Genomic DNA, 66732 nt, shown 5'->3' with positions numbered 1-66732 from the left:
AGAAGAACAGCGTACTTTGATTAACAAGTTGATTAGAGAGGGGAAAACCTATAAAGAGGTGCAAAAAATGATAGGCTGTTCAGCTAAAATGATCTCCAATGCCTTAAAATGGAGAGCAAAACCAGAGAGACGTGGAAGAAAACAGAAGACAACCATCAAAATGGATAGAAGAATAACCAGAATGGCAAAGGCTCAGCCAATGATCACCTCCAGGATGATCAAAGACAGTCTGGAGTTACCTGTAAGTACTGTGACAGTTAGAAGACGTCTGTGTGAAGCGAATCTATTTTCAAGAATCCCCCGCAAAGTCCCTCTGTTAAAAAAAAGGCATGTGCAGAAGAGGTTACAATTTGCCAAAGAACACATCAACTGGCCTAAAGAGAAATGGAGGAACATTTTGTGGACTGATGAGAGTAAAATTGTTCTTTTTGGGTCCAAGGGCCACAGGCAGTTTGTGAGACGACCCCCAAACTCTGAATTCAAGCCACAGTACACAGTGAAGACAGTGAAGCATGGAGGTGCAAGCATCATGATATGGGCATGTTTCTCCTACTATGGTGTTGGGCCTATTTATCGCATACCAGGGATCATGGATCAGTTTGCATATGTTAAAATACTTGAAGAGATCATGTTGCCCTATGCTGAAGAGGACATGCCCTTGAAATGGTTGTTTCAACAAGACAATGACCCAAAACACACTAGTAAACGGGCAAAGTCTTGGTTCCAAACCAACAAAATTAATGTTATGGAGTGGCCAGCCCAATCTCCAGACCTTAATCCAATTGAGAACTTGTGGGGTGATATCAAAAATGCTGTTTCTGAAGCAAAACCAAGAAATGTGAATGGATTGTGGAATGGTGTTAAACAATCATGGAGTGGAATAACAGCTGAGAGGTGCCACAAGTTGGTTGACTCCATGCCACACAGATGTCAAGCAGTTTTAAAAAAACTGTGGTCATACAACTAAATATTAGTTTTGTGATTCACAGGATTGCTAAATCCCAGAAAAAAAAAAATGTTTGTACAAAATAGTTTTGAGTTTGTACAGTCAAAGGTAGACACTGCTATTTTTTTGAACACACCCCTTTCAACTAATTGCCCAATTGCACAGCCTTAAGAGCGTGCATATCATGAATGCTGGGTCTTGTTTGTTTTCTGACAATCTACTGAACCTACTGGTAACTTGTTTGCCACGTAGCAATAAAAAAATATACTAAAAACCTTGATTATTCTGGTTAGTCACATTGTACTGCTATTATTTTGAACAATACTGTATGTAAAGCGCTTTGGGTGTCTAGAAAAGCTCTATATAAATGTAATGAATTATTATTATTATTATTTACATCCTTTCCACTTTTAGTCACTTTTAACTGAACTTTGCGTACTCTCCCATCAGAGCTTGGAAAGACTTTGGACACAAGAGCCATAGGCCACTGGTTACGTGGACTCTTGATTATCTTTTAGGAGTACAAGGTCTCCTTCTTGAATTTCAGGTTAAGTATTATTCCACTTTCGACGACTTTGTAGTGTTGGGAGATATTCACGTCTCCAGCGATACCAAAAATTGTCAGCGAGACTCTGCACCTGCTTCCACTGCTGTCTGAACATATCACTACCTGAGAAGCCTCCAGGAGCCGGAGGAGTACCAACCTTCTGAGTCAGAAGCATGGCAGGGGTCAGTATAAGCGGTGAGTCAGGGTCTGATGAGATTGGAACTAAGGGCCTTGGATTAATTATCGCAGAAATTTCAGCCATGAATGTGCATACATAGGACCTCATTTGAGAGGGGACGAGAACCATACTGCATCAACATTGAGTCCAGAATCCTCCTCACTACACCAATTAAACCCAAGCCAAGCTCCCCCCATGTGTGAAGCATGGGGTGGATTGAATTCCCATGAGCTAGAGCAGTTGAAGTATTCTTGCATCTCTGGGTCCTTCACCATTTTGGAGAATCCCAGTTCTTTGCTTGCAGCTACAAAGTTAGTTCCACAATCTGACCGGAACTGTTTCACTGGCCCTCTAATGGCAAAGAAGCGTTCAAAGCGTTCTGGATCAAGTAGTTTCTCACTTATACTTGTGGCAGCAGTGCTCACTTGAGGTCAAAGGACGAACCTCAGAATCTGTCTCTGGATTCACCAGCTCAGAGGTCTTTTGCAAGTTTAGATCACTTTCTGAAGGTCCATAAAGAAAGTCTGGTCCTGTCAGCCACATGGTGTTCGCAAGAAGAGAAGCTGGAACGGACCTAGAGGCACAGTCAGCTGGATTGTGCTCGGTAGGCACAAAATGCCATTGCTCAGCCTTTGATGACTGCCTGATTCTTTGAACACGATTGTGCACATACATAGAACCTCCTTCTTTCATTGTGTATGTAACCCAATACAACCTTGCTGTCGCAGAAAAACTTCACAGAGTTTGGTGATAAATCAATCTCATCCAACATGAAATCTGAGATCTCAACAGCTAACACAGCTGCACAAAGTTCTAACCTAGGGATATGTGATGGATAGTAGGTTCATCTGGAGGTGTCAATTTAGCTTTACCTAAGACTAAACCAACGCTGATCTGTCCATCTTCAGGGATAGTCTTGAGGTATGCTACTGCCCCAATAGCCTTGAAAGAGGCATCTGAAAATATGCACAGCACTGTACGTTTTGCTTTTGAGAGTGACTTCAGGCTATATGTCCTCTGAACATGAATTCTTTCAAGGTCTTGCAATGAATTTCTCCACATTTCCCACTCTTTGCATTTCTCTTCTGGGAGGGGCTTGTCCCAGTTATCTATCCCCTTTGACAGCTCTCTCAACAGGAATCTTCCATGAATTGTGACAGGTGCTGCAACGCCTAAAGGGTCATATAAGCTGTAAACAGTGTCACGAATGCCACGACGAGTCAGAGGTTTGCTGTTATCTGGTGAGTGAAACGTAAAGGTATCTGTTGATATTTCCCAGTTCAGACCGAGACTCCGTTGAGCAGGCATGGTTTCATCTCCAAAATCAAGATCTTTGACACCTTCAGCACAGTCTTCAGGTGGAAAGGCTGCCAACACTAATGGGCTGTTTGACATAATCTTGTGAAGCCTTAGATTTGATTCTGCCAGGAATCTGATTGTGTCCTCCGAAGTAAATCAACAGCTTCAAAGGCAGTCGGAAAAGATCTCAGACCATCGTCGACATAAAAATCTCTCTTCACAAAGTTGTAGGTGTCATAAGCTTTCCTTCTTCGGCAGCCCGATGGAGTCCGTAGAACGCCACTGCCGGGGATGGGCTATTTCCGAAAACTTGGACTTCCATCCTACATTCAATTGCATCCTTGTCGAGATCATTGTCACGGAACCTTAGGAACCTCAAATAATCTCTGTAATTTTTCTTCACTGTGAAACAGTGGAACATCTGCTGTATATCGGCAGTTACAGTAATAGGCTCCTTCCTGAATCGAATCAGCACGCCTAACAAGCTGTTGTTTAAACCTGGTCCTGTCAAAAGGACGCTATTCAGTGAGAGACCCTGATATTGGGCGCTGGAGTCAAACACCACTCTAATTTGGTTGGGCTTTTTAGGATGATAAACCCCAAAGAATGGCAAATACCAGCGTTCCTGGTCATCACTTAGGGGAGAAGCATACTCGACATGATTGTTTTCAAACAACCTTTGCATGAAGTCTGTGAACTGCTGTTTCATCTCTGTTTTTTTTTTCCTGTAAAGTGCAACGCAGAGAGCTGAGCTGAGAGAGAGCATGCTCTCTGTTATTGGGAAGTAGAGACCTTGGGTATTTGAAAGGAAGAGGACCCACCCAGCTATTGTCACTGTCTCTAAAAAACTCGTTGTCCATGATCTCCATGAAGAGATGATCCTCAACAGACAGAGCAGGCTTGTTGTCATCCCTTGTGCGCCTAAACAGAACAGCCAAGGTGATTTTCTTTGCTTGCCCTTGTAGATATGAGGGATACCTTGCATTTCAGCTGTGAGACTTAAGTTATCCTTCAAGTTAATGTGGCTTCGACATGGGGGAAAGAATGAGGTTCTGCCATTGTCCAGCACATGTGTCTTGTAACTCAACACACTTGGTTTGTGATAATTACCCAAGCAAACATCTCCAAATATAAGACAGCCTAAATCTGTTTTTGTCGCAAAGGGAGCATTATGGTGCCCATTTTCCTGCCGTCTCACCTTATGGACTCTCAGAGCATCACGACCAAAAAGCATCAGGATCTGGGCACTGTCATCCATTTCTGGAATCTCAGAGGCTATTCTTTTAATAGATGAGGATGATTTCGAGCGACCTCTGGATTAGGTATTTCTGGCCTGTTATCTGGAATATCGTTGCACTCGATTAAAGTAGGTAGTGCCCCGCTAATGTCACCACTAACAGGTTCTATCTGAAATCCAACAGCTCTCCTTCCAGAACCTTCAATAGTCCCAGCACAGGTTTTCAGGAGATAAGAAGTCTGACTATTTATGCAGAAAAGACTCAGATATTACTAGTGACCTGTTGCTCTGGTCATCTAGCATTGCATACATCTTGACAGCATCTTCTGGAATGAGTTCTCAGGATACAGCTTGCCACTGTAATTTGAGTTCTGAATGTCTGTTTCTTTTAGCTTATTTAGCTTACTTTGTGTTACAACATAGTCTTTGGTGTGCTCCACCTTGATATGTGAAGACACAGAGAAGCTAGCACTGGAAATATTGTCCTCCGGGGCTGCTACAGCTGCTTCTGGCACTTCTGCCTGGGCCAGAGCAGCAGCTTGTTCCTTCTCATATTGAAGCACCTCCAAATCTGCCTCCATTTTGGCCGTGTCCATTTTGTGGGTCATTTCTAATTTAATCTTGTCCAGTTTAATTGCATTCTCTTTCTTTGCAAACAATACACGAGTCCGTGCCGCTTTTGCTTGAGCCTGTGCAGTAGCTGCTGCCATGCTAGCTGACACCCTTCATGACTGCGATGACCGAGAAGATCGTGATGAACGTGAGCGTTTTGAGCCTGCCTCAGAAGCTTGTTTTCCTGTGCTCATGGTTTCCTCTGCATTTTCCTCAGCAGAGGCTATAAGCTTCTCTTCATGGTTCATGATTAAAATATGACTGCAATCTTCTGCCATGTAACTTGATTTGCTTGTAGGATTATCATCTTTTTACTGTACTGTTCTTCTTGCATGTACAGATGCAATTTAACAGCCAGCCAAACTCCATCCTAAAGTACAGACGAGTCAGGATTCATCTTAGTCTTTGCCGTTTAATAAGATGCCAATACATTATGAATAAGGAGTAAAACTGTAAATAAACAGCAAATAAACAATATTAGAACAATTATCCAATGACTAAAGAAGATTCACGTAGTTCTGAAACTCTTATCTGTAAATGTCCCAAATAAATTCAGTGTATCAATTTACATAATTGGGATCATCAGATGACCAAGAAAACAGTAACAAATACAGATACTTACCCATATAGAGTAATTATTTTACCAAAGTAGACTGCAATCAACACACAGAGTGCTATATCAGACAAAGGCTAAGCTAATAGCTAAAGGCTATCACAAAAAAATGCATTAATTCAAAGCCTTAAACAATCGTATCGCAAATATGTATAATCAAGCATTATATAATGAAGAATTAACTTACAGATGATGCTTTTACAAACACGAAACAAAGGATGGCATCCAAAGATTGAGGAGATGTTGACTGGTGAAATGTGGTCACTTATTTTTCTAGAGAATTGCCCCTAGGTGGCGCCAAAACTATAACAACTATACAAAATAAAAGTAAACTTGGAGCAGAACAGTATGCCTAGGAACTATACTCTAATTCCTGCGTAATATTCAAGAAACTTTGCTGCCATGGGTGCAGCAGCGCAATGATATTACGCAACACCTGGAAATAGGCTGACTTTTGCCAACATATAACTAACTTGACAACCTACTTGCACAGGGAGTGTGCCTTGTAACCAAAGAGACATTTGTGAGAGACGATTCAGAAGATATTTACTTTGGTGCAGATCCTGAACCATATATATTTGGACTGGAATACACTGAAGATGTTGTCTGGCTATCACCAGACCATCCTCAATTTAAAAATTGAACATTGGTCTGGGGAGTCTTCTCTGTATTTCCTACTGCACAGGAGGCGTGATCATCTGCCATTATACGAATAACTCTGTACGCAGTTGGATAGTACTTTAAAGGGTTAGTTCACCCAAAAATGAAAATTATTTAATCGCTTTCAAAAGTTGTTTTAAACCTGCATGAAATTCTTTCTTTAAACCTAAATAAGAAAGCTATTTTCAGTTTGTCTGTCAGTTGGCAGGAAGTTTTGGTCGCTTTATTAAAAGTTTTTGCTGTGTGTAAATGAAAATAAAAATAGTTTTACCCTCCTTATGCACTGCAAAAAATGCTTTTCTTACTTAGTATTTTTGTCTTGTTTTTAGTCAAAATTTCCAAAAATTCTTACATCAAGTAACATTTACTAGATAAGTAAAAATTATTGTCTTGTTTTGGGAAAAAATAACTCAAAATTAAGAGAGTTTTTTCTTAAAATAATCTAAATAATCTGCCTGTGGGGTAAGCAAAACAATGTTGTTTTAAGATCCTTTTTCTTTTCCCACTGGCAGATTATTTCGTACGTAAGCTTATTGCATTCACTGAATCAACAAGATATTTTTTTCTTGAATTTTTTCTTCTTCTGTTTTTCTGAATTAATGACTAATTATTTCAGAATTATGAGATCATTATTTCTTGTAAAAAAATATTTGTTCTGTTTTTCTGAATTAATGACTTAATTATCTCAGAATTGTTCAGTTTTTCTGAATTAATGAGATCCCTCAAAATCCTGCCAAGAGCTCTATTTTAGCTGGATTGCATGGAAGAAAACATGTCCTGCCTTTCAAATTTAATCTGGTTTTATTTTACTTTGGGTTTTAGACTCGGAAATACTGCTGTTTTTAAGTAATATACATGGTATTAATGCGTCAACTTTGTGCAGACACCTCAAGACAGCAAAAAAGAACATTCTGATCTGCTTGACATTGCTAATGCACTCCATGGGGATCCAGTATTTTCAACAATTGCCTGATTTGTCTCTTGTGTCACCACGTAGCCAGCCTGAATGTATTTCAGATGCATCATCTTAACACGATCACATAGTAATGCGTATCAATAGTACAAGTGTGAAATCGTGTGGAATGTATACGTTGTGGAATGTACATGGAATGTACTGAGATAATGCATATGCTACGCAGTTTTTCGCGTGCATATGATACGCAATTTCTGGCGTGCATATGATACGCAATTTCTGGCGTGCATATGACACGCTCTTGGGTAGGTTGGGGGTGGTGGGGTGGTTTGGTTCGTACGTATAATATGCCATAAAGCGCGTATCAAAGCACCCGAAAAACCGTGTACAATATGCACGCCAAAACTCATTTTGCCGTATACATTCCACAAGATTGCACACTATTTATACGCGTTTTTGTGAGATCGGGCTCGCAAAATATACAATATCGGTTCAACTAATCCTGGAGAAACACAGCAAATTTTTGAGGTGTCTACACAAAATTGACGCACTAAAAACAATACCATTTATATTACTTAAAGACAGCAGCATTTCCCAAGGTTTCAAACCCAAAGTAAAATAAAACCGGATTAAACTTGAAAGGCGGGACATGTTTACGTCCATGCAATCCAAATATTTTTTTTCAAGAAAAAAATAGTGCATAATTATGAGATAATTAAGTCATTAATTCAGAAAAACAGAGCAAAAACTTTATTCATGAAAAATTATCTCGTAATTCTGAGATAATTAACTCGTTAATTCGGAAAAACAGAGTAGTTATTCATAATTGTTCTTATTTTAAGCAAAAACTCAAAATGTTGAGTTATTTTTCCCAAAACTAGACAATAATTTTTACTTGTCTAGTAAATGTTTCTTGATTTAGGAATTTTTAGAAATTTTGTCAAGAAACAAGAAAAAAATACTAAGTAAGAAAAGCATTTTTTTTTGCAGTGTGATAAGGTTCGTATATGGTCAAGAAGGTAGAAGACAGCAAACTGGGTCTCGCACACTTTATTCAGTAGTTTCAAACAGAAAACAACAAGCACTTGGTGGCGCAAACACTCTAAATTCTCGATATGGATCTCTCCTTTTCACTTCTTTTCGTCAAACGTCTCTCTTGGTCTCTCAAGCACACCCTCGCAAAGTCCCAGTCCAACTCTCTCTCTCTTCTCTCTCCCGTCAGCGGCTTATAAGTGCTCTTTCCACGCCAATAGAGGGAATGCATCAACGTCATTTTTCAGCCGTAGCACGCCCCCTCAGCCGGGGCTGAGTGGCAGAAGAGCTGCTGCGTGACTGGAGTTAATGGAAGAAAACACGAGTAGAGCAAACAATCCTTACAACTTACCAAAGATTCAGGAATCCATGGATAATGGTAATATGGTAATAATGGTAATAATGATATACAGCCAGGAATCGTGTTTTCCTGACATTTTTAAGAGCCTGATTTCGACATGAATGTTTATAACTGTCATTCATCAAATTTTTAGAGTGAATCCTGCATGTATATGTGGATGGGTCAGTGTTTTAAAGCGTGTAGTGGTGGTAATATACTTTATATTCACTAAAAGCTGTCACTCATTCAATAAATGTAATCTCACAAAGTTCCACAGTTACGTTGGTATACAATGAATCTCTTATTTTCCCAATGTCTGCACTTACAGAGGATTGACGCACGTGTTTAACGGAACTCAACACCTGGACAAACACTCGAGCGGTGAGTGATTTCAAATTCAACACCTGTGATTGGCCAATTCCGTTGTAGAAGTCTACACACATGTCTGTGATTGGCTACATTACTCACCGAGGCGAAAACACATTGGAAATGTAATCATTTTAGCATTGCATTGACAAGTGCAATTACAGATAAACACTGGATCATTTGCTAGCTCCTTTTCGCTGATAATATGCAATTATTACGAATTCTTACATAGGATTACAGATCACAGACATGCAGTTATGGGCAGCTTTTCACTCTAAAAGCAGAAGCAGCAGCAGGTGGCAGTGGTTTGAGTGAGCAAATGACACTCTATTATCAAGTCCATCTCTAGCCCGGAACAGCGATGTCCATGGGGTCCGTGGACACGCCAAGCCTCCCCCACCCTGCTTCTGGCGCCGGGCCTGGTTTTGTGTGTTTTCGCTGCATTCGCTCGGTAAACCAGTGCTGCCTCTCAGTCTTTCTGCCACTCATTGGGGCGTAATCACAGTCGCTCCAGCTGACGGTGACGTCACGTGCATTCCCTCTATTACTGCAATCAGAAACAGGTGTTCGTCATCTGGGCTTGACCTACTTACCCACCGCTCGGCTCTGCTCTGAGCGGCGTGGTGTGGTGAAAGCCGTCTTTTCTTAGGAAACTGGAGACAAGGAGATCTGCCAGTAACCCTTTGACAAGTCCAGTGTCGAATAAAAACGAGCAGTACCCAGCCGATCAAGCAATTCGTCAACCCCCGTCATGGGGTAAGCATCAAACTTTGACACCGCATTGACTTTTCAATAGACCACACAGAATCGGACCGAGCTGTCAGTTTTAGGCACTAAAACTATCAGGCTTGCCCAATTATTGCTGGACTCTTCTATTACACTGATCTCTAGCATCGCTTCCAATTCTGCCTGAACCACTTTCTTTTTGTGTTCCGGCAACCGTGTACAACTGTGCTCGGCTCAGTCTTAAAGGAACACACCACTTTTTTTGAGAATAGGCTCATTTTCCAAGTCCCTTTTTGAATCCATTCAGCCGATCTCTGTATCTGGCGGTAGCACTTTTAGCATAGCTTAGCATACATCATTAAATCATATAGGTCCATTAGCATCAGTGATCAAAAAATGAGCAAAGCCTTTCAATATTTTTCCTATTTAAAACTTGACCCTTCTATAGTTACATTGTGTACTAAGACCAACGAAAAATTAAAAGGCATACATCATTGAATCATATAGGTCCATTAGCATCAGTGATCAAAAAAATTAGCAAAGCCTTTCAATATTTTTCCTATATAGGTCCATTAGCATCAGTGATCAAAAAATGAGCAAAGTCTTTCAATATTTTTCCTATTTAAAACTTGACTCTTCTATAGTTACATCGTGTACTAAGACCAACGAAAAATTCAAAGGCATACATCATTGAATCATATAGGTCCATTAGCATCAGTGATCAAAAAAATGAGCAAAGCCTTTCAATATTTTTCCTATTTAAAACTTGACTCTTCTATAGTTACATCGTGTACTAAGACCAACAAAAAATTAAAAGTTTCTATTTTTTAGACCGTTATAGCTAGGAACTACTTTCTCATGCCGGCGTAGGAACTTTGCGGCTGTCATGGGTGTAGTGGCGCAATGATATTACACAGCGCCTTCTTCTGTCAACATTTTGATTTTGACTAACGTAATATGTGAATGAAATATGCTAAGACTGCTTAATTATGAAGACAGAGAGAGTGCGCGGATCTCTGTATCTGGCGGTAGCACTTTTAGCATAGCTTAGCATACATCATTGAATCATATAGGTCCATTAGCATCAGTGATCAAAAAATGAGCAAAGCCTTTCAATATTTTTCCTATTTAAAACTTGACTCTTCTATAGTTACATCGTGTACTAAGACCAATGAAAAATTAAAAGGCATACATCATTGAATCATATAGGTCCATTAGCATCAGTGATCAAAAAAATGAGCAAAGCCTTTCAATATTTTTCCTATATAGGTCCTTTAGCATCAGTGATCAAAAAATGAGCAAAGCCTTTCAATATTTTTCCTATTTAAAACTTGACTCTTCTATAGTTACATCGTGTACTAAGACCAACGAAAAATTAAAAGGCATACATCATTGAATCATATAGGTCCATTAGCATCAGTGATCAAAAAAATGAGCAAAGCCTTTCAATATTTTTCCTATTTAAAACTTGACTCTTCTATAGTTACATCGTGTACTAAGACCAACGAAAAATTAAAAGTTTCTATTATTTAGACCGTTATAGCTAGGAACTACTTTCTCATGCGGGCGTAGGAACTTTGCGGCTGTCATGGGTGTAGTGGCGCAATGATATTACACAGCGCCTTCTTCTGTCAACATTTTGATTTTGACTAGCGTAATATGTGAATGAAATATGCTAAGACTGCTTATTATGAAGACAGAGAGAGTGCGCGCTCGCCGTTGTTTCTCTCTGTCAGCCAGTTAACGCCCAGTCATCTCATTCAAAAAGGGTAAAACTCAACAGTTTGACTCTAAGGGACTTGGAAAATGAGCCTATTCTCAAAAAAAGTGAAGTGTTCCTTTAAAGGGTCATGAAACCCCAAAACACTTTTTTTTTAGATATAAACAGATATGTATATGTTGCACATCATTGAAAAAACTAAAGGTACTCATTCTAATTCATAAGTGAAACATATTTATTGCATTTTTTATAGCGATTTTCTGTCTTCCGGTTTGAAAAGTTTATTCGGAGCAACGTCACGGAATCTGACGTCAGCACAGGCTTTTCGATCCATGTATGGGCTGGTGGGGACATACTGACGTTGACCGCTCCGAGCGATTCTCTATATATATTCATGACATAAAGCTCATTCAGTCCAATCCCTGCGTTGTAGTATGCATACAAGATAATTTAGTTAATATACATGAGACAGTCACTTCTGTCAGGCTCATCATCTTCCATCATTATTGTATGTTAGGGAAGTTTTGAAAGCAGCGTACAAAAAGTCAAGGAGGAAAGTGAGGCGTTGTGCCGGTACGAAGTAATGTGGGCGCCAAGCAAGGTGTAACGGGCGCCGTCTGTGGAAGCCTTTGCTACCAAAGGCTCGGTAAAGTAAAATTAACCTGAGGAATCGCACGCTGAACCTGCAAGCGACCATCTCATTTATGTCAGGAGTGCAAAATAACCGATCTATAGGCTAATGAACAACATTTTTGATGAAATAACAAGAATCAAAAGCCACCTTTTCGTTTTATTTGTGGTCATAGACATGCACTAAACCACATGTTTTCAGGCTCTTAGTGAAACAGCATGCTGCATATTTGGACAAATATAGATTTAGCTGCCGAGTGATAGACAGCGCCGATCGTCACGGCAACCGAGCACGTCGCTCTGTGTTTCAGATGCACGGTCAAGACTATGAAACCTCAAACCCCTTCGCTTTTACCGATCTAGAATTATGCTGCCTTCACGTGCCATCGGAAATTGTATCATTCCGACTAAGTCGTGATTACGAAATCATTGCATTCAAGTTTCAAAATGTGAGAGCGTTCATGTGCAATTTTTACCTAGGAAACTCGTATTTACGATAATTCTGAGAGCACCTGAAGGCAGCATTACACCTCTATCGCATTGCAAGCATGTTCGTGAGTGGTTCATGTTCTCTTAAGCCCTATTCGGACTGGATTAGTTTAACATGGGGACGTGGGGGTAAAGTAATTATTACCAGAGGTTCTCTGTGATTTTAGTCCCGTCCGAATGTGTCATCTCGGTAATCATTACGGACAATGTCAGTAAAGATTACCGAGACTTTTACCTTCTGTAAAAAGGTCTGGAAAAATGACCTCGGGTAATACTAATCCCGTTCGAATAAACCTGCTGTAAAAATGTATGGTAAAATTCCGTAATTTCCTGTTTAAAAGTTAAAAAAAAGCGCATTTTGCGACCTTGGAGGCGCTTGAAGCATTCGGTTGCGTTGTAGGTAGTGGGACAGATCTGTGGAAAATGTCCAGTATTTTCCGCATATCATTTAAAGCAAAAAGAAGATCAAAAGCACTTATTAGAGGCACAACACATTTTAGCTCTAGGAAAGTGTCTATTACCAACATAATCCAATCAGAATCGTTAGACTGGACCTTACTGTTTATTAAAACACACATATATATTGGAGACGGAGTTCAGACTGGCGCTCAGGTTGTGTGTTTGCTCACGTTATAACGGTAACGTCATACGCACATGACGTCAAGGAGGTGCGTAAAGCGAGTGACTCCTCCCACTTCTGCTAGTTTTACTGAGATGTCTTATCCCGTGCGAATTGGCCATTAATATTACAGACGTCCTGAGGTAAAATGACTTTACCCCCATGTCCCCATGTTAATCTAATCCCGTCCGAATAGGGCTTTAGTCTTATCACGTCGGCGCGTAGTTCATCTTGCCAAACAGCAAGTTGGACAAATATAGTTTAATTATCACGTTTGCAAAATATTTTGTCATACAGAATAACATTTATTTTCATTTCTCACTGAATGCTGATTTAAAGAGCTGAAAAACTTGCGATCTCTGCTGCATGCCACTTAATGTCTCAGAGCTCTCCCATTCTCTGTACTCATCCCTCATTTAATCTCACTGTTGTAAACAATGCCAACGGGAACCAAGAACATGTCTCAGAATCGCTCTAACTGCTGGTGTTGGTATCGCTAATCTTAATGCACATAATGACACTCCACTATTTATGCAAACCATTCCCTCTTTCCACACAATAGCCATCCCGCCTTTTCACAGTCGACTACTCCCCTTTTAACAAGCCTTTTCAAATCGAAGGTGTGAAAAAACACAGCTGCAACAGGGGGGTTTCATGACCCTTTAACGTGGTGCTGAATGAGGTCCGTCCGGCCAGGTAGGGGCGAGAACTCATCGGCAAAATCTTCCTGTTGCTGTTTAAGGTCTATGAGCTGGGAGGGTGAGAGGTGGTCTCTCCCTGGGGCCAGGGCGTGAGATTGTGCATTTTGGAGTGCCTCTGGCCCGAGATCCTCCTCTCCACTCACCACCGTCGCATCACAGCCTCGGCCTCAACCAATTTTTTAAATATGTTCAGGTGATAAATTTGACGTGCCCCTTCCCTATCTGACCGGATTACCTCATAGTTAAGATCTCAGACTCGCCATGTGACCTCAAAGGGTCACTTTGCGAGTAATTTTGAACTAGAGGTCGGTAGTAATAGAAGGACTTTATCTACCAGGTGAAAATTGACGAAGTCTAGCTCCTCTGTTGTTAAGCTGTCTCTGTTTGTCCGGAGGCTGCAACAAATTCTCCATAAACAGCCGCCCCAAGGTGTGGAGTTTTGTGCTCAGGTCCAAGACAAACTGAATTTCGTTCTTGCTGGTGGATGGTCCGTCCTCCTAAGCCTATCTAATGACATCCAGCGAGGCTAGCGGCCATAGAGAAGCTCGAAGGGGGAAAACCCCGTGGAGGCTTGGAGAACCTCGCGGACAGCAAACAAGAGAGGTTCCAGCCACTTAACCCAATTTTTGGCGTCTTTGTTTGGCGTGAACAAACTTACGAATCATTGTTTTCAACGTGCGGTTAAATCTTTCCACCAACCCGTCTGTTAGTGGGTGATAGATGGTGTTGCGAATAGATTTAATGCCCAATAATTCGTACAGTTCCCGAATCGTCCGTGACATGAACGCCATGCCTTGATCGGTGAGAATCTCTTTTGGGATTCCCACCCGGGAGATTAATGAAAACAGCGCACTCACAACACTTTTTGCCGAAATGTTGTAAAGTGGCACTGCTTATTGCGTTGCATAATCCACTAGGACTAAAGCAAAGCAATGTCTGCGAGCTGACCATTCTAATGGCCTGATGAGGTCCATACCAATTCGTTCGAAGGGGACCTGCATAAGCGGAAGAGGGCACAATGGTGCTTTTGGTTGGGCTGGTGGATTCACCAACTGGCATTCATGACACGACGCACACCACCTGCGTACATTCTTGTGAATCCCCGGGCAGAAGAACCGGGCTATGAGGTAGTTTAGTGTTATAATTCATTATCAAAAAATAAAAATATAAAAAATATAGCTCATTATAATGAGCCGCTTGGAAAAGCAATTTGCAATGGCTTTTAGGTACTAACAACTGGGTTGTATTCTGTTTTGTCTGGGCGTCTTGGGTCACCCGATTCAATTTTTACAGTCTTTTATTCAAGCAAAATATGGACATGTGAGTGCTTGGTCAGGATGAAGGAGGTGGCCATTGATGGAGCAGACCTGATTAAATGCATTTTTGAGCGTGTCATCCTGGGACTGTTCCAAGGGAAAGTCATCGCGCTCCAAAAAAAAAGGATTTTGTTTTTCGGCTCGGCTCCACCTCTCCCGCCTGAGCGACCACCACCTTCCTGCTTTCTCATTTCCCCCAAGAGGCATCCATGCATAAATGTCCCAATAATGTATTAAAGTTTGGCCAATTGGTCCCCAAACTCAGGAGATGCTGGTTAACTGCCAGCTCAACCCTATAAGTTTGATCCTGGAATTGAATACACACGGGCACTAACGGATACTCCACCACTTCCCCGTGCACACACCATACCTTAACCACGTGGCTATTACCCCACGCCTCAGGCTGAACCAGGCTTTGATGGATGGAGGTCTGATTACAACCTGAATCCACCAAAGCCTGATAAGTCCTCAGGGGTATTTGGTACAGGCCAGCTTGATCGGGGACAGCGTGCGCCGCGTCGGGGACCCTGACCAGCATCCCCACCTCCATCACCGGACACTGATCCATAAAGTGTCCAGGGTCCCTGCAACGCCAACACGCCGGCCAAGGGTTCCCCATGGCCCAAGTGGCTGGAAGCAGGCCCGTATTGACGTAGAGAGTGTGTGGTGCGGGAAGCCAGCTGCACGGGGTATTGCGCTCCTCCCCCTCACCTTGGTGCCGACTGAGCCATCAAAGAACACACTTCATAATGTTCGGATCTGTCAATCACACGTATATCTGCAGTGCACACTTGTCCAAACTGCCGTTTATGATGCCATTAAGCAGAAGCGCTTACTGTATTAATGTCAATGTTCTGTTTGTTGATAGTTGTGGTGAAAGCTTTTTGAGAAAGAAATAACGTTGCAAAGTTGACTTGTGTTTATTCCGAGCTCTCGGATATAAACAAAATAAACTTGCGCTCTCAAAAATTCAGTACAATAACACTTTCTCAGCAATCTTTTTCCAGCTCTCACTCCTTCTCTCTCTCAACTAGCAGAGCTGCAGCTGCTGCTTCCAATTAAACCATCCCTCCTCCGCCACATAATCTCATTTCAAATGCAAAGATGTCAGCCAATCATAATAATAATACATTTTATTTATAATGCGCTTTTCTTAAACCCAAAGCGCTACAGTAAAATAACAATAACAACAATAGCAACAAAACAAATAATTAGAGAAAAACAGTTTTAAACAGTGAGTGTTTTCACTGACGTCTCACAGCAGACCCGCCCCTAGAAACAGAGCATTCAAGTCAGAGGGTTTAAATCAGTATAGTATGGAATGTCAAAGCTGCTTATATTTAAAAATAAATAAATGCATAAATAAATATACAAAGAAATATAAAAAAGCTCAAATAAATAAATAAATAGATAAATGTATGAATAAATATACATAGAAAAGCAAAAAAAAGTATATTTATTTATACATTTCGATATTTATTTATTTATTTTATTTATTTCCATATATATTTATTTATTCTTTTATTTATTTCTACCTTTATTTATTTATATTTGTATTTATTTCAACATTTATTTATTTCTACATTTATTTATTTATTTATGCATTTATTTATTTCTACATTTATTTATATATTTATTTATGCATTTATTTCTTCCTACATTTATTCGTGTGCAGGGTAATGAGGAGGGCCAGGTTTACCTCAGACATAGCAATCGAGCTTAGAGTAGGCGATGGCGAAGTGTTGAGGCCATAGTGACACCTTGTGGTGTGGCTGAAATACAATAAGAATAGCCTACTGATGTTGATACTGTCTGTGATGAAGGACTTGGATATGTATATGGCCAAAATCTTATATCACGGGTTAAGTCATATCACCCTAACGGTAGCCTACTGTGTTGTAAAATGTCCTGGGCTAAGAAACATGAACAGCATCTTCAACAGATCTGATTTACAGGGACTCTGAAATGGAAGTGTTTGATATTTTCTCACGGAAAGGAAGCAGCGCACATATAGGCTACAGTGAAGTCCATGCATTTGTAACGAGATCATGTTTTTCTATTAAGCGGTGGTATTATTTAGCCTACTTCCATAAACATGTCCAGGGGCAACCTTATTAAAAGTATGTTTTTTAAACGTGAAACATGAACTCATGTTATATTGCACACTGTAAACACAATCAAGGCTTCAAAAACACACGGAAAACGGGACCTTTAACACCAGGGGATATCTTTAATAAACAGAACTGCATGCATCTTGCGGAAGAACATTGTAGCCGGAGCTACTTTTTTCTGTTTATGTCTATGGTGAGTCACGCAGGGACTATGCTCCTCCTCAGTGGTTCCAACCAGAATGGCCTAAAATAGTCCCAACAGAAACACTTATATAAGTGTACCATAATGATTCAGTATAAGACAAAAACACAGTTTGGAAAATTAATTAATGTTATACATTCTCATTATGTAATTTTTTGTAAATCTTGAACTTTTAATAAGGGAATATTTATGTGGCAAACCATCTCAACCTGGCCTCTCTAACTTTATCTCTAAAACATCTCACATGTGCTGTCCCTTTGATGTACTCATTCCTGATCCTATCCATCCTCGTCACTCCCAAAGAGAACCTCAACATCTTCAGTTCTGCTACCTCTAGCTCTTCCTACTGTCTTTTCCTCAGTGCAACTGTCTTCAAACTATACAGCATTTGTTGCATTGATGCAATTCTCACTACTGTCCTGTACACCTTTCCTTTCATTTTTGCTGGAACTCTTTTATCAAACAACAGACCTGACATGTTTCTCCACCCATTCCACCCTGCCTGCACACGTTTCTTCACCTCTTTTTTACACTCCCCATTGCTCTGGACTGTTGACCCTAAGTACTTAAAATCCTGCACCTTCTTTACCTCTTCTGACCTCCTCATACTACCACAGCTCCTCTCTTGGCACCCTGTCATATGCTTTCTCTAAATCTACAAAGACAGCATGTAGCTCTTTCTGACCCTCTCTATTCTTCTCCATTAACATTTTCAAAGCAAATAATGAATGTGTAGTGCTCTTTCTTGGCATGAAACCACACTGCTGCTCACAAATGTTCACTTCTCCCCTTAGCCTTGCTTTCACTACTCTTTCCCACAACTTCATTGTATGGCTCATCAGCTTAAAGGTGCCCTAGAATGAGTTGAAACAATATGTTAAATTGTTCTCTGATATCTACATAGAGGGTATGTGGCTTATTTAAGGGCAAAAATTGTCCAGATACCACTTTACAGGTCCATTTACAACCCTATAAATTGTCCCTGGGATGTAATGCTCTGTTTTTGCCTTATTTGGAAGAGTCATTAACATTAATGTTGAGCTCTGCTGTGATTGGCTTATTTCAGCAGCTCACAGCACACAGCAAGTTCAGTTGTTCAGCGAAGAGGCTCATGAGTCCTGACCATCCTGACAGAACACAAACCAACTGAATGACACTTTAAGCAGAACTTCTCAAATGGAGATTACTAAAATGCAGCTTACTTGTTTATTGGTGTTTTCAGATCATCTGCGCGAGAGAGAGAGAGAGAGAGAGAGAGAGAGAGAGAGAGAGAGAGAGAGAGAGAGAGAGAGAGAGAGAGAGAGAGAGAGAGAGAGAGAGAGAGAGAGAGCTCCGGATAGTATACGTGTTCTTTTCACAGAAAAGCTCTGTTTGGAGGATTTAAATTCATGAAATCTGACGGAACGCTCTACTTTCCCTCAGACAAAACAAAAAACAGTGATTTTAGACTCTTTTTTTCGTCAACGATATTGAATGTTTATATAACGTTAGTCACAATGTAGGCTACGCAGTGACTGTGATGTACTCTGAAATACAAGCATGCAAAAACATCATAATACTACTTAAGTTCTCAAAAAATATATATTTTTACAAAATTAATAGCCTTTTCAAATGACTATTGTTTTAACTTATATGGTGGAAAAGGTTACGTTTGATAGAAGGATCGAGTGAACGATCTGTAAGTAACCTATCTACGGTTGTATTTTGTAATACAAAATAATATTCACCTTTGTCATTTATTTTTTTATTTGTTTTATTTTTTATTTTTATTTATTTATTTATTTATTTATTTACAGGGACAGTGCATATTAATAAACATTTCTGTCAATATGCCATAGTTGGCCAAAAGGCTTTTTTTCACCTGTAGTCCCTAGACAGATGTCATCCTAAAAGAGAGTAGTGTGTCATTAGCAGTGTTGGGAGTAACGCATTACAAAAGTAATACATTACAGTAACTTATTACTTTTTGCTGTAACGCAGTAGTGTAAGGCATTACTTATCAATTTTAAGTAATATTTTACTCGGTACATTTCCAGTAACGCTTGCGTTACCCCCACCCCTCCAAAAAATACAACAAAACGAAAAAGGAAAAGGAAAAAAAGGCACGATACATTAACGCATGAAAAATGCAAGTTATTACCTGTTCGTGGTCATTCAATAGCCGCGTGTGGTGTCCAGGTTAGTAATTAAATACTAAATGACAGCTTCTGATATATTTTTGTATAGCGATTTACTTCATTTTCCTTCAATTCAGTACTTCAATTCATCTCCCTCTTGCTGGTGTACATTTGGATATTGTGTGACATAGTCCAGTGAAGGCGTACGTGTTTATTGCGGATTTTACAGAAGTGCCGCAGGCATGATTTCAGCCTCTGTGCTCGCGCTGACCAGTGGAAAAGTGGCTAAAGAAGGTTTAATTTAAAGGCTCTGTCGTTTCAAAGAATAGCACAACGACAAGCACGTCGAAGAACGGACGAGAGACAAGGCGCGCGCTGCAGAGCCAAACTATAGGCCTAATGCCAATAAACAACACTTGGGTGAAGATGACAGAATAAGACTACTGCACACCGTGACACCGTCGTTTAGATTTTTTATAGTTATAAAGTAATTTAGTTCAGTTAGAGAACAGGCCGTTCAAATAAAAATGGAAGGTGTAAGCATGAGCCGAACGTGTGATCTTGAGCTGACAGATGATCGCGGAAGATTTGGTTTCAAAGTGAAATGTAAAAGCGCCTATTAAAGGGGGTTTGTCATTATGTTGTGTATTTCATTAAGAATAGTAGGCTAATTTTAAACCGAAACTAAAATCTGCTTGGCCGCACAGAGCGCGCATTTACTAACGAGCTGTCATTCACGGTGTGCGCGCACTGGCGCGTTTTCAGTTCATATGGAAGCTTAACTTTTATAGGAATTCTTTGAAAGCACTCGCTTTGCATCCGCTCCCGTTATTAATGCCCAAGCGGCAGTGCGCATGTTCCTTTTGGTTAAAAATACCGGTATACCCAGATACCGGTGATGTCATCACACTTCGATTAACCGGTGGGAAAATGTCCCCACCATCTCATCCCTACTGTACATTCGCGAGATGGATGCGCATTGCTTAGTTTATCATAGATAAGTACAAGAATGTAGGCTATTCAAATGCAAATGCAGTCAAATACAACCTTTGTCTAAAACCGAAATAACTATCTCGAAAATGTCGCAACAATAAGAAAAGAACAAATGCGCATATTGTCATAACTTAGAGTTCACACAGTTCTGTTGTGTCTATGAACAGAAGCTATTCCCACATATTGCCAGATAATCACTTTACCTCTAAAATAATACTTATAACAGAGTTGGATCGTCATGATTTCTTGCATTGTCTTGAGCATTCACTTTTTTGCCAATTCTCTATTGTTAGCCCGGATGGCCCACAGTCATTATGCTTCATCATATCACCTTCTACTGGATGTAAAATGCTCTCTGCCTACATTTTAGAATGTTACGAGCTACTTCTGAAGTTATTTGGTGAAAGTAACTCAAAAGTAATACAGGAGTAATGTAACGCATTACTGAGACAGTACTATTGTAATGTAATGAATTACTTTTAAATAGCAGTAATAAGTAATCTATAATATATTACAGTTTGGAAGTAACTTGCACAACACTGGTCATTAGACACACTATTTAGTTTTGTATAGTACTTTAAATTTCCTATTGTTACTGTACTAGTATCTTGCGTTATCTAGACAATGCTGTCTCTCTAAGAAACTTTCAATTTAATCAGAAATTTTTTAAACAGTCAATAAGTGGCTAAATCACTACTTACTGCTTGCAGGAATATTGCCACTTTCTTCAGTTTAAGACGCTGAGCGAAGCTTGCTTGAAATGGGCCGAACAAACGAATGATCTTGAATTAAATTGTTGTGGTGTCCGATTATAAACATCAACCATGACTGTTGACATTTTTTAGGGTAGAAAAGTCCTCACGTCTCCTAGACAGCCTGGAACATGACGTGTGTCCATGAGAGCTGCTGTTTTTGCTATCCTCGTGTGTCGCTTGTTTATCTGCAGTCCCGATGATTCGGCTGACAATGAACATGTTTGGACAGATTCAAATGCTGGGTGGGCATACATATAAAAAAGTCCCCAACAATTGCATCTCGGTTGACATTATGCTGAGAATCACTTCTTTTTCCGTGGTGTTTTTTCATGCGCACAATTTACATATAAAGGAGGAGGCAATGGTGTTTGAGACTCACAGTATGTGATGTCCATGTACTGAACTACTATTAATTCACTATGGCAAGGTTAATTACATTTCTAGGGCACCTTTAATACCTCTGTAGCTTCTACAGCTCTGCACATCTCCCTTGTTCAAGACTGATCTCATGAAATGTATGACACGCCAATTCGTATGCCATTTTGGCGTGCTATGAAGACGCATAATCGCTTTTTTTAAGCATGTTTATCAACGCCGTTTCATTCTATCCCCCTACACTGCACCTACCCCTAAACCTACCCGTTACACACACACTGCCCCTAAACCTACCCATCACAAGAAACATTCTGCATTTTTAAATTAAAAAAAAAAAAACATAATTTTCTATGTTTATAAATCCATTTAACTCTACCTTGTGGACACACACATATTCACACACATTTTGAACGCGTATCTCAGTCTCTTCCCTAAACCTACCCATTTGTGTATTATAAAAAACAGGACAGGCAGATACAACTGCAGGCACAATTTATTCAGAAAATACAAATATTTCAAGTGTTCTGAGGCTAAACGATTGATTTGTGTGAAGAAAATCCCCAAAAGCGATCAGAAAGTTGAGTCCATTCGCCAAAGATTAATAATACATTTCAAATATTGCCGCCGGAAGAAAAGTTACGTCAGCTTTGACAGCATTGGTTGTTGTGTGTCTCGTGACCAATTGCATCATTACGTCACCTTTGATTGTTAAATGCAATTGGCTCTCGTGTCTCGTGACGGATCGCGTCATTCTAAACTTGTCGTGACGTGTGTATCATTTGAATCAGAAATATGACAAGTGTGTGCGTTCTGTTCACAAAGGGGTGCAATCATCATTTCAACGACTAAAACATTAAAATCAACTCACATGGAGTTTTTCACATGAAGATATCGTATGACTTCAGGATGCAACATGAGTTAATACTTTTATACTGTTTTTTGGTCCGTTTTTGCAATAAATACACGTGACTGTATATTTATCTGGCTGTTACGTTTTTTATATTGTTGAGAGTGAGTAGGTTTAGGGTAGGAGTTAGTTGCTCCAAAATATAAAATTAAGCTATAAATATTAATTCTGTGAGATCAGGTTGGCGGAATCACATGGCGTAGATATACACGTGGATATGATGGTTTGTTTAGGCGTAGACATACATGCGAAATCACACGGCATAAACATACACACGGATAGCTCAAAATGCGTACAGAAAACATGCCACTTGGCTTTAGAAAGTGGCGTGTATGTTTACGGAAAGTCATGATGTCATGTTGCTTGTTCTTTAAAATCGGCACCAAACCTCCATTACTCAGCCATCCTCTCACTCTCGAAAACATTGTTGAACAACCAAGTTAAAGGGGTGATGAATTGAGAAATCAACTTTCCCTAGAGCCTTTGATATATAAAATTCCATGGTGATATAAGAATATCCACGTTTCATAGCAGAAAACTTTATTGTTAGTAAAAGAAAAGCATTTATAGACACCAGGCCCTGCAAACGAGAGCTCTTAAATCAATGACGTAATAGAAGGGGGAAACACCACCTCTACAGATAAATGTGTATGCCTGTTTCTATAGCCCAGCCCACCTACTAGTGGAGTTAAATGAGCAATAAACATGCCAAAGATAGCAAGATAATCATTTGTAAACAAGACACAGGTTGACACTGATCGTCCTGGATTCTTTCCTTGCCATTGGATTACATCCCCCTACAGCAAAGTAGTGGTGTTGGAGCAGGCGCATCTCTCTCACCACTTAAATCACTTCTTTGCGCAGGTATCTTCTAAGAAGTGTGGGATAAACCCCTTATCCCTGGAAAGTAGTGCCGTAAACCGTACACTCTGGCAGCAACTCTGTCAGAATGGAGTTCAAAGCTATGAAGACAGAAGAATTGAACTTCGCCTGTCTAAAAGACATCATAGAACGCAGGTCATGCTTGTTCCTGCACCCCCAAGACAATCCGGAGACATTTTTATATGCCCTGTCTGTAAAAGACAGTGTACTCCGCTCCGCTCCGGGTTCACCATCTCCTTCTCCTTGCCTCGCTCACTGATATCATAAACACAGCTCCAGCTCCGCTCCGAGGAAATTTGCGGCTAATAACTGCTAAAGTAGCCTATTTTAGTAAGCTCTGAAATATCACTATAAAGTTCGGTTCCCTTTCGAAAGGGAACTCGCGCTGCGTCAGCTGACGCTACGGGGAACGCCTTCAGCGTGACAGGTGTCTGAAATCGCTATCAAATCACAATCCTACTGCCCGTCGGCAGCTGGTGATGTCATCACCGTGCGACCAGGAAGTATAAAAAGGCACCGTGCCAACATGACAACATCCTTTCGTCTTCAGGGACTGTTTTGTCTGGTTCGCTGGAAAGTCAGAATGAAGTGCACACGCAAAGTGAAGGGAGCGTACAGGAAGTGCGCTGATCCGTGTCCCAGGTTTCTTACGCCTGAGGACACACACACCCTTTGTGTGCTCTGCCTGGGGGAAGAGCACGCGCGGGAGGTTCTCGAGGGGGCCTCCTGCGCGAACTGCGAGCGTTTTCCGTTGAGGACGCTCCGCTCTCGCCTGGCCTTCTTCTCGAGGGAAGAAGAGCCAGCATCTGGGAGCGGTCCCGCTCAAGCTGAGGCTGAGCGGCACCGTCTGTCCTGGGGCTCCCAGATGGACCTGGCTCATCGTCTGGAGAGTACAGTTCTCGCGGATGATCAGCCAGGTCGCGAGAGCAGGCTGACGGAGGAGGAGTCGGATGGAGACTCCTCCTCGTCGTCAGCCCATGCTCTTCCGGTCGATCAGAGGATGGCTGTGGATGAGGGGGAAAATGAAGCTGAGGCTGAATCCTCCCAGCCATCCTGCCCCGTGTATGGGGAGCTGTACGATGTGATGGGGCGCGCGGCGCTGAGACTTCAGCTGCCGTGGCAGAGAGCCAGGGGAGAGGCCGCCCGCCCTGACAGATTGGGCGATCGGTTTCTCCCCGACCATAGCCGCCCAGCTCCCGGGAGCCTTCCATTCCTCCCCGACCTTCACGAGCAGGTCGTGGGGGCATGGAAGAAACCCTACTCGGCGCGAATCCATCGGCATCAGCGGTTTAACTTCGCTGATGTCGAGGGATTGGCCGAGGCAGGGTATGTGTCGATGCCGCCCATCGATGAGACGTTCGCGAACTATCTCGCGTCCGGGCGGCCATCGACACTAAGAGCTCCAGCCCTGCCGTCTAAACCATTAAAGACGACCTCGCGTCTTAACGGCAGGGCATACACGTCGGCGGGTCAGGCGGCGGCGGCCTTGCACACAATGGCAGTGTTGCAGGCCTATCAGGCCGATCTGCTGAGGGACCTCGATCAGGGGGAGGGCCTACCCCCTGATGCGATGGCTGAGTTGCGCCGCACCACGGATCTCTCTCTCCGGGCGGCCAAACACACAGCAGTCGCCATCGGACGGTCGATGGCAGCTATGGTCGCCACGGAGAGGCATCTGTGGCTGAACCTGGCGGACATCGGGGGGAAAGAAAAGGCTTTTCTCCTTGATGCCCCGGTCTCGCCCTCTGAGCTTTTCGGCACCTCCGTCGAGGCGGTGGTGGGAAAGTTCAGAGAGGCGAGGGCGCGCTCAGCGGCATATAGAACGTGTATTCCGCTGAGGTCCGGGGCGGCGCCCAGGCAGGAGGGTGTCCCTGGCCCTTCGAGGTCCGAGGATCATCGATTGGGCCAACGCAGCAGCGTAGCCTCTCGGGCGCCCCCTCCGTGGAGGAGTAGGACGCAGAAGAGGCGGGACACCCGCAACAGGAGGAGGGACATCGGGGAGAAGAGCCGCTTCCAGCGCCGGAAGCGGGGTGGTGAGTCTCCGCCCCCGAGGGCGCGGAAGTGATGTAAATGTGTCCCCTCCTTTGTTTTTCTGTTATGTTCTTTTCTCTCCCCGGGCGCGCTTCACACCAGGCCGCGCGGGCCGATGATGAGCGGATGTGAGACTCTGACGGCCTGCCAGGCCGGTGTGTGCTCTGCCCGCACACAGTGCATCGTCTCTGGGAATAGCGGGATTTCGCGGCCGCCTCCAAAAGCGGCCTTGTTTGAGAATGAAGCGCCCCACCCTCAGGTTAGTGCGCCGAAGCATGCATGTTACATGAAGCGATGAGGCACTGAAGACAGCGGGTGAGTCCCCTTTTAGGGCAAACATTCTTCTTTTTAATGCCGTATGTTTGGACTCTATGCTTCCCTGAGGGATATTTTGTCTACAAAAGATGAAGAAAAGTGTAACAGTGGGCCTGTAGTTCCCCGGTAAAGGTGGCTAGAACGATGTTTTGTATAAACACAGTGTGTTTATGTAGGCTGTATGTTTGCTAGTGTAGCAACAGTAGTTTATAAGGCTGTTTCTCTTCTGGATATGTGTAATATGAGCAGTTGAGGCCACCGCACATGCCGCGGGCATGTAGCGGCGATATAAACTGACGTATGTTCTCCTGGCGAACGTTTTTAGCTGTAGCCACCTCTGGGTGGCGTTGGCACCTCTGCTAGTGAAATATCTAGATGAATTTGTGAGGTTAGGCTAGCGCATGAACTACAGTAAGGTCTGTCCCAGCCCTGTTTAGGGCCGTTGTGTGTGGGATTATCAGACCGATGCTAGTGCATCAAGTTGGCCTAGGCTGTTAATGGGATGACGGTGGCGTCTCGCGGTGGCATATCGCCCTGGCAGTTGCCCCGGGCTCCTGTCGGTAGTCCCGCAGGAGCTTTATATCCCTACCCGGCCTCCCCGCAGTAGGGTCGTCCGGCCAATGCCCACCCCCCTTCTGCATTTGGGGGTTATTATTAATGCATAAAGGTGTGTAGCAGAATGAATCGCGACTCAGCCAGTGGTCGTGGGGACGGGGTAGGCGTCTCTTCGCGGTGCGCAGTTAGACTGGTTTTGCTAGCCCCGCCCCCCAGAGCTAGTGCGGCCGCCACTTCTGGGCGGCCCCCCGGCTTGGTTCAGGAAATGGCCGGTTATGTGTGTGTGTGTTCAATATCTTTCACTTTTTGCTCTGTGTCTTCTGCTTCACCTTTTAGGCTCGGGTCGAGCTGTACTTCGCAACCATCTGAAAGCATCGGTTGGTAGGATGCTCCCCTGGAGTCGAAACACTGTCACGGCTGATGCCCTTGCGCGGACGGCGGACCGCTGGACGACCAGACGGCCGCCCTGGAGGCAGGTGGCGTAAGTTGTACTCCCCTCGCTTTAGAGGGTTCAAGGCGCTTTATGCTGAGTGCACTGCTGTGGGCATTGTGTTTTAGGTCCACGCTGGTAGGCGCTGCCTGAGAGACTGCGCCGTCGCAGAAGGCTGCTATGGGCCGCTGGGGCGGACCGACTATAGAAGGCTGGCTGGCGGGAGACGCCAGCCGAGGCAGTCCGGGCAGTTAACTCTGGGTCAGGTGGTAGGCCTCAGTAGGCCTCCCTGCGGGTGAGTTCCGACGTCGTGGCCCATGTGAGCGGGGAGGGTTCTCCCCAACGATGTCGGTTGCAGTAGAAACCTCGTCATAAGTAGGCCCCTAACGGCCTCCCTGGGGATGAGTCCCCAGGTAGTGACTGGATACCCAGTCCGCATCAGCCAGCAGACAGCCACTGTCAGCCCGACTTTAAGGGCTCGCTGAGTTTCAGCACGCCTCACATGGCGTCCCCTGAGGGGGTGACCTAGGGTTCCGACCATTGGTTGACAGGATCTAGGCCGCTTGAGGCCGCCTGTAGGGTGAGCCCCGGTTCCCAGGTCTTGCAACAGTGTGCGCGGGTGCTAGCCAGGCGGCTAGCATAGTCTGCTATCAGGGACGGGCCGCTTCAGGCCGTCCTATGATCGTTTCCCGGCCCTGCGGGGTTTCCGGTGGGATTTGCCATCGGATAAGCACCGTATGTCACCAATCTAATAGGGAACTGCCATTCGGCAATAGGCCTCTCCGGGCCGCCCTAAAAAGACCGGACTGTACGTAGGCATCAAACAGGCCTCCCTGGAGGCGAGCCCCGGGAACACAACAGCTCCCAACAGTTTGCACGTTGGCTGACAGGAAGTAGGCCGCTCTAGGCCGCCTGAGGGTGAGCCCCCGAGCTGGGACGCTCGGTAGGCCAGTGTATTATGCTGTCAGGCCTCTTTTGGCCTTTTTGGGAGGGATTCCCGGACCAGGTCTCGGTGACAAGCTAGCTATTAGCATGGGTGGCTTCTGGCGCTATAGCCTCATGAGCCCCCTGAGGAACCAGTAAAGCCACCTGCCTGCAGGCCGCCTGAGGGTGAGCCCCGAGCTGGGACGCTCGTTAGGCCAGTGTATTATGCTGTCAGGCCTCTTTGGGCCTTTTTGGGAGAGGATTCCCGGACCAAGGTCTCGGTGACACGCTAGCCATTAGCGTGGGTGGCTTCTGGCGTTATAGCCTCATGAGCCCCCTGAGGAACCAGTAAAGCCACCTTCCTGCGGCTTTTAACAGCAGACAGCTAACACTAACGGTGCTGGGTGGAGGCGCCTCATGGCCTCCCTGGAGGGGAAACGGTTCCTTGGAACAGGAACGTATAACTGGCTTTGGGCTGACAGCTAGCGGCTGCCCGCCGGTGGGTCCCGGCCTGCGCCGGTATAACTCAAGGGCGGGCTTATGCCCTAGCACAACGAGACTCCGTTTCTGCTGCGCAGTCCCTTCAGGACAGGGACTGGCTAGCCTACAGCATGGGTTACCTACCAAGCTGGCTTAAGAGCTCCCCTCATTGAGGGTCGTCTGCGAGCTTACGGCCGCTTGAGTCTGATCAGACGGGCAGGCCCCCCTCGGGGCCTCCCGGGTAGATCAGTCCATAGGCCTTTTTTAGGCCTCCTGAGCACCCCTGTAATAAATGTGCTCAGTAGATCCTAGGATCGAGCAGAAGAAACTCCCCTCGATGGCAAGGGTAAGAAGCACTAAGCTGAGTACTGCTCTCCAGGATTCCCGTCTCCGAGTTCCGGTCTGAGGAGGACACTGCCACTTTGCAGTCCCTCAGTCTGGATGCTCATAAGTAGAGCGATGTCCGGAGGCTCTGTTTTGACAGACAGGGTTGGCCAAGCTGGGGTGTCCCACAGAAGTGATGCCAGGTGAGGCCTCCCTGGTGGCATTCGGTGAAGGGTTTTCCCGAATTAGTGACGGCTGGTGGCGCCCTCGGGTCCCCTAGCCACATTCCCTTAAGGGACTCCTTCCTTCGAAAGTAGTAGGTCCCAGGCCCTCGAGCAAGCCGAGAGTAGGAAACCTCAGTTAAAACTTGTTTAGGTTCTCTCTTAGGCATATAGCTTGGGCTATGACCGTAGGGAATGATGTCACTGGCAGCCTGTGTGGCTAGAGGGGGAGTGGTTCAGACTTTCCGCGAACACTCGTCCAGGCAGTTCTCACTGCCAGTAAGGGGCGTGCACTCCCCTCAGCATGGCGGCGTGGGTATATCGTTCCCCGTAGCGTCAGCTGACGCAGCGCGAGTTCCCTTTCGAAAGGGAACGTCCCCGGTTACGTATGTAACCTTAGTTCCCTGAGAACAGGGAACGAGACGCTGCGTCACATGGCCATGCTTCAAGGTGTGCCTGCCCACAGTCCCTTCAGACGAAGCGGATGTTGTCATGTTGGCACGGTGCCTTTTTATACTTCCTGGTCGCACGGTGATGACATCACCAGCTGCCGACGGGCAGTAGGATTGTGATTTGATAGCGATTTCAGACACCTGTCACGCTGAAGGCGTTCCCCGTAGCGTCAGCTGACGCAGCGTCTCGTTCCCTGTTCTCAGGGAACTAAGGTTACATACGTAACCGGGGACGTTTATAACCTGCATTAATTGAATTTTTTTTATAAAAAATAAACAATAGGAGATTAAGAGCCTAGTTTCAACGTGGTTTATTGGAACATTTGTGTGCATTTTCCCCCACTATGCCAAACTGGCTTTATCAAAAGTTAAATAGCCTATCATTGATGCTTTTTGCAGTGCAAATTTGTTTGTGTGTATGGAAAGATGAACGTTTTCGTCAGTTATTTTATCTACGGATCAATACAGATGTCTGCTCATTCAAAATCATATAATAACTGTATGCTACCTATGGTTATAATAACTGTAGCCTATGCAGGTATAAGCACTACAAGATGTTTTTGAATGCATTAGAGAGAACGATTAGTTCATGTGTAAATAAGTGCTACCTGTTTAAACTGCGCTTTCACCCGATTATATTCAGTATGAGGTAAAAAAAAAATCCCTTAAACTTTAACATCCCGCTCATGCGTGATCATCTGTATCTGTAAGGATGATAAAAATGTTGTTTTATTTACTTCTATAACATTTTGGGGAAAGGCACAATATGCAGTGTTTGTTTATATAAGTCTCACTTTCTTTTACCGTAAGTTTAAGTTTGTGATCGATTGAGTTTGTGATCGATTGCTAATGCCTCGTTCAGCCTGTGAGCGGGACGTGTGGCTTACGTTCGTCCATTACAACATTGGATTGACTGAAGCTACATCGTGTCCGTGTTGTTCTTTCTATTTCCTCTTTTACAGGTAAGAACGAGGGTTGTAATATGTTTAAACGGTTTATATATGTGTTTAACTCTGGAAGGAACATGCGCGGAGTAAATGTTAATGATTGAAGTAATTTATGTAAGCGCATTTAACAGACTAAACGTGAAGTGCTGTACCAGTCTAGCCCGTGCTAGTTGCGTAGCACATGCTATAGCACCTGGATCGAAATTAAAGCGTGTAATGAAACACCGCAGGTGCCGTTTAATGTGAAAGAGGCAAGATAGTTTATCCGTTTAAGTGCAACGCTACTACTGAGGGTAAAATGTTTAGTGTCTTCTGAATTAATGACTATAATGTGGGAGTATTAAGCATTACAGATTCTTCTATTGTGGTGTTTGTTTCTAAGCACTGTACAGGGTAAAGTTAAATCTATTTTGTCTAATTAATCTGTTTTATTAAATGTACTTTTTCTCAAGGTTATTTGCCAATACTGTTTAAGATGCTGTAAACATATTGAGGTATATTTTTGGCAATGCACTTTAAAGGTTAACTCAAATATTTTGGTAATATGGAGTTATAATTGACCAGCTGATATTTTTCCTAATTGTGTAGTTTCTTAGAGAGACAAAATGTCGCGAAAAGGAAAAATAACATGTTTAAGTGTGATACTGTGTAAAAATGTTATGCTGTTCATGATGAATGCATTACAACATTGGATTGACTGAAGCTACATCGTGTCCGTGTTGTTCTTTCTATTTCCTCTTTTACAGAGGCGTAACATTTGGAGGCACCGCTGGGATTGTGTGCAGCGTGGTTCAGCGTCTACAACAGATGTCCCCAGCCGTCACACATCCCTTTTAAACAACCCAGAATATCAGAAGCAGGTGGTGAATCAGCGACAGTGGTATTCCAATTGTCTTGGGCAGTTGCATGTGATCTGAGGTATTTCTGCATATCAGGAGAGCTGTTATTATTACCCAAAAATTGGAAGGTACCATTTCACTGCTAGCACACACACTCAGCCAGGAAGATGGAGTCGACAGTGTTAGAGGAGCTACAGCTTGAAATAATAAGGGCGTTGTGTCTGTTGCCCCGAGAAAGTTTGGTGGAGCTTTGTGACTATCTAATCATTGCCGGAGTAGAGTTCGAACATGTTACCAACAAGAGCCGAACTGCTCTTATCACACTAATTTCAAACCACATACAGAGAGAGGAGCTAGACGAGCTTGAGGATAAAGGTATTGCTGACTTATTCCATCTTCAAGACAAAATTTCTGAGCTCCAGATAGCTTGTAAAGCTGGCACATCAAAGCAAGTAGGTGAGCAACAGGACGGGGAGGAGAAAAGAATATTGGAGGGAATTGAGGCCTTGCAACTTCAGTTAGCAAGCGCACAGAAACAGAATGAGAACAGTAAGCCAGAGATAAAAGGAATTAAAAGCATTATCCCCCCCCCAGACAGTCACCACAGCGCATAGTCCACAGTCCTACACCTCACCCATGGCAAAAGGATTTTAAGATAGCTGGCCAAATCGGTGAGCCCGGTCAGAAAGACAAGCTGACTTTTTCAAGTTTAGCTCGTCAAATTGAACATGGCTTAAGCAAGGGGTTTTCCGAACTTGAGATAGTAGATGCAGTGATAAGAGCGATATCTCCAGGCATGCAACTCCGCAGCTACTTAGAGGGCAAAACTAACCTGACTTTACCCACACTGAGACGAATACTCCGATGTCATTATCAAGAAAAAAGTGCAACCGACCTTTACAAGCAGTTGACCTCAGAGGTGCAGGGCATCAAAGAAACCCCACAGAACTTCCTTATTCGCACTTTCGACCTGAGACAGAAAATTTTGTTCGCGTCGCAGGAATCAGAGTCAGGCCTTCAATATGACCCTGGGTTAGTGCAGAAGATGTTTCTTCACACTGTGCTAACTGGCCTGCAGAATGACAACATCAGACGGGATCTTCAGCCTTATTTGGAGCAAGCTGACATCGCTGATGAACTGTTGCTTGAGCGAGTGAATACAGCATGTGCTTATGAGACAGAGAGGCAGAACAAGAAAAAAGTGTCAGGACAACAAAGACCGGTTACCATCCATTCAGTTCAGTCCAGTGATGCTCCTGCTGAAAAGAATGAAAACCCACCAACTCAACAAAAGTCTAAAGTTTCTCCAGCTGTTCTTTCCCAGCTTGAGGAAATTAGATTTGAGATGGCTCTGTTGAAAAACCTTAAAGCCGAAGTGTCTCACATTAGGGAGTCCATGCAACAGCCCCAGCAGATACCTAGACAACCACCGCCAGCCGGGGGGGGGGGGGGGGGGGGGACTGCAATTATCAGGTCAACAGATGCAGGACCCAGCACAGGGATACTGGTTTACTGCAGGCCCCAGACACAGAGGAGGAACTGCTCAGTATCAGCAAAGGTTTGCCCCACAGCCCAGTTTCCCCCCAGCAAATCGTGGCCAAAGGAGAAAATGTTTTGGTTGTCAACAGAGTGGAGCCAAAGATTATTGCATGCACTGTTACAGGTGTGGCAGTAGCGAGCACTTTCTGGCTGGTTGTCGAGCAAGGGGACAGAGACAGTTTGGAGAGGAGTCTTTAAATGGGGGAAGGTCACTCGCACGGGACAGGGAGTGACCAGTAACGCAGCACTGTCCCAGCAATGTGCGAATTCGGGACAGGGGGGTAAAAAACTAAGCTTGAAGCAATGTGCACCCTGTAAGAAAGTGCTTTACTGTTCTACGCCATTTCAAATTGATAATTGCATTGCACACAAAAGAGAATGTCAAGCCCTCTCATGTATGACTACAAACACCACCCCAAAGAGGGACAGAAGGCCTACCAGGGCGCCATTGGTAGGAGGAAAGTACATGGTTGATTGTTTCATCCAAGGCCAAAGTGTTCAGGCTTTGTGGGACTCAGGCTCCCAAGTGACCATAATTGATGAGCGATGGAAAGAAACACACCTGCCAGATGCAAGACTAAAAGACATAACCGAAATTCTGGATATAACACAGACTTTTGACATACAGGCAGCAAATGGGGAGAGCATGCCATACACAGGTTGGGTCGAGGTAACTTTTAGATTAGCTTCAGGGGCTGCATCCAACACAGAGGTTATTGTCCCCACACTTGTAATGAAGGGTGGTAAGCTTGTTCAACCTATCATTGGGTCGAATGTGATTAGGATTATTATAGACAGTGAACTGAAACAGTCAAACATTACGGACAGGGAAGGGTTAAGTAGAACAGTGAGGGCAGCCTTTCCAGGCCAAGCAGCGGCTTTTGTAGAACAGGTAGCTGCTGTTGTAGAGCAAGTTGGCACCAAACGGGTGGATGAGTATATGGTCAAGACCAAAAGGGAGAGGATAAACATACCAAAACGCACATCAGTCAGAGTTGAGTGTTATGTAAACATGGATTCCCCACATGAAGACAACATACTTCTCTTCGAGCTGGATGTGAACCCCCATTGGACAGAGGGGCTTGAACTATGTGACATGCTTGTGAAAGTGAATAAGGGCAGTAAAAACCCCTCTATTACTGTCAGTGTGCAGAACATTACAGATCATGACATGATGTTAGCAGGGAAAACTGTAATGGGAACTGTTCAGCAGGTCCAAGCAGTCTATCCCGCCTCTATACTAGAGAAGTCCCGCCCTCCCCCTTCAGCTACAACTAATTACATCAGAGCTGATAACACTCAGACTACAGGCAATATGTGGGATCCACCTGTAGACCTGGGCCATCTCAGTGAGCCAGAACGTGAGGTAGTGAATAAGATGTTACGAGAGGAGTGTGCCTCCTTTTCAAGAAAAGAGGATGATATTGGTTGTATAGAAAAACTTCAACTTCGCATTTCCCTGAAAGATACCGAGCCTGTCGCAAAAGCATACCTCTCTGTGCCTAAGCCACTTTACCGGGAAATGAAGGACTACTTGAATGACCTCATCGCTCAGGGTTGGGTAGAGAAGTCTAACTCACCGTACGCATCACCAGTCGTCTGCGTTCGGAAAAAGGATGGGAGTCTCCGACTGTGCATAGATTTTCGTGAAGTGAACAGAAAGACCCTCCCTGACCGCCAGCCTATACCCAGAGTGCAAGACATAATGGATGGCCTAGGAGGAAACTCGTGGTTCTCTCTCCTGGATCAAGGGAAAGCGTACCATCAGGGCTTTATGGCGACGGAGAGCAGACCCATAACCGCTTTCGTCACGCCATGGGGTCTCTATGAGTGGATCAGAATCCCCTTTGGCCTAATGAATGCTCCAGCCACCTTTCAACGTTGTATGGAGGAATGCTTGGAAGGGCTAAGGGATGAGATCTGTATCCCATATTTAGATGACACCCTGGTCTTCAGTAGAACCTTCGAGGATCACGTTGAGAATGTGAGGACAGTGCTACAGCGACTGCGGCAGCACGGGATAAAGTTGAAGCCAAGCAAGTGTGAAGTGTTCAAGCGTGAGGTCCGCTACTTGGGGCGCATCGTGTCTGCTGAGGGCAGTAAGATGGATCCAGCTGATACTGCAGCTGTTAGGGCTTTAAAGGAAAAGAGGCCACGGACTGTGGGAGAATTGAGAACAGTCATGGGGCTACTGAGTTATTACAGACAGTATATCAGGGACTTCTCCCGCATGGCCAACCCTCTGTATGCCCTTATGGAATTAGACCCTGGCCCAGATAAGCAGAAGGACCGGAACACCAGGACAAAAAGAGGAAAAGAAAAGTTTAAAGGGACACCATCACACAAGCCAATCACATGGACTGAAAAACATCAACATATATTGGAGGAATTGATCGACTGTCTAGTTGAGCCACCAATACTTGGATTTCCAGACTTCAACAAATCGTTCATTCTACACACAGACGCTTCACAGCAAGGCCTGGGTGCAGTGCTATATCAAGAGCGGGAGGGGAAGCTTTGTGTAATAGCCTATGCATCTCGCACACTGACCAAAGCAGAAAAAAACTACCATCTCCATTCAGGGAAACTTGAATTTCTGGCTTTGAAGTGGGCTGTTGCGGAGCGCTTTCGAGACTACTTAATCAGCTCATCTTGCACTGTATATACGGACAATAACCCACTTACTTACGTGTTATCGACAGCCAGGCTGAACGCAACAGGACAGAGGTGGGTTGCAGAATTGGCAGACTTCGACATAACAATAAAATATCGCCCTGGCAGAGAGAATTGTGATGCTGATGGCCTTTCAAGAATGGCCTGTTTGGTCCATTATGGTTACTGGCTGTGCGGAGACGGATGAAGACATGCTTATGCCCCTTTCAAGAGCAGCTCTCTGTCAAGCTCAAAAAGATGATAAAGATATTGGCTGTATCATCGCCTGTAAACAGTCAAATGAAAAACCTGTGGGAAAGCAGTTAAAATCATTGGGTGCACGGAGCAGGTGTCTCCTCCGTGACTGGGAGAAACTCATCTTTGATGGAGAGGGGATACTTCATAGAAAGACTGCAACCAGGACACAACTTGTTCTCCCTGAAATATACAAGTCAACAGTTTTGAGACAGCTCCACAATGACATGGGACACCAAGGTGTGGAACGCACAACATCACTTGTTCGGGATCGCTTCTTCTGGCCACACATGCAGAGAGAGATTGAACACTATGTCACTCAAAACTGTACCTGCCTTAAACAGAAAAAGCCCTGTCGAGAAACAAGAGCCCCACTCACACCGATTGTCACCACTCAGCCATTCGAGCTTGTATCCATTGACTTTCTGCATCTAGACAAGTGTAAAGGTGGATATGAATACATATTGGTAATCGTAGATCATTACACACGCTTTGCACAAGCCTACCCTACCACATCGAAATCTGCCAAAACTGTAGCTGATAAGATATTTAATGATTATGCACTGAAGTTTGGGTTCCCCCTGAGGATCCATCATGATCAGGGAGGGGAATTCGAAAACCAGTTGTTCGCACAGCTGAAGAGGAACTGTGGAGTGATGGGCTCAAGAACAACGCCGTATCACCCACAAGGTAACGGGCAGGTGGAGCGTCTGAACAGAACACTACTGCAAATGCTGAGAACGCTCACAGAGAGGCAGAAGTCAGATTGGAGAGAGTCATTGCCCAAGCTTATCTACGCATACAACAGCACTCGATGTGAAGTCACAGGTTTCTCCCCCTTCTACCTCCTGTTTGGAAGATCACCAAGATTACCTGTGGACTTGTTATTTGGCTTGACACCAGAGACTGGGACTTCTGATCATCAGGAGTATATGAGGAGGTGGAAAGAACAGATGCAAGAGGCGTATGAGATCACAACGGCAAACGGGAAAAAAAGTGCTGAAAAGCGTAAGAGAAATTATGACAGCAAAGTGAGGAGTTCTGTATTGCACGAGGGTGACCGGGTTCTCGTCAGGAATTTGACACCCAGGGGTGGAACAGGGAAGCTCCGAAATCACTGGGAGGATTGTGTTCACAAAGTTATCCGTCAGGTGGGAAAAGACATGCCCATATATGAAGTAATATCAGAACAAGGCAAAGCGAGAGGACGTAGGATACTGCATCGTAACCTGCTGTTGCCGTGTGACCATTTGCCACTGGAAATACAATTGAAACCAGCTAAAGCGAAAAGACAAATCACAGCACGGACCCGCAAAGGAATGGAGCAACAACACCAAGAAGCAGATGTTGAGGATAGTGATGAAGATGACTATGGATACTATCCACCCCGGGGTCAGCTTTTTCCGGTGATACAGCCCAGGGTAGACACAGACAGTCAGGATGCGGACAAGGAAGCTGAACGACCTTCACAAGATGCTGAGCTTCAGCAACAGGACATGTGCCAACTGGAGCAGGATAGTGGAGATACACTGGCAGAGAGGGATACATCAGGACAACAGGAAATTATTGCTCAAAAGGACACTGCTCTGGAGGAGAGACCATCTGTAGTGCAGTCACCTAGTCAGAGTGGAACCTACTGTGGACAGGAACAGCGAAACCAGCGACCAGTCAGGGAGAGACGGCCTCCAAGGACAGGGCTCTACGCTAACTTTTTTCTTGAGGAGCACTTGTGCTCCTAATTAAAAAAATTTAGGAGCACAGTCAAAAATTTAGGAGCACATTCTAATCCATCAAACACATTCCAATTATAACTTTCCCATTACAGGACAATATTTGTCCTTTAATGTCCAGGGTCATTTTTACCATTATAAGAGCAATGTTTACTAATCTTATTAAATGTATGCATCATCTGTCAATTTCTTAAATTCAACATAATTCTGACATTATATTATCATTAACTTCTGAGAGTACAGCACACACACACAAAAAGCAGAACTGGACTTCATACTATCAAACACCTATGCATTTAATGCATGAGTTAATGTTGTATGAATGTTTTACATATAAGTTTTTGAATTTAGAAATATGTACAAAGTAAACTTTAAAAGTTTAATATTTTAAATAAAAAAAAGTCCATGCAAAGTATAAATATGAAAATAAAAACCGCCAGTAGGTGGCGGCAAGTCATTCAGTCAATAGTTCAAAACACAAGATTCATTTGAATCGAATCGCTTGGAGATGCGAATCAGTTCTGGTGAGGCTTTGATTTTCACAAATAGACAGTGTTGTGGCTAAAACGTTGTTACTCAATATCAGCTTGTCTATTAGATTTTTGTACGAGATCAGTATCACACATGCAATCATGCCAATACTCGGAGCTTTAGCAAGCCGTAACTTTTGGCGCTCTGGCGCTTCATAAACAGAACCGCATGCGTCTCGCGGGGGAACATTGCAGCCGGATCTACTTCTCTCTGTTTGTGGTGAGTCACGCAGATATTGTGCTAATCCGCAGCGGGAATAATTTATTTTGTGTGTAACGTTACAGTGATTCAGAATAAGACAAAAACCCGGTTTGGAAAAAATCTTCATGATATACTCGCTCATTATATACATTTAGTATTTTTTTTAAACAGCATGTGTGATAAAGATTAACTCAAGGGCTTTTTAAATGTATTATTAATACATTATTGTTTGATGGCATTTATGCCCCAAGCATCCGCTAATTTCTGGGCTTGTTTATGATAATCCAAACGTGGTATTTCCAGTTCATTTTGATTTGGCTGATAAACAGCGCGAAGCGTCTGGTAAAGTGCGCATGGCTGCGTCGTCAGACTCGTCACACATGTTTCACTTCAATCGTTGTAAACAATCGTTGTTTGAAGTGTAGTCTGTCGCACACGTTTTTGCACTTCTTCTGCTGACTGAAGGCATGAAAAGCAGTTGATTGCAGTAGGAAACATAGCCTAACAGTTTCTCAGTGTTGATTCAGTCAGTGTTGTAGTTTTTATTCCGATTGTACACATCCATTCATGAGAATCGATCGGGTCACTCGCACCGGTGCGCCTAAATATTTTTTCACAGTCGCACGCAGTAATTTTTAGGCGTAAATGCGCCCAAAATGGGCGTTATGTAGAGCCCTGAAGGATCTTCACATATGACCAGCTGGGCAATCCTGGTTGTTACAGCACTGAACTCACAAGTAGCACCGTACAGTGGTACCCACCAGCACTGTATAGAGCCATGCAAGCGCCAAGTGCATGGATGACTCCAGTACAGCACTTTGGCTACCAGCCTGTTGTGGTACCAGGGTACTGAGTGTGTTAACACACTACACACACATTCATTCTACACTCATTGATGGACTGTTGAACATTTGAGTGGTAACACACTACACACACATTCATTCTACACTCATTGATGGACTGTTGAACATTTGAGTGTTAACACACTACACACACATTCATTCTACACTCATTGATGGACTGTTGAACATTTGAGTGTTAACACACTACACACACACATTCATTTTACACTCATTGATGGACTGTTGAACATTTGAGTGTTAACACACTACACACACATTCATTCTACACTCATTGATGGACTCTTGAACAACCTGAGTGTTACATATACACTATACACACTCCTGGACTTTTGAATACAAGCTGAGTGCTTGTATACGAACTGTTACAAAGGTAATCTGGTGACATCATATGCACTGTTCAACTGCCTTCATCATTACCCATCTGTTGGTTGGGATGTCGAGGACGACATCTGTGTTGAAGGGGAGTATGTAAGGATGATAAAAATGTTGTTTTATTTACTTCTATAACATTTTGGGGAAAGGCACAATATGCAGTGTTTGTTTATATAAGTCTCACTTTCTTTTACCGTAAGTTTAAGTTTGTGATCGATTGAGTTTGTGATCGATTGCTAATGCCTCGTTCAGCCTGTGAGCGGGACTTGTGGCTTACGTTCGTCCATTACAACATTGGATTGACTGAAGCTACATCGTGTCCGTGTTGTTCTTTCTATTTCCTCTTTTACAGGTAAGAACGAGGGTTGTAATATGTTTAAACGGTTTATATATGTGTTTAACTCTGGAAGGAACATGCTAATGAAGTAAATGTTAATGATTGAAGTAATTTATGTAAGCGCATTTAACAGACTAAACGTGAAGTGCTGTACCAGTCTAGCCCGTGCTAGTTGCGTAGCACATGCTATAGCACCTGGATCGAAGTTAAAGCGTGTAATGAAACACCGCAGGTGCCGTTTAATGTGAAAGAGGCAAGATAGTTTATCCGTTTAAGTGCAACGCTACTACTGAGGGTAAAATGTTTAGTGTCTTCTGAATTAATGACTATAATGTGGGAGTATTAAGCATTACAGATTCTTCTATTGTGGTGTTTGTTTCTAAGCACTGTACAGGGTAAAGTTAAATCTATTTTGTCTAATTAATCTGTTTTATTAAATGTACTTTTTCTCAAGGTTATTTGCCAATACTGTTTAAGATGCTGTAAACATATTGAGGTATATTTTTGGCAATGCACTTTAAAGGTTAACTCAAATATTTTGGTAATATGGAGTTATAATTGACCAGCTGATATTTTTCCTAATTGTGTAGTTTCTTAGAGAGACAAAATGTCGCGAAAAGGAAAAATAACATGTTTAAGTGTGATACTGTGTAAAAATGTTATGCTGTTCATGATGAATGCATTACAACATTGGATTGACTGAAGCTACATCGTGTCCGTGTTGTTCTTTCTATTTCCTCTTTTACAGAGGCGTAACATATCAAGCTGGTTGTTTACCGTGAGTTCTGAACACTGCACTATGCTTATTTAAATATTTTTGTTTCTACACATATAAGGCTACATATTTCTCATGTCTGTGAGGAAAGACTGCTGAGTTTCATTTTATTTGAGACGCACTCCAGTTCATGATCATTGAAAGCGATCGCTTCCGCGACCTCATAGTCTAGGCTACTTATTTGCTTCTTATTAATTAAATACATGCAATTGACCCTTCGCTAAGCCACGCCCGAATACCACCACAGGCCAATCGTGGCTTAGCAACCGTAACTAGGCACGGAAGGTCTGTCAAGCTTTCGAGCGAGGGAAACATGCCGATGCAAATCTGTGCGTATGGATTGTGCAAATCTGATGCCTATCCTAAAAGTTTGGACAGATGGTGTATTTTTTTCTCCTTCCCCAAAACGTAAAACTGAAGGTAAGAAATACCAGCCTTGAATCAAGGTGTGTGTGTGAGACCCCATTCACAACGTTAAATGTCGTCAGGATTAACAAAAACACCTACATTTGCTTCAACAAACTGAAAATACATGAGGTTTTTGACTGATGCAAGTTATTACATATGATGCAGTATATAGACTATAAAAAGAACTGTCTTAGCTTTATTTATTAGTTTTGTATTGTAGTTTTGTTTAGACAAAATGTGTGCAAATTAAGACCTTCATCATAAGGATTGTTGCAGTGGCTGTGTTTATAATATTAATAAAACCCATCATGTTTGAGAGACTGGCTTTCTGTTATAAGGTTTCAGTAAATGAGTGGTTTTTGATGAATGGCTCAGGTCAGAATCTCAGGCTAGTGCCAGGAGTAGATTATAGACACACGACATGTGAGCAGTAGCCCGGCGCGCTAAATATAACGTTAAGCCGGAGAATCATTACAAAGTTTTCAGGCTAATGTCTTGTGTTTATTCCACAAGATTTATTGATAAGTTGTTTTATTTATAATTATTCGATTATTTTCTCATTTTACTTACCCTGTTGTGCATGAACATACATATGAGGCAGCTGCTGATTGCGCTGAGACCATAGGCTTTAGCTTCAATTTTATTGAAATTATTCTGTAATCAGTTGCATAATATGTCGCGGATATATCCCGCAAATACATACTGCAGTCCCTTTTTTCTTACTCTCTCAGATATTTCCCCTGTTCGCCAGAAATGACTAATTATCTCCTCGGAAATGTCTGAGACCGGCGCATACATACTGTAATAGACGTGCCAGGCGCCAAAAGCTTGACAGGCGTAGCAACAGTAACTACGGTGGGCGGGGCTTAGCGAAGGGTCAATTGGCCGAATTTTACAAAACAAAACTTAATATTTAACTAAATATAACCACCAAAATCATTTCTGACCCACTCGCATCTTTGCACTTATAGCCTATCATAATCAGATGAAATTAAAAAATAATATTAGGCTATAATATTTAAGCATAAATTAAAAACATTGTTTAATGGCTACAACAAGTATAGTAAGCTACAGATTTATGTCATGTCTGAGCTGGATTTGAACGAACATCATTTTACCGCTGGGTTCATGAGCGTGCCTGCGGATTATTGAGCTGATCACACCGGCTCCGCTCCGCTCATTAGTCATTACAGGCTCGTTCTCGACAGAACGGCCACGTATTCAAAAATGGTCGGGTTTAAATGGGGCTCGGGCTCATAATTACAGTTAATGTGTCGGGCAGGGCCGGTCTCTCGGGTGCATTGGCTTGGGTAGGGTCGGTCTTGATTTTTTTGAACCGATCTAAGCTCTAGTTCGAAAAAACAAAAGGAAAACGTTTTTCGTCTCCCCCCCAACCCCCCACCCCCCCGGACGATATCATCGTCCATCGTGATGCTTTACTGTACACATCGTCAGCTGCCGATTTAAGCGACATCGCCCAACCCTACGGGCTACCAAAACGGGAGGCTGGTGAATCTTAAATAGTGTAAATATATGCTTTTCTTGATCTGCCTTGTTCACTCTCTTGGTAAAAAAAAAATGGACTGCATTTATATAGCGCTTTTATCCAAAGCGCTTTACATTTTTGCCTGACATTCACCCATTCATACACCGACGGTGATGTCAGCCATGTAAGGCGCCATCCAGCTCGTCGGGAGCAGCTGGGGTTAGGTGTCTTGCTCATGGACACTTCGACACTTGGTCAGGTGGAACTGGGGATTGAACCACCAACCTTCTGGTTTATAGACAACCTGCATGAACCACTGAGCCACTGCCGCCCATGACAAATCCGCTTATGTGTTTGCAGTTCATGCTTATATCCACTGAGAGTGAATTGACTAATCTTGGGTGTTTACTTCCAAGTCTACAGTGTGGCACGCCCATCAAAACTTGTGTTTCTTGAGAGCACCTCAAAACCAGTGTAGAAAATAACCTATTACTTATTAGTTATGAAGGTTTTGAATGTAAAAACTATGGGAATGTCATAAGTTGACCTCAGACAACAGTATATATATATCTGTGCATACATCGAATATATATATATATATATATATATATATATATATATATATATATATATATATATATATATATATATATATATATATATATATATATACATACAGTACATGCAAACAATGAAAGAAGGGAGAGGAATAAGTAACTGAACCTTATGCCTAAGGAGTAGCTTAAAGCTGTCCTCCTCACTATAATACACACCTAGAAAGCATTGTGTCTTGATGGGAAGCATTGTCTGATGTGCACCATGGCTCACTCAGAAGAGCACTCTGAAGACCTGCGATCAAGAATTATTGATTTGTATAAAGCTGGTAAAGGTTACAAAACCATCTCTAAAAGTTTGGATGTTCATCAATCCACAGTTAGAGAAATTGTCTACAAATGGAGAGAGTTTGGCACTGTTGCTTCTCTCCCAAGGACTCTCTAATTTTTTTTCGTCCCCCAAAAATGATGAGTTCAGCACAGTTATACTCAGAGAGGTAAAAAAAGAACCTTAGAGTGTCTGCTAAAGACCTACAGAAATCACTGGGACAGTCCAATATCTCTGTGCATACATCGACTATAAGTAAAACACTGGCCAAGAATGGTGTTCATGGGAGGACTCCAAGGAGGAAGCCACTGCTATCTAAAAAAACATTGCTGCATGTTTAATGTTTGCAAAAAGGCACTTGGACAGTCCACAAAACTTCTGGCAAAATATTTTGTGGACTGATGAAACGAAAGTTGAACTGTATGGGAGGAACATACAACGTAATGTGTGGAGGAAAAATGGAAAATTTCACCAACATAAACACCTCATCCCCACCGTGAAGCATGGTGGAGGGAGCATCATGGTTTGGGGCTGGTTTGCTGCCTCAGGACCTGGACAACTTGCTATCATTAATGGAAAAATTAATTCAAAAGTTTATCAGGATGTTTTGCAGGAAAAGCTGAGGCTGTCTTTCAGAAAGTTGAAGCTAAAAAGAGGATGGATGCTGCAACAGGACAATGACCCAAAACACCGAAATAAATCAACTTCAGAATGGTTTCAGAAGAACAAAATACACATTCTGTATTCAGTCAAAGTCCTGACTTGAACCCCATTGATATGCTGTGGCATGACCTCAAGACAGCGATTCATGCCAGATATCCCAAGAATCTGACTGAACTGCAGCATTTTTTAAAAGAGGAATGGTCCAAGATTGATCCTGATCGATGTGCCAAAATGATCTGCAACTACAGGAAGCGTCTGGTTGTAGTTATTGCAGCAGATGGGGGGGGGGGGGGGGGGGGTAGTTAATGTGATGGTTCAGTTACTTATTTCTCCCCCTTCTGTGATTGTTTGCATGTTATCCTTATTAAAAATATGAAAACCTATAAATGTTTGGGTGGTTTTAGTTAAAGCAGACACTGTTTTTTTTTTTTTTTCATTTGTGTCATTTTGGCAAAGATCAGATCACATTTGATGGTGATTTTATGCAGAAATATGAGAAATCCAAAAGGCTTCAGATACTTTTTCATGCCACTGAAAGAATTTTAAATAATCAAAGATATTTGATATTTGAAATTGAACAAAGACATTTGTTTTACTGTTTTCCACCCCCATTTCTCTTATCAGTGGGGCCATTTGGGATTCCTAAAAACAAAGAGATGCTGAAGGCCTGTAGGCCAAATGAGTGCAACACCTGTAGTACAGTGGGGGAAGTTTGGTCTGATTGGTCAGTTTGAATGTCTCAGGGTTTCAGTCACATGGTCAAGGGATAACTTAACAAAATATTAACATATTAATATCATTAACAAAATATGAATAGTAAAATAAATTAATAATAAAAATAACAAAAATATGAACAGTAAAATGAATAAAGATTTATGTTAAGAAAATCAAACTAATGTTGATATAGAAAACATGTAACGACTGAACATATATACACTATATACATGGGTGCAGGTCTAATGGGTGTGTGTATTGGCTGTGAGAGAGTTTGTGTTTATGGGCTGTGTGTTTGCTTGTCCCTCAGGAGATGGCAAGAGGCTACAAATCTTGCAGCTATATTTGAGCATTTGGCTTCTTCACCAAGAATGTAGCTCAGTTTTCCTGAGGCTCACATCACTCACATCACATCACATCACATCACATCACATCACATCACTCTCTCTCTCTCTCTCTCTCTCTCTCTCTCTCTCTCTCTCTCTCTCTCTCTCTCTCTCTCTCTCTCTCTCTCTCTCTCTCTCTCTCTCTCTCTCTGTGCTCTGTGCTCTGTGCTTTTCTCTTTCATACTGTTTTGTTTGAAAGTTTATAAGTGTGAGATTGTGTAGAATAGGTAAAAGTTTTTTTGGGGGGTGAAGGGAGGGTCGCTGTTATCCAGCGTTTGCTGGATGGCAATGGCATCTTCAGAGCGCGTGGGTTTAGACCGGTTGTCGCGTAGACACGGTATAAAGCTTGCGCCTGTGTTTAATGTTTTGGTGGAACAATGTGCTTTGGCTGTGGGTGAAGTAGTTGGTTTTGACGGTATATTATCTGCATCGCGAATGAACAGTGCTGTTGTTGTTTTTCTGGACACTACCGAAAAGGTAAACAGAGTTGTTCAGAATGGCGTCGTTATACAAGACACTCTCGTTTCTGTTATGCCGCTGCTTCAACCGGCAAAAAAGTTATCTTGTCCAACGTTCATTAAAGATGAACTTTTGCTTGCTGAGCTCTCAAGGCATGGTAAAGTAGTGTCCCAAATGAAAAAGATCCCGCTTGGCTGTAAATCACCGTTACTAAAGCATGTTGTTTGTTTTAGACGTCAGGTGTATATGGTTTTAAAGAATGATGCAGAAGAATTGAATGTGGTATTCAAATTTAGATTTGATGGATATGATTACGTGGTTTTTGCCACCTCTGATATTTTGAAATGTTTTCGATGTGGAAAAGAGGGCCACATTAGGAATACTTGTACTGAGAATGTTAATGATGAAGAAATGATGGATAATGAAAGGATGGGTGGGAGTGCTGAAGCTGGAACTAGTGCTGCTTCTGTTAGGGAAGTTCTGCATGTGGAAGGTGGGAGAAGTGTTGAGAATGAGGATGCTTCGGAGAGTGTAGGGGAACACAATGGCGGTACAATGATGACGGAAAGTAATGTGGAAAATGAAACTGTTGTGTCTCAGGAGGATGTATCTGCTGTGGCAGAAGATATTGAGGCTGAAGACAGTTTGGATACTGGGATGGTGAGGGAGGAGGCTTTTTTTAAAACTCCCCGTACTAAAAGAAAAAGAGCAAAGAAAAGCCCAAATGGAGCGAGTCAGGTGACAGTAGACTCAGGAAATAAAAATGATGACACTGAATGCAGCACGGTCGAGGACTCTGATGGTGAGGCAACAGTTAGCAGGAGTAGACTAGAATGCAAAGGTGGTTACACATTTGGAAAAATAAGATTATTCCTAATAAAAACAAAGAATATGAAAAATGTCCAGGTGGAGGAATATTTTCCTGATCGGAAAATGTTCATAGACTCAGTTGCAAAAATTATGAGGGGTGACAGTGAGGATAATTTCACTACTCAAGAAGTGTTTAGGTTGAAGAAGTTTGTTTCTAAATTGAAACTGAAACAAAAAAATGAGGATGGTTTTGAAACCACATAAGATCTTTAGCTTTTTTAAGATAATTGTTGCATCATATCTTTTTATAATATATATTCTAATGAGTGCGATAAGGATGGGCACTCTGAATCTGAATGGTGCAAGGGATATAAAGAAGAGGGCATTATTTTTTGAGTTAATTAGACAGAAAATCTTGGAATTTACATTTGTCCAAGAAACTCATAGTGACAGTCTAAATGAAACCGATTGGAAAAAAGAGTGGGAAGGGGAAGTTGTGTTTACTCATATGAGTTCGGTCCGAGGAGGGGTGGCTGTTCTTTTTGCAAAACAATTCCTGCCTGTTTCATATGAATTAAAGCAAGTAATACCAGGAAGACTAATGCTTTTAAAGGCAAAATTTGAAAAATTTAATTTTGTTTTTTTGAATATATATGCTCCAACGAGTGGGGCTGAAAGAGTAATTTTTTTTAACAGTGTTAATGACATTTTGCAGAATTGTGATTGTGATGATTATTTGTTTTTCGGGGGAGATTTTAACTGCACAGAAAATTATGTATTGGATCGCAATCATGCAGAACCACATGCTGCTTCAGCTCGTGCGATATGTGAGCTGGTTGAGACTCATGGTTTATGTGATATATGGCGGAATCTTAATAATGATGTCAGACAATACACTTGGGCACACGCAAGAGGAAATCTTATATCCCTAGCCAGAATTGATAGATTCTATTGTTATAAGCACCATTTTAATATTATGAAAAAGTGTGTAATTGCTCCAGTAGGTTTTTCAGACCATTTTTTAGTTACTTGTCAAGTGTTTATAGCAAACGTAAAGGCCAGAAGTGCATATTGGCATTTCAACATATCTTTGCTAAATGATAAACATTTTAGGGATGTTTTTTGTTTTTTTGGGGATAATTTTAAGATGAGAAAACAAGAGTTTGAAAATTTGCGGCAGTGGTGGGATGTTGGTAAGGTTAAAATAATGATGCTTTGTAAACAATACACTTTCAATGTTACCAGGGACATAACACGATCTATGAAAAAGTTAGAAACTGAAATAGTTGAATTACAGGATTTGGCTGACGTTACTAAAGATCAGAGACATTTAGAAACTCTTAAATCCAAAAAATCTATTCTCATAGATCTATTAGGAATCAGGGCACAAGGAGCATTGGTTCGATCTCGGTTTTTAAATCTCTCACAAATGGATGCCCCATCTAAGTTCTTTTTCAGTCTTGAGCGAAAGAATGGTCAGAGTCGTTGCATTCACTGCTTGTACTCTGAAGATGGCCAGGAGCTAACAGAACCCTCTGAAATAAGAGGAAGAGCAGTACGGTTCTATGCTGGACTGTACAGCAGTGAATATGCTGAGAATGATGGCTTGTCTGCTCAATTCTACGAAGGTCTACCCAGTGTTTCAGAGAGCTCAAAAGCGGGTCTGAAGATGCCGCTTAGTGAGCAGGAGATGTTCACGGCTCTGAAAGAGATGGAGGGGGGCAGAGCCCCTGGTATAGATGGACTCCCTGTGGAGTTTTACAGGGAGTTCTGGCCGGTGTTGGGTAATGACCTGTTGGGTGTTCTCTGTAGCCCCTTTCACACTGTGATTCCGGCAAATACACGGATAATGCGACCCGGCATTTGTTCCCGGGCCGCTAGATTTGGTCCATTCACACTGCCAGCGAAATACGGTAATATGTGCGCTTTCACACAGAACGCTTAACGGTCCCGGGTCGAGTTGACACGTGACATCCAGATGTGACGTATAATGGCGAGCGATCTCAGCTTCAGCGAGGATAGTAAGGAGCTCCGTGGTCTCGACTTGTTTCCAGTTTGCGCACATTTCTGCTTGTTTAATTTTAGTTTCTTTTGTATACGAACACTCTCTGCGTTTAAAACACAGACTAGCTCTTCTGGCACTGCAGGGTTGTATTATTGAAAAAACAAGCTCTAGGAGTCGCACGAGAACTACGTACACGTTGCGGCATTAGTTTCGGCTTTTCTTCACACAGCGCTTGTCCCGGGTCGAATACCGCAATATTACTAGGTCCCCGACCCGGGTCGAATTTGGTAATCAATCCCGGGACGTGGTTGCTTTCACACAGAAGGCGACCCGGAAATGTTCCGGGAATATTGCGGGTCCGACGTGCAGTGTGAAAGGGGCTAATGAGAGCCTAACTGAGGGGCTGTTGCCTCTAAGCTGCAGAAGAGCAGTGATTACCTTGCTGCCTAAAAAAGGCAATCTACAAGAAATAAAGAACTGGAGACCAGTGAGTTTGCTATGCTCTGACCTGAAACTATTTTCAAAAACTTTGGCTAATAGGTTGAAAAAGGTGATGGGGGAAGTCATCCATGTTGATCAAACCTATTGCGTTCCAGAAAGATCTATTTTAGATAACGTTTGCCTTATTCGGGATATTTTAAATGTTTGCTGTCTTTCCAATGCTGATTTGGGTCTTGTTTCTATGGATCAGGAGAAGGCATTTGACAGAGTAGAGCACAGATATCTCTGGAAAACTTTAGAGGCTTTTAATTTTGGATTGGATTTTATTAATATGATCAAAGTTATGTACCAGGATGTTGAAAGTGTTTTGAAAATCAATGGTGGTTTGAGTGCCCCTTTTAAGGTTTTTAGGGGCATAAGACAGGGTTGTGCGATATCGGGAATGTTGTATTCCTTGGCTATTGAGCCTCTTTTAAATAAGTTGCGTTCAAAGATTGAAGGCTTTTCTTTGCAAAATGGTAATGTACACCATCAGGTCTCAGCATATGCTGAGGATATTGTAATCATGGTTAACGGACAGCGAGATATTAACTACATGGAGGTGTAGCGACTCAGGCGAATCAAACACACAATCGCCAGTTACATTTAACAAATATGTTTTGAATGCTTTGTGCTCAGTAACAGACCTTCCCCCAACACAACAGAGAAAGATTCTTCGTTACCCTGGAAACCATCTGATAAGATGTTTTATGGCCCAAAAGAATTTGGCCACAGAAAAGTGTCTTAGACACAAAGACTTTAAGACACGAGGCTTGTAAGACACACGCTTTTACCTCAAATTATAGACAAACCATCTATAAATGAACATGCACCCCAGGACATTATATGTAAACACATAACTGTCTTGTAAAATGTTTCTTCTGTATGGTATTTTGCACCTTTTTGTCTTTGTCTTAACAAATTACTAGTTCAGATAACCTCATATATGTCATGTCTCCTATCAAATTAATGCTCACTTCACGACTTACACTTCCATGTATATCACTTATTCAGAAAATGCAGTGTGTGTTTGTTGCATTAATTAGAGTATGAATGGTCAGAGACCCACTGAGTCGAGCTTTGAAACAAAGAGCCATAAAATCTGCTGAGGAATTTCCCGCCTGGAAATCCCAACAATCTCATTGGTTAAGTCTAACCCTGGAGGGTGGGACTACGCCCAGACCTTAAAAGGAGGCGCTCGGATGCCCTCCTCCTCTCTTACTTCGCTTCTCTTCTCTCTGGCGGAACCAACGCCACGGTGCCTGGCCATTGAGCCAGGCACTGCATGAAAAGTGGGATTTTCGTCAGTAAGCGGCACTGTAGATTGTCGTGGAAGATCAGGTTTACGACTGTACACGGCAGTTTGCAGGCGACACCGAAAACTGCCGTGAATTGTCAGAAATTGACGTGGGCCTTGCTTGGCAGTTGTCCCCCCCAAGACCCCCCTTCCCTTAACTCCAGGGGAGGCTTTAACATGTAAATGAACATGCTGTGAGCTATACAAATGCAAATCAGGGTAGCAGGAGTTTTAACCCATGTGACATTTTTCTAAAAGGTATTAACTTCCTTCTAAGAAAATCTCAGGCTCAGTATAGCCTAATTGTAAAATCTTAAACTTAAGCTTGAATTTATATATTTGATGAAAGTATTCTAGATTATTTATTGTGTGTCATTTGCAATCAGTCCCCGTGAATTCAGTGCGACTCGCAATTTTGACCAATCACCGCAACTTTTACCAATCATTGCGGTCTCCTGCTAATAAGCGGCGTCATACATCAGCAAACTTTATATATCATATATCATTGCCTGTCAAAATTAACGTGTTAACGCAAATTAATTTTAACGACACTACATATATATATGTGTGTGTGTATATATATATATATATATATACAGGGGTTGACATTAACTTTTTTGCTCACCGGCCACCGTGGCTAGTGGTTTTCCAAAGTTACTAGCCACTCAGCATTTTCACTGGCCACAATTTTGCTATTTGGAAATTACATTGTATATGTTTAAAGTTGACTTTGGCATATATAAATTACTTGATTTTGAATCATTTTACTTTATTTAGAAGATTTAAAACCCTTTCAAACTTTCAAATGCAGAATGACCCCCCAAATCTTGAATATCAGCTGGGATGTGCAGGGGGGCAAGGGGTGGGCAATATAATAGATTATAATAGAATATAATAGGCTAATATGAGAAAGGTAATATGACAGGCTATGAGTTATTTTAGTTAGGATATATATATATATATATATATATATATATATATATATATATATATATATATATATAATTTAAAAAATACCCTAAGCAAATTACAAAAACAATAGTTATTAAAAATAAAATAAAAATTCCGATACTAATACGACACAATGTAATTTATTGAATGTAATTGTCATTGGATACGACTTTCATCGAAAAGAATGTAACAAAATGTGGGCGTGGTCTGTGTTGTGAAATAAAACCACATTAAAAATTCCCTTAAACTGCATTTGAAACATACAGCAAAGCAGCGACAGAGGAAAACACAGAGCCTGCATGCAAACATTTACCAATAATGTGGAAAGCGTTTTAAATCTGTTCAGTGGAAAATCCGCTGTGACGAATCTGTCCTCGTCTAACATCTGCTGTAAATCCAGGTAAAACTAGCTGCGTGCACGCGCCCGTCCCCAGATAACATGATCCCCAGTTGATCCGTAACACCGGCGGGAAGAAACAGCTGAATGCAATCAGTGGGCTTAGTGATGGCCAAATGAAGCGTTTCAAAGCATTATTGCTTTCTGATACAATTGTGTAAAAAATGGTTCGTTACTCGAAGCTTCATTCAGATAGAAATTGCAGCACCATCTTCTGGTGAAGTAAATGTAATGCAACAAAGCTGACAACCATAAAATGCAAGTAGGCTTATATTCACGCCCCGTTTATTACGTGTTTACCGAGGCGATCGAAGCTGAAACAGTGTTAGTGCTGTGAAGCTCATTTATGCAGGTACATTTTACAGATACTGAGGAATTTCATGTGTTCACCTTGATAATAAAACATTAAAGGGGGGGTGAAACACTCAGTTTCAGTCAATCTCATGTCAATCTTGAGTACCTATAGAGTAGTATTGCATCCTTCATATCTCCGAAAAGTCTTTAGTTTTATCATATTTATAAAAGAAATATAGGCTGTACCGAGTCTTTCCGGAAAAAACCGAGCGCCTGGAGGCGTATCGTGTGGGCGGAGCTAAAGAATGACAAGCGCGCAAAGCGGTGACGTCCTCAAGCGTGGAGAAACCCATCTATCTCAGCTAATACAGATAATGATCCACAATCAAATCTGAGGGAGAAATAAATTGAACAGGAGAAACGGTAACAGCAGGACGTCCGTCTCTGTGGTATGTAAGTTACTGTATGTAATGGCCTCTCCACATTTCTGTGTGTTTACTCGCAGAGTATGAGGACATGATTCGGTTTATGGACTATTGTATGCGACTAGACCTTAGAAGTAGCAAGCAAAACGGTTTTGCACGTCAGAATACTGTAACGTTATACAGAGAACAACAATGGAGTAACCGTTAGCGCATTTGAATGACGAAGCACGTGTCGTTTACTGATGTTTACTCATGCGACGGTAGCCAATAGCAGAGACATTTGAAGCAGTTTAAGTTAACTCACCGTCGAAGCTTTATCGCTGGGACCGCTCCGTCAGAAACACACTTCTTTGGTATGATTTGGTAAAGTCCTGTGACAGCAGTGGCGTGTAAATCCATTTTGAGACGCAACTGAAACGATGTTGTCAAGCTTCCCGTCATTTCTGCGTTCAAATCGGTTCAAATGCAGCGCTGCCTTCCCGGAATGCTGTGCTGAAGCTCGACGTCACCCATAGGAATAAAGTGGAGCACGGCGCCGTTCACGGACGACTGGATCTGCAGCTGAGAGACTGTTTACAGCGTGCTCTAGTCACGCGCGCGCGCACCCTACCGGGAGAAGAGCCTGTACGGCCCATACAAGGACCTTCCGCTCTTATTAACGTCAAATAGACCCATACTCGAAAAAAACTCGCCGAAACTTGTGAGAAACCGGAAGGAGTATTTTTGACACAGAAATACTCCATCAAACGTCCAACATTAGTTTTTGAAACTTTGTCTATGTTTAGGATGGGAATCCAAGTCTTTAACAGTGTAAAAAGCTCAGTATGCATGAAACAGCATTTCACCCCCCCTTTAATGATGTGTGCGTGTGTATTTATTTAGACAAGGACAGAAGATCAGACCAGCTTTAAAAAGCTGGAAACCATCACAGAAATTCTATTGGTTTCTATTAAAATACCAATAGGAACCGTTGGCTTTTACAATTTAAACCACCACAGATTTTTTTTTCATTGTGTGTGGGACATATTCCATTAGGATCTGATGCCCCCACCAATAGAACCCAACATATATCAGAAGAGACCCGCAGAGACCACAATAATTCCCATTACAACCAATACAATTCCCATGAAAACCATTAAATGCAATAGAATTTCAGTAAAAGTGTTTTTTATTTATTTATTTTATTGTTTTATTTATTTATATATTTTTTAGCATGGCAGTATCATGTGTGAAAGCACATAAGAAATACAGCCGGCAGGTTTCAAACCTGTCAACACTGATTGGGCTGTGATAGCAGTCAGGTGGTTCACTACAGGAGTGAAGCAGTTTGTTTGCTTCAGAAGGCATTTTCACGTGACTAGTGACGTAATGATACAAGCTCCGAAGCAGTGGTTCATTTCAAGGACCGTTCGAGTTTGAAGCAAGCTTCGGAGCATCGGTGTCAGACGTAACATCACTAAGTGGGCTATCTCGTCAGCTTGCTCAGTTTGCTGCCGATTTTAACGAGCAGTTAACTTTAGTAATCTCCAGGTTGCTGTCCATAGACGATAGGTTGCTTGCTTTGGAGTCGAAAAACGGTGTGGAAGATACTAACTTTAAGAAGAGAAGACGAGTGCCTAAGAGAAGACCAGTCCTAAGATTGCGGTAAGACTGTTATCTAAGCTAAAGTAACCTAAAGCAAAGCTTTTTAAGTAGCACAAGCTGAAATTAGCCTTGTAAAAGAACAAATGTAAGTTGCTTTATAAAAGTGTTTTCTTTTTCTGGTCATTTTACAGGAAGCAGTACGCCGTCTTCACAACTTCGTCATAACACTCATTTAATTGTTTTCCAGCTGCATGTAAGACATAGAGACAGTACGCAGGAGCTTCAGGTACAAACATCCAGTTCTTGCATCGCACGCAGAAGCTGTGAAGAGTTCAGCTTGGAGTCGATTGAGAAGAAAGAGGGTAAGATTTATTAGATTAGATCCGTTTTTGGTCAGTGTGACTATTTTTCAGGTGCATTTTATCAGTACATCACGCAATACTGATTGTCTTTGTTGTTTTTACAGCTGCTACAAGCAAGAAAGAGTGTGTTAGCTGAGGATGAGGTGGGCCTTTGGAAGTCCGTTACCATAGACCTGATGTCTGATGAGGAAGACGGCATCGTTGGCCCGGTGTCTGGATGGACTGTTCGACCAGCCAGGAGCTCGCCGAGCTCTGTGCCACGCTGCAATCGAGATTAGAGGCGATTCCAAAGAACAGGGCAACGCACGACAGACGTCTGAAAAATTGACTTAAAACAGACAGAATGGCGCTAGTTACCTACAGCTCTGAAGCGGAAAACAGAGACTTCATGGTGCTGTAGGATTTTGGGCTTCTCGTGAGCTTCCTAGTGTTGTGTGGGCAGATCTCAAACGTTTTGCATTTGGTTGTGTGTTTGTGTTTGTTCTAATAAAGCTCTTTCTTTGAATAAACTGCACGTCCCTGGCATATTTTCCTTTCCTCAATAAATGAATGTCCTTGATGGTTATAATAGCGTAGTCCATAGGATAACAATGACATGAATATAAAACATAATAGCATATCACATGAATATGAATATATACAATTAAAAAATAATATGCAAATCATAATTTTATATATATATGTGTGTAATATTATTATAATTTGGGGGTTTAAATTTATTAATTTATTACCCAGGTTGACCAATAGTAACAGATCTGCCAACCAATCACGAGTGATATTTCTTGTTTCAATGTAGTAGTTTCAACCAATACTGAGTGAGGAAATTCAAGCCATCCCGGCAAGGCGCTGCTATTCATATGCTAATTAGAGCCATTAGCGCCGGCGCCAGCATGCCTCCGCAAGCTCCACATACGTCATGGTTCGTTTCCGTCAATATGTGGCACAGACGAACACGTTCACAGGCTGTAAACTGACGTTAATTGTCGAAAATCAGGGAGATTTCCGGCCATTTACGGGGACGAAAATCCCACTTTTCATGCAGTGAGGCCACCAATGCAGGCCCTCCAAACAGGCCCCAGCTCTTCCTCTCTTCCCCTCTTCCCTGGTTCTCCTTGCTTCCCTACTGAGTCATCAACTTACTAGCCCCAAGGGCATTCTTCAGGAGGAGAACACGAAGCACCGCTAGAGAAAAAGCTGCTTCCCTCCCGACCTCGGAAAGAACCACCGGACACGCAGGAACACACGCACACATGTGAGAAGCCAAAACGAAAGCAAGTATTCTTATTTTTCCAAATTCAAACTGCTGTAAAGAGGGTGTGTTATTTTCCCGTTGGGACAAGTTAACTCCGTGAAGGTTGTATTTGATGAACTGAAGGAAAGCTGCTTCTTACCCCTAATTCTTTGTCCAACACTCTCTGTCTCTCTCTGTCTCTCTCTGTCTCTCTCTCTCTTTTATCTCTCTCTAATTTCAGTCTATTCATTATTCTCTTTTATGTATTCTTTCGTTAATATCTATATTTCTACTCTCTGGATGCATATTTAGTGTTTACTTTCTGTGTGAATCGTAGTGTTATTTTTTAGTCTGTGTTTATTAAACCTCCAAAAGACATTTAATGAGTTGAGTCTGTTGTTCTCCCACATACACAAAGTCAATGAAACTTACGATCTAACGTTACCTAACTGCTTATGCTACTATGTTAGTAAAGTAAACTGTATGACCATTTGAAATATTGAACTTGTCCTGATCAGTAAAGTTAATGTTTCTTATGCGCTCGTAAAGCAGTAATCCCTTATTGAGAATTGATTTGAAAAGTCTATAACTAATTTGCGGGACAAACTTAGTAGGATAATTTCAAGCAATTCCGTAAAGGGTTACTTGTATTTAATTAAACAATTTTCCCTATCGGAAAATTTTAATACGTAATGAACGACTAGCAAATTATATTCATAAATTCATGAATATTGAATATTAAATCCCTTTTGAGTTAATTATTCCCCGAGACATTAAACTCATAAGTCATTGTCGTTACAGAGGGTACTATAAAAGATTTTGGAGCCATCTCAGTGGCAAAAGTAAATTGGGAAAAGAGTGAGGCATTGGTTTTAGGAAAATGGGACCAGGGTCTACCAATTTTACCTAATAAATTAACCTGGAAAAGGGGAGGTTTCAAGTATTTGGGAGTTTTTCTTGGGGATACAGTTACGCAGCAAAAGAATTGGGATGGCATGGTAGAGAAGATGGTGGGTAGACTGGCTAAATGGAGGTGGATTCATTCACAATTATCCTTTAGGGGAAGAGTGTTGATAGTGAACAATTTGGTAGCTTCTACACTCTGGCATAAGTTGTTTTGTGTAGATCCACCCATAGGGTTAGTATCTCGGCTGCAAAGAATTTTTGTGGATTTTTTTTGGGACCAGTTGCACTGGATTCCACAAGGTGTTTTGTTTCTACCTAAGGATGAAGGTGGACAAGGTTTGGTGCATTTACCAAGCAGAATGGCAGCATTTCGTTTACAATTCATCCAGAGATTTCTAACAGGACCTGTTGACTTGGTATGGAGGAATGTGACCAAAGTCATTTTACAAAGAGTGGAGGGACTTGGACTTGATGCAGGACTCTTCTTTGTGGATTACAGGAAGTTGAATCTGAATGGTGTATCTCCTTTTTATTGTGGACTTTTTAAAGCGTGGGGACTCTTCACTTCTGAGAAAAATGGCAGTTCTGAATCACTTTTTTGGCTTTTGGAGGAGCCTCCCCTTGTGAAAAAGAAGTGTGCTTAATTGTATTGAAAGTGTATTTTTTGTGCACTTAATATATTTAAAGTATATTTTTTAAAAACTGCACTTGTAGATAATATGATATAATTAAAATTAAGTGCCACTTAAGTGTACTTAAAGAGAATACACTTTAATGACAATATTTCTAAACACACTTAAGTACACTTTTTTAAAATTCACTTTGTAATAATATCTAATTAATTTGTATTTTTAAAAAGTACACTTTCATGACAATATTTATAAACACACTTTAGTGCACTTTTAATAAGTGTACTTTGTAATAATATATAATTAATTTGTACTTTAAAAAAGTACACTTTCATGACGATATTTATAAACACACTTTAGTACACTTATAATAAGTGCACTTTATAATAATATCTAATTAATTTGTACTTTAAAAAAGTACACTTTCATGACGATATTTATAAACACACTTTAGTACACTTATAATAAGTGCACTTTATAATAATATCTAATTAATTTGTACTTTAAAAAAGTACACTTTCATAACGATATTTATAAACACACTTTAGTGCACTTTTAATAAGTGTACTTTGTAATAATATATAATTAATTTGTACTTTAAAAAAGTACACTTTCATGACGATATTTATAAACACACTTTAGTACACTTATAATAAGTGCACTTTATAATAATATATAATTAATTTGTACTTTAAAAAAAGTACACTTTCATGACGATATTTATAAACACACTTTAGTGCACTTTTAATTAGTGCACTTTATAATAATATCTAATTAATTTGTACTTTAAAAAAGTACACTTTCATAACGATATTTATAAACACACTTTAGTGCACTTTTAATAAGTGCACTTTATAATAATATCTAATTAATTTGTACTTTAAAAAGTACACTTTCATGACAATATTTATAAACACACTTTAGTACACTTATAATAAGTGCGCTTTGTAATAATATATAATTAATTTGTACTTTAAAAAAAGTACACTTTCATGACAATATTTATAAACACACTTTAGTGCACTTTTAATAAGTGCGCTTTGTAATAATATATAATTAATTTTCACTTAAAGAAAGTACACTTGTATGACAATATTTATAAACACACTTAAGTGCACTTTTTAAAAATACACCTTGTAATGTCTACACCTAAATTTACTTAAACCATTTTAATTATGAGTTTGTTTCATAAAGTACACTTATTTTACTAATGACAAAGCACATGGAAAATAAATGATTTTTTTAAAAAAATTAGTTGTCCAAATTTACATTGGTTAATGTATTTTTCTTCAAAATTTCACTCGCTTACACTCCAGTACAACATACTGTTGAAATGTTATAACTAGCTCATATGAACTCAACTACAAGTGTCAGTTTTCTACATAAATTGACATTGTCAATCTTTATGAGAGGAGTTGCCTAATGTACTGTAGGCTACTTTACATCTGTGTAGAATAACCTACTTTCAATATTATGTTGTTGTATGGCGATTAAACACACATTTAATTGCATTAATTCCAAGAAAAAGTTGAACAAATCTAAACCAAATTAATTTGCATTAAAATTCAGTTAAAATAGGCTACATTTAATTTTAATCAGACTCTAAACATGATTGACTTTTAGTTAGGTGAATGAGTCAAGTTCTCTGAAATACAGTCCAGCTACACAGTGTGTTAGAACAACCTGAACAGAAATGGATAATTAATAAGTGATTTATAATCAACATTTAATGCACGAAATATCTTATTTTATATTTATACTTAATATTTCAATGCGCATGCGCCAAAAATACTACGTCATGATTTTGATAAACGCGTCCGCCATGATTGCGTCAGGAAATTAAGCTGAAGAGAACAGACAACAGAGGAGCGAGCCGTTTGGATCATTACAGATGAGACATTATATGCTACAAATAACGAGTCAAGTAAGTATATCTTGATGCTCTCTTGATTTTACATTTTCACCGTAACATGGTAGCTCTCTATTACAGTGTAGTAGTTATTTAGTTTAATCGCAGATAGGATAGACGCAATATGGACTTGGGAGGTGAATTAACATTAATCATGTTTCCTATGTATCTAAGATTGTATTATTCATATTCATGTATCTAAGATTGCATTATAATAATTTCTTAAATCGGAATGTGATCACCTGTGTGGGCATGTTCAATGAATTTGCCTGCTGTAAATACAATATTTTAATCGATCTCCTACTTTTTAAATGGACAGAAGACATTTAACGTTATATACATTTATTCCATATATTAACTTAACGTATAACAACAACCAGTAATGAAATAATGATTTTAATATTTATATTCTTTTCTTTTTGCATTTGGATAGTAAGATGTTAAAGTACTATTTGTGTTTTTAATATTTTGTGCTTATTTTTTATTTTATTTTGTAGGATCAATACAGATGTGTTATTGGAGATCCAGTGCAAGCTGTGTGGAATCACGGAGCCATCTTGATGAGGTCAAGTTAATGTTAATTATGAATTTATGCCCAGCCATGACACTGATCACACAAGCTAAAACATAACTATCAAGTCTTTAGCTTTTAAATGCTTTGCATCTTGTCCATTTGTAAGTAATACATTCCCACTTGTGCATTTACAGATCCCCTAATCATTATATATTTTACAGGCCACACACCCAAAGGAAAGGAGCCGCAGCATTGCTGTGCCAGGCGTGGTAAATACAGGAACATCCTTCATGGAGATGGGCGAGGTAAGCTGAAACTTGCCAGGCAAGATGAGGAAAAATGCAAGAATACTTTTCTCAATTTACATTGGTCTTGGGTTATTTATCTATATTTAAGTTATGTTTAATTCCCTGTAAAGTAGGAATAAAAACCATTATTAAAATGGTCTCTATTTTTAAAGTCCAGTGTCAGTGAAGATGATGTGCTCAGTGGGATACGTGAAGGAACCTCTCCAATCATTCTACCCTGACGACTGAGGTAATTCATCACATAGGGGTTGCAGTTGTGGTCAAAAGCTTACACACACGTGCAGAATAAACTGCTTCATCAGGGCAGTACTAGATTAAAAAGAGACAACATGCTCATTTTTATGATCCCTCTTATGGCTATTTCTTTTTTTTTCTTCTTTTTTCATACAGATACTGCTATGTGAATATAAACTGTACATCTATCGTTTTAATTTAATTGAGCCAATTATAATAATGGATAGATCTGTTTTATAAACAAGTTTTTTCTTTGCGTTTTCTTTTTCTTTCCTCAAGGTATATATTTTTTTGCTTTCCTGCCTCTTTGGAACATGTCCATTCACATCTACTGTGGAGAGATGGTGCACCAGTTTCCTACTGATGGAGAGCTTCTGGGACATTGACATAAACAGCACTTTCCAAACAACTTGAAAAGAGTTGGTGACAAACAATTTTGTGTGCCTTTGGAGTTCTTCAGTTTTTTTTTTTTTTTTTTTTTTTTTTTTTTTCATTCACTAATGCTGGAATAAGATTTTAGAATAAACCTTTTGGTCCTAATTTTGGTGCTAGTAAAGGTTTAAGAGCTTATAAGTTCAGTAACACTTTACAATAAGATCTAATTTGTTAACGTTATTTAATGTATTGACCAACATGATCTAACGGTGATTTCTTTTTATTTCTTTTTTTTTATTTAATTTTTTACAGTGTTTATTAATAGTTGTTGACCTTGCTTAATAAATTATAGTTCAAAGCTAGTTAATTAAATTTATAGTCATTGTTCATGCAAGTTAACAATGCATTAAATAATTAACATTTAAGATTGCATTAATAATAGAGGTGTAACAGTACACAAAGCTGACAGTTCGGGGAGGAACACTAAATATAAAAATGCTTCTTTTTTTTATTGGTTTACTGAACAAATTGTAATTGTCCTAATCTAAAGGTTTCTTAAAGAATTAAAAATATAATATAAAAAATATCTCTACTAATTATTATTATTATTATTACCTTTATTTAACCAGGAGAAAAACTCACCGAGATAAAAATGTCCTGTCCTGGCCAAGATAGCCAGCTGTGTTTGCATGTACAGTTATACATAAAAAGTCACATAAAAAACATAAAACATACAACCAGTCAAAAACAATTACACACCATTCATTTACTCTCAAAATGATGTAAAATTTTAAAATGACTAAATGTCACCAGATCTTTTAGCTTCAACTCAGTCTGGAGCAAATTCCAATCTGAGGCTGCGACATATCTGAAGGATGTTTCACCAAGCTTAACTCTAACAAAGGGCACACAAAGATTATAATTTGATTCAGAATGTAATATATAATTGCCTTGTTGTTTCTGATTAATCAAACAACAAAGAATGCTGTATAGTGTAGACTATATAGGGAGGCCTTACTTGCACTCGCATTGTATGCAAACGTGTAAACTTCTCATAAGACCGTTTTTGCATTAACTTATAAATCTAATTATAGGTTAGATTTTTTTCAGGTTTTCAGGTTAAGTAGAATATGATGAATATATAGGCTAATATAATGCATACATTTAGTGAAAGAGTTCATCTCTCTCGTGTTTTATCGACATCTTTCTGCTGTTGAAACACTGAACGATTACACAATGTGATACATTTTAGTAAGTTGTAATGTATCCTTAACATACCTTCTGATGTTAATTCATGTTTATTCTTTGACTATGACAAGGTGATCACATTCACTCGTGCCGCGTTGCTGCTTGAACTGATGTGTCTTTACAGTGATCTGTCATGTCACATTAAAGAGCATCAATATGGCATCACTTGAATTTAATGATAAAATTGACAGAATACATATGTTCTTATGAAAACTTGTATTGAAGTGTGTTCCACTCATTAAACAAGCCGTCTGTTAACTGTTAAAGATTGCATTCGTACCGCTCGGTACACACGTGCACTGTACCGGAAGTCCTTTACCGAACCGGTTCGGTATGAATTCATGTGCCGTTACACCCCTAATTAGTAAATGTTGAAATTAACATTAACTAAGATAAATAAATGTTTATATTATTATTCATTCTAGGTTCATGTTAAATTAAGTAGTTAACTAACTAAACGTTACCCAAAGTTTTGAATCTTAGTGTTGTACATGAAACGATTCTTTTCTTTCCATTTGTTTGTATTTATTCATCTGTTGTGTGAGGTACTTTTCTGTGATGGGTAGATTTAGGTACCTTTGAATGAGGGAGATATATAATAATGCATATAATTACATATAATTGCATATAATCCTCATTGTCCTCCAGACTCTTTCTAAATGAATTTGTGTTTGTGTAAATAGTTTTTTGGGTTTTTCTTGGGCATCAAAAAAAAGGTTTTTTTGTATATTTGTTTTACAGATCGTTTTGTCAATAAATGTAGAGGATTTAAATTTGGACGTGTTTATTATACGAAATTGCAGCTGTATTATTTGAAAAATTTAATTATGAATGTATTTCATTATATTAGAGTGTACATGTAAATTACGTTAAGGTATATTTTAGTTCATATTAATTGCTTGTTTTTAAGACAGTAGAATGGATGTCAGTACATTGAGCAGTGCACTTTAATTACAATTTTAATACACTAGAAGCGATTATGAAAGTACATATAAAATTGTATTTAAGTACCACTTAAGTTGTTCCAAAAATTCACTCTTAATTGCAACTTATTGTATTTTATTTCAACTTAATATGTGATAAATTTGAAATCAATTACATATAATGTGTGTTAAGTACACCGAAAACATTGCATTTAATTCACACTTAAGTGTATATTTAGCTGACATTAAAGTATGTTTTAGTTCACATTAATTACTTGTCAGTACATTGAGCAGTGCACTTTAATTACAATTTTAATACACTAGAAGCGATTATGAAAGTACATATAAAGTTGTATTTAAGTACCACTTAAGTTTTTCCAAAAAATCACTCTTAATTGCAACTTATTGTATTTTATTTCAACTTAATATGTGATAAATTTGAAATCAATTACATATAATGTGTGTTAAGTACACCGAAAACATTGCATTTAATTGCACAATTAAGTGTATTTAGTATAAGTATATTATCTGTGTAATAAGTACACTTTATAAAAGTACACTAAAGTGCACTTTTTTTTCACAAGGGTCTTGTCAAAGGTGCTCGTCTGGACTTGGCCGATGAGGTGCCAGGCCTCACTCAGACATTATGTGCCTCTGGAACTGTGAAGCTCAGGCAAATTGTCAGCGTGGCTGGGCCTAACTTAAGTGACGGTACAGCAGTAGCCCATCTGCTGGGGTAGAGGTCGGTTCGCCATGCAGGAAAAATAATAGAGATGTGGAAGAAGAGGCTCACAGATGGAAAAATCACACTGCTTTTGGACTGTGATGGAGGTTCTGAGGTTCCTGCAATAAAAGACCCTGTTCCAAATATCAGGATTACTCCAGACTTGAAGGGCATGTCAGGTCCTCTGTTGGACCTTCACGAATTACAAGACTTGAATTTGGGTGAAGTGAAGGGGAAGGTTTTTTATCAATGTTGTGTTAAAGTTTTTAATAGAGTTGTTTTAAATGGGAGAGTTGATACTGTGTGGAAGGAAAAATTGGGGATGGGTGAAAAAGCAAAACCGTTTTGGAGAGTGTTTTATAAACCACCATTGATTAATAAATCTGGAGACTTACAATGGAGAATTTTACACGGTGCTGTGGCAGTTAATGCATTTATTTCTGTTATTAATCCGAGTGTTAGTGATCAGTGTGTGTTTTGTGGTATAAGGGAAACTGTTTTTCATTGCTTTTTAGAATGTGAAAGACTGAAATCACTTTTTGATGTGTTGGGTCAAGTGTTTTTAAAGTTTGGGGAAAAATTCACACATTATGCTTTCATTTGTGGGACAGGATATAGTCAAAAGCAAAGAGTAAAATGGCAGCTGATCAACTTTGTAGTTGGTCAAGCAAAACTTGCAATTTATGTGAGTAGGAAAAATAGAATAGAAAATAGGTCTGGCCAAGATATTATATGTCTTTTTAAAGCTTATGTGAAGTCAAGAATTGTTGTTGATTTTAAGTATTATAATTTAATGAATGATATGACATCTTTTGAAATGCAGTGGTGTTATAAGAGTATTTTCTGTGCTGTCATGGAGGGGAATTTATCTTTTTCTCTATTCTTGCATTGAGGTGCATAGTTTAAATATTTAATGTTAATGATTTTGTATAATTGATTGTGTGGAATAAAGATGTTTTTTAAAAAATCAAAAAAAAAAATCTCTCTCGCTCTCTCTCTCTCTCTCTCTCTCTCTCTCTCTCTCTCTCTCTCTCTCTCTCTCAGGTAACATTCTATACATGCTGGGTACAATTAATGGTATAAGTTTTATCATCTCATTCATATATTTTGTAACCATTTTAAGTGCAACCATAATCAGATTTTGTCATTAAATTATTTCAATTATAAATGATTTGCTAACTACTTTTGATTTGATATTGACTTTGAAGTGCTACCTATTGCAATACAATATAGGCACATTAAAGCATCGCTCTCCCACATATTTTGCTATTGTAACTGTGCTTATTTCCGTCGTTGGTATAAGTTGCAGTGGGTGGTTATAGACAAGATATGTACAGTTTTCTACCATCTTGCTGATAATGTTTCTTTAGTCGTTCGGCAACCCTGCAGTCAGAACCACTGTAGGTGATTCACCCAGTCAGCAAATTTCCTTTGGCCCAGATCTGGCCCAGATAAACAGCTTAGATGTGGCCCAGATTAGATTGTGTTTGCCGGCCCAGATCTGGCCCGCTTCTTCTTTACCACAGCACAGCCAAAGCAGTGCCATAACTCCACCAAACGTGAGCCAAACAATACAACTGTATGTGGTCCTTATATGGAATTTTAGTATGGCTGAGTTTTGTTAAAATCTAATGGCCCTTATGTGGCCCACATGCAACTTTGAGCATTATGTAAAAGTCTTATTAACTCCATGGTAAATACAACACTCAACAACAAAAATGTATTCAATAATTTACTTTTGACAAATATTTACAGTTAATCAGAAATCATTTATATTAATATAAATAACATTCAAAGTGTGACACCAAATTTCAAGTGTGTATTATGCTAAACTAGCAACGAGAGTTAAAGTAGAAGGGAGGGGGGAAATCACAGTAACTTGCTAAAGATAACAAACAAAAACTTCACAAGAGAAACAAAGTCTCTAATTTTAAAGAACCGCTCTGAGACAGAATGTAGGAGATCCAAATGCAGTATTTATTAAGAGGGTAATCGACAATCATAGTCATACACAAGCAAATAGTCCAAAAAGGCAAATGGGACAGGGGAGACAGGCAAACGGGTAATCAGGGAAAAAGGCAAGAAATCCAACAAACCAAGAGACATGAAACCGAGGAAAATGCTCAGAAATGCAGTGCACACAAAACAAGACTTTACAGTGGATAACAGAGATAACCAGGCGGAAAACAGAATAATAAGACACAGGTGTAAAGAGTGAGTGCTAATGAGTTCGGGCAAAGGATAATGGGTAATGTAGTTTATGATAGAATGACAGTCCGGATTGGAGTGCCCTCTGATGGTGAGCACGAGCACTCACACTGGTGAATTGTGACACTAATCAGTGTTGGAAGTGTGCTGCTGGGACTGGCGTTGTTTCAACTGACTGCACCTGCAATAAAAAGTTACATTTAAGTAATGTTAACAGCAATACAACCTGGAAGCTAGGTCTGCATAATTATGATTAAAATAAATCTTAAACTAAAGGGATAGTTTGACTAAAAATATAATTCTGTCATAATTTGTCACTTTTTTTAATCATTGTAATTTATCATTAGCCAGGTTAAGATTTGAATTTATTAATTTATTTTTTTTTGCGCCAAAAAAAACCTAACTAACTTTGTTGCGCAACAAAACTTAACCCGGGTGCACACTTTTAGATTTATTATAGTCCTTCACAATTGTTCCATGTCAGGCTGTACAAACATAATCAGTGCTATAAGCCATGTCACACTGTAAGATCAAAACTGTCATTAATGTCAGACTGTACGATAGTTGAGACACGTTAAAACTAGTCCGGAGTTTTAAATCATCAATCAATGACTTGTTCGGTGACTATAGTGTGCTGCATTACACATGGGATTGAAATGGTGGTAACACTTTAGAATACTGTTTCTTACTAAATGCATAACTAATAAAGAGTTACTGTCACATGCCTGTCCTGTCTTGTGTGCACATGTGGGTTTTGTTATGTTGAGCATGTGCTCGTGTCATTGTCAGATCCCTCCCCCTTGTTATCTGATTATTGGCTCCACCTGTGCTCCCTGATTCCCTTTTGATTTCTTCCCTTTAAATGCTCCTTGTGTTTGTCAGTCTTGGTTGGATCGTTGTATGTCTTGTCTTCGTCTCCCGGTTCCCTGTGTTGGTATGTCTTCAGTTTATGTATTTTCTAGTTTATGGTTTTCCCCCTTGTGGGTTTTGTTTCGTGTTTATGTTTTATTTTGTCATAATAAATTATAATTCTTGCGCACATGTCTTCACCTCAGTTTTCGTTAGTTATAACGTGACAGTTACTGCAGTACTAATGAATAATTCTTCATTAATACTCAAGTCACTAATATTAACTACTAAGGAATGTGTGTTAACTAATCAATATGTAATAGCATTTTTTAATTGTGTTAAGTATCAATTATTTAATCAGTAACTATTCAATTCAGTCATGCCTCCTTAAGAACTACTATTAAGTAACTACTAATTCAGCTTCACAAGGAATATCTATTAAGTAACTACTAATTAACAGTGATGCACAGTATCAGATCGAGGCCCTTTCTTCTTCTTTAGTACTAATGTTGTTAGATAAATGTACTACTGTTATGTGTACTGTATGTAAATATTCATTTACATTCACTCGCAAATGTGCCGATTAATGTTTCTGTCTGTGTGTGGCCCCACGCTATAATGTTGCAGTTCTTACAGCATTAAATCAGAGAAAACAATTCTAGTGAAAGAGTACGACAGAGATTCATGAGTGCACATACAGAGTGCACAAAATGTGAGCACACACGCAATTTCTGTGAGTCCAGTTTTGTGCGAGAGAATGGATTGAGATTCCGCTTGTAAGCAGAGATTCGTTGCTTATAAACTTGATGTGCTCTCGCGGTACAATATTAATACTACATTAATGAGGATGTTGATTATTTATTTTTATTTTTATGTAAGTATTGTCTGCAACCAGAAGTTCAGGACGGAACCCGTAAAAATGAGCCAATCGGAGATTGGCATGTGATCTGCACATTCCACGCTCTGCCCCGCAGCGCGGGTATAAGTAGGAAGTGGAATGGCTGATCAATGC

At 40.9% G+C, this 66732-nt stretch overlaps 2 long non-coding RNA genes across 2 annotated transcripts; both read left to right on the top strand.

Moving 5' to 3' along the window:
- Positions 1–8229: 8229 nt before the first annotated feature.
- On the top strand, positions 8230–32229 carry LOC137064000 (uncharacterized). Its single transcript, XR_010901465.1, has 3 exons — positions 8230–8416; positions 8706–8758; positions 30712–32229. It is a non-coding gene; the product is annotated as an uncharacterized lncRNA (long non-coding RNA).
- A 26035-nt stretch (positions 32230–58264) lies between these two features.
- Positions 58265–61715, top strand: LOC137063719 (uncharacterized). The gene is made up of 4 exons (XR_010901423.1): positions 58265–58352; positions 58835–59156; positions 59312–59388; positions 59673–61715. It is a non-coding gene; the product is annotated as an uncharacterized lncRNA (long non-coding RNA).
- The last annotated feature ends 5017 nt before the right edge of the window (positions 61716–66732 follow it).

This window comes from Pseudorasbora parva, chromosome 24 (genome assembly GCF_024679245.1).
Source record: "Pseudorasbora parva isolate DD20220531a chromosome 24, ASM2467924v1, whole genome shotgun sequence".
Taxonomy (NCBI): domain Eukaryota; kingdom Metazoa; phylum Chordata; class Actinopteri; order Cypriniformes; family Gobionidae; genus Pseudorasbora; species Pseudorasbora parva.
The sequence above is the reverse complement of the archived record's forward strand: the minus strand, read 5'-3'. Positions and strand labels throughout refer to the sequence as shown.